The sequence below is a fragment of the Strongylocentrotus purpuratus genome, unplaced genomic scaffold, assembly GCF_000002235.5.
Source record: "Strongylocentrotus purpuratus isolate Spur 01 unplaced genomic scaffold, Spur_5.0 spur5_contig_758, whole genome shotgun sequence".
NCBI classification, from domain to species: Eukaryota; Metazoa; Echinodermata; class Echinoidea; order Camarodonta; family Strongylocentrotidae; genus Strongylocentrotus; species Strongylocentrotus purpuratus.
Window position 1 is genome coordinate 30,088 of NW_022145456.1, and position 72,089 is coordinate 102,176.

Below are 72,089 nucleotides of genomic sequence, written 5' to 3' on the forward strand. Positions count from 1 at the left end.
TTGTCTCTCTCTCTCTCTCTCTCTCACTCTCTAAAAACCGTTCATTATACTTCATCTCTTTCATACTGTTTTCTGTTCCGCGATTTCCTAAAGCACGTTTCGACATTATAAATAAGAATGGTTAATCATAACGCATAGCCAGATTTTACCCTATCTAAAATATTGATGCAAATATATTACAATCATGGAAATATAAAGAAATAAACAAGAGGATGTGATTAAATAAAATGTCACAGACAAAAAGATGATAGGGGAAATGTTTGCTTCTCTCATTCTTGATCGCTCGCTCTCTCAACGCCAGGTTCCGTCTTTCTTCTGGTACTGCTTTCCGTTCCGCTATTTGTTTTTATACCAAAATTGTTCCTTCCGATTTTGAGAAAAATTATTATACAATATTTTTAAAATGATAAGAAAAAAACGGAACTAATGGCTGATATCGAAATGAGAAGAATATTACTGTACAATAATTAAACAAGAAGGAGTTTGGATATAAAAACATCTCTTTTGCATACAATCAATATGAAGCAATCTTTTTTGAAAGAACTAATATACGTCGGACGAAGGAAAACTCCTTGGTCGGACATTATACTTTAGCGAAAAGATTTTTTTTTTAAAGAACTAAAGAAACATTCGGAACGAGGGGGGGGGGGCTGATCAGATAGACAACTAGCATAATAATAAATACAGTACAGACTACGTCCAACTTTCTATCTCCCTCTCTCTCTCTCTCCCTCTCTCTCTCTCTCTCTCTCTCTCTCTATCTGTCAATGTTTTTCCGCCATTTGCTTGTATGCCGGCATCATTCCTTCTTTGAGATAAATTATGATAACATATCCACGATGATGAAAACATATATCTTAAATACTAGGGAACAAAAATAGAGAACGAGCGGCTGTTAATGTCAAAATGAATATTACTGTACACAAATTATAGAAAGTAAAAGTTTTGATTTTGAATGTAAATCTCTGTTGCATCAAAATAAAATGAAACGTTCATAATATAGACGGAAATAATATACATCGGACATTATACTTTACCACAAAAGGGTCATCTAGAAGTAGGTGGATAATATTATAAGAGAAAGAATAAAAAGAATGAAACTTTCTCTTTCAAAAACAGAAGAATAATGGAGAGGGAGACAAGGAAAAGTACACAATAAATAAATATAAACAAGATAGGATTCTAGAGCGGAAGATGATATAGGGGAAACGAAATAGTTTGTAAGTAAAGCACTTTGATCATGTTTTATGTAAAGGCGCTATATAATATCAATATGTATGAATATATTGGCAAATGTTGACAATTATAGTTTGTAAGTATGTATTGACAAAGTACATACAATAAAAATGACACAGAAATGTCTGCAAGTATTTGGGACCTATATAGAATATGTGAAAAGAGCTATGTCTTTGTCTTTGGCCCATGATCTCACGGCTAAGTTACGTAAGAGGAACAATGAACGTTGCCGAATGTAAAGATTGTTGTCATAGTTATAAACTCCAACAATAGAAGAACGGAAGTAAGGTAAGGGTATAATTGAATGACAATGAACTGGCTTACAGCATTGATGATCCTACATGTATAACCCTGGTTTTTTGTTGTTGTGTTTTTGGGGGAGTGGGGTCTTGTTGTTTTTGCAATCATTCAAAGATAATATCAATCATAAGAGATAAAGGAATGAACAAGAATATGTGATATGCTAAAATGTCACGGACAAAAAGATGATGATGAGAAATGATTGTTTCTCTCTCTCTTTCTCTCTCTTTTTCTCTCTCTTTATGTGTCTCTATCTCCCTCTCTTTTTCCTCTCTCTCTCTCCCCCTCTCTCCCTGTCTGTCTGTCTGTCTCTCTGTCTATCTGCCAATGTTGTTCCGCCATTTGCTTGTATGCCGGCACCATTCCTTCTTTGAGATAAATGATTATAACATAATCCTGATGATGTACAAATATACCTTATATTTTGAATAGGAAACGAAATAGAAAAGGAGCGGCTGGTAATGTCGAAATGAGAAGAATATTACTGTACAATAATTATACAAAGTAACCCTTTTGAATGTAAATATCTGTTGCATCAAATTGATATTTCAAAAAGAAGTTTATTATGCTATATTGACGGTACTATTATACGTCGGACATTGTACATTCATAAAACTAAAGGAAAATCACAACTGGAAGGGGGGGGGGGGGGATCGGAGAGACAAATATCATAAAAATGTATACAGTACAGACTATACCGTGACGTCCAACTTTCTCTCCCCCCCCCCTCTTTCTCTCTCCCGCTCTCTGTCTGTCTGTCTGTCAATGTCGTTTTCCATCTTCATCTTTCATATTGTTTTCTATTCCTTCATTTGCTTGTAGGCCGGCAGCATTCCTTCCGTGAGATTGATTATTATAACATATCCCTGATGATGTACTCATAATACCTTATATTTATTATGGGAAAAAAAATAGAAAACGAGCAGCTGATAATGTCGAAATGAGAAGAATATTACTGAATAATAATTATGCAAAGTAAAACTTTTGAATGTAAATCTCTGTTGCATCAAACTGATACAAACATTTAGTATGCTATATTGACGATACTATTATTCGTCGGACATTATACTTTAGCCAAAAGATATAAACAAACAAAAAAGAGACAAACTAAATAATATGATTTATCTGATCTAGGAGGGGGGTGGGGAAGGTGCGACAAACACTATAAAAATAAATACAGCACAGACTACGTCCAACTTTCTACCCCCCCCCCCCCCTCTATCTCTATTTTTTCTCTCTGCTCCCCTCTCTCTCTCTCTCTATGCCTGTCTCTCTGTCTATCTGTCAATGTCGTTTTCCCCATTTTCATCTTTCTTATTCTTATCTATTCCTCCATTTGCTTGTACGCCGGCAGCAAATTCCTTGAGATTAATTATTATAACATAAAATTATTCCTGATGATGTACATTATACCTTATATTTATTATAGGGAGCGAAATAGAAAACGAGCGGCTGATAATGTCAAAATTAGAAGAATATTTCTGTACAATATTTATACAAAATAAAACTTTTCAATGTAAATCACTGTTGCATCAAACTGATATAAACAAACTTTTATTATGCTATATTGATGGTACTATTATCCGTCGGACATTATGCTCTAGCCAAAAGATATAAACAAACAAAAAAGAGAAAAACTAAAGAAAAAATCTGAGGTGTGGGGGGGGGGGGGGGGGTAGTCGGTGAGAAAAATATCAACTTACATCCAACTTTTCTGTCTCTCCTGCCCCCGCCCACCCCTCTCTCTCTCCCTCTCTCTCTTTCTATGTCGTTTTCCATCTTCATCTTTCATAATGTTGTCTACTATTCCGCCATTTACTTGTATGCCGGCATCATCCCTTCCTTGAGATTAATTATTATAACATATCCCTGATGTTATGCGTCAGACATTATACTTTAGCGAAAAGATATAATCAAACAAAAAAGAGACGAACATAAAGAAACAAAATCAGAGCTGGAGGGGGGGGGGGGGATCGGAAATAACTTTCTATCTCCCCCTCTTTCTCAAATAATTTATATCCCCTGTCACATATACCTCCCCCCCCCCCCCCTCACATATACCTTATATTTAGTATAGGGAACGAAATAGGGAACGCTATAGAGAATGAGCGGCTGATAAAGTCGAAATGAGAAAAATATTACTGTCCTATACTTGTAAAAAGTAAAACTTTTGAATGTAAATCTCTGTTGCATCAAACTGCTGTACAAAAATGTTTAGTATATATATTGACGTTACTATTATACGTAGGACATCATACTTTAGCCAAAAAATATAAACAAAAAAAGAGACAAACTAAATAATAAATCTGAGCTTGATGTATGGAGGGGGAGGGGGGTCGGTGATAAAAATATCATAATAATAAATCCAAAATACACCTGATCAAAACTCGTTATCGGAGACTAAATCGAGTACAGCCTCGCGAGCCTTATCAAAGTTGAATAGAACTTTTTTCGCAGTCGCACCATCTTGCTTTAGACTTATAATACTGCTTGTATTGTTGTTGACAATAGAGAGTTGACCTTTGGCTTTTCCTTTCAAGTGCAGTGAAGTGCATTGTTCCGCGCGTGCCGTTATATGCTTTGGTTATAAGCTTTGCGCTGCTCCCAATTGAAATATCAGCAGTATTAGTATTCTGTGCATGGAAGGTCTCAGCGAAAGTCAATATCTCTGGGACAGACATCGCGGAGCTGCATACGCTGCTGTACGAATTTCATTTGAGAGAAAACTTGACATGCTTATGAAAAAGTACAATTATAATGAATAATATTAAAGTAAACAAAACAGGAGTAATGAATACTGATAGCATATACTTTGGATAAACCCTCAAATACACTAGTTTAGTGAATTAATGGCAGGGAAAGGCAATTTTAGGCTTGTAAAGACGTCATTTACCTGCCTATTATGGGAACCTGGTATACCAGGTTCCCGTCTGTGAGTGGGCTCCACGGGAGCCTGGTATACCAGGTTCCCGGAAGGAACGGGTTAATATTCAAAGGAGATGGTACAGTGAAAGGTCAAAAAGAAAAAAAAGTGAAGAAAAAAAATTGTTGGAGACGCCCGGACTCGAACCAGGGACCTCGAGGTCGGAAGTCAAGTGCGTTGCCGATATACCAAAACATTTCCTATAGAGATTACACGTAAACGGAAAATGTAATTCTCAAATCCCACTTTGTAAGTGAAATATGAGCATGATCCCGGCATCTGATCGAAAAATAAAAGGCACACTTGTGATAGCTTATTGTCTCAGCTACAACATACTCAAAGCTCAGGGTAAACAAAGATAAAACGACGGAGATATTGCTCGCGAAAGACGAGAATGTAGAAACCAGTTTTGAGAAAAAGTCATGTCCCATAGAGAATACACGCAAAATGTGAAAAATTGACATGCCTCCTTTAATCGCAAAAATACGCCATGATGCCTTTGTCAAAATGAAATATCGTGGTGACTGCATTTGTAGAGAATATTCTAAGGTAGAACATATCAAAATTTGAAAGAAAATTGATCAATATTTGCAGAGATACAATCAATTTTCCAAAAATCTGCTGACGTCATAATATGAAAATTGAAATTTTGAGTTCGGAGGCCATTATGATGACGTCATGAGTTAATTGAGGGTCAAATGAAACATCAAATCATATCTCCAACTCATAATCTATTTAAATATGAAAGAAATTGGGGGGTATCTATCCATCCTGAAGAGTTACAATGAATTTTGTATAGGCATGTTTTTGCACATGTATGTTATGTATTACAAGAGCTCGCACGCACGGTAATTATCTTAAACGGACGCTCATTCCGTTATTAATGGGCAGAAAAAGTTGAACAAGGTATCAAAATGCTTGAAAAAATGTGCCAAATATGATGACAGAAAAAATTTGGCGATTCTATGTTGGAAGATGCAATTATGCGCGAAAACGCGCGCGCATGTCCGTGCGCGCGTTTTTTTTGCAAAATGCTTAAAATGGCCTGAAACGTATGCAAAATTAATTTGGAACGAATTTGACCATTTTAAAATTTTAATGCGCGCGTACGTGCGCGTCGAGGTGCGCGCGCAAATTTTTTTGACATTTTTCGTTGACCTTTGACCGGAAGTTGATGTATACTAAATATGGTTTATTTTTGATTACTCGTTATTGAGATATGATAATGACCTGATTTTTACAAAATGGCGCCTGGATGACGTCACGATGACCCCATGAACTTGAAAAAGGTTTCGGGAACTTCATATCATAGGGCCTGATGACTAGCAGAAATTTGAAGGAAATTGACCAGGTCGAGTTCGAGTAAACGTATACACAAAAAAAGTGTACGGAATAAATAAAAATAAATAAAGAATAAAGAATAAAGAATAAAGAATAAAGAAAGAAAATTCTAACGAAATCAATAGGTGATCTGTCATCGACAGACCACCTAATAATAATAAAGAAAGAAAATTCTGACGAAAACAATAGGTGATCTGTTTTCAACAGACCACCTAATAACTAGAAATTTAATTCGTCATGGGGACGAATTAGGTGGTCTGTCTTCAAGTCTTATGAGAGATTATAATATTTACTATATTGAGAAAGGGAGAAGTTATATAGACATGTAAACAATGATGATCATCATGATGATCATGATGATGATGATCTTGATAGTAATGGGGATGACGATGATGATGATCATGATGATCATGATGATGTTGATGATTATCATCAACAGACCACGATGACATCAGACTGAACAAAATTAGAGAACATTTAGATAGCGTATAGTCTCAGCTACAACATACTCAAAAATCAACAAAAACCAAGCAGAAATAACAGCGATATTGCTCGCAAAAGACAAGAATGTAGAATCCAGATTTGAGAAAAAGTCATCTCCCATAAGGATTACACGCCAAAAGTAATGGATCTAGTGATAATAGGGTAATAATAAAGTAAATATGGTTGTTTATTGCATTATTTGCAATTGTACGTGTTTTAATATTCAAAGGAGATGGTAGAGTGAAAGGTCAAAAAGAAAAAAAAGTGAAGAAAAAAAATTGTTGGAGACGCCCGGACTCGAACCAGGGACCTCGAGGTCGGAAGTCAAGTGCGTTACCGATATACCAAAACATTTCCCATAGAGATTACACGTAAACGGAAAATGGAATTATCAAATCCCACTTTGTATGTGAGATATGAGCATGATCCCGGCATCTGATCGAGAAATAAAGGGCACACGTGTGATAGCTTATTGTCTCAGCTACAACACACTCAAAGCTCAGCGTAAACAAAGATAAAACGACGGAGATATGGCTCGCGAAAGACGAGAATGTAGAATCCAGTTTTGAGAAAAAGTCATGTCCCATAGAGAATACACGCAAAATATGAAAAATTGACATGCCTCCTTTAATCGCAAAAATACGCCATGATACCATTGTCAAAATGAAATATCGTGATAACTGCTTTTGTAGAGAATATTCTCAGGTAGAACATATCAAAATTTGAAAGAAAATTGATCAATATTTACAGAGATACAATCAATTTTCCAAAAATCTGCTGACGTCATAATATGCAAATTAAAATTTTGAGTTCGGAGGCCATTATGATGACGTCATGAGTTAATTGAGGGTCAAATTACACATGAAATCATATCTCCAACTCATGCTTTTTCCAACCATGATATAAAAGTTGGGATCAATTGATTATCTGAAGAGCTATTTTGATTCTTAAAATGTCATGTTTTTGATCAAATTTGCATTATATTTCCCATAGCAGCACGCGCGGATTTTGAACTTTGACGCGCGCTCACGGCCTTATGAAAGGTCAAGGGTGACTGAAATTAATGTCAATTGTCATTAACGGTAAGAGGAATCTAAATCATGTAAAAAAAAAATGAATTTGACCTTTTCCGCGCGTCGTGAGCGCGCGCAACGCGCGCGGGGACACTTACGGACGGAAAATTTTGAAATGCTTAAAATGACCTGATTCGTACTCTCCTTTAATAGTTAAGTGATTTTGAGCATTTTTAAATTTTGACGTGCGCGTACGTGCGCGTCATGACCTTTTTGTGACCTTTGATGACATGACTTGTTGACCCTTGACCTGAAGTATATGTGATATGAATATGAATGACCTTTGCTTATGCATCATGAAGATATGATGGATAACGTGATTTCACAAAATGGCGCCTGGATGACGTCATGATGACCTGATGACCTTAAAAGGTTACTGTCACGTCTCATGACAATGACCTATGACTGTGTCAAAATTGAAAGAAATTAACACAACCGATCTTGAGTTAACCGATGAACAAAAAACGGGGAGAAATAAAAATAAATAATAATAATAATAAATAAATAAAGAAAGAAAATTCTGACGAAAACAATAGGTGATCTGTCGAAAACGACAGACCACCTAATAAAGAAAGAAAATTCTGACGAAAACAATAGGTGATCTGTTTTCAACAGACCACCTAATAATAACTAGAAATTTAATTCGTCACGAAGACGAATAAGGTGGTCTGTCTAAGTCTTATGATAGATTTGAGAATGGGAGAAGTTATATAGACATGTAAACATTGATGATCACGATGAACATGATGATAACAACGATAATGTTAATGATGATGATGATAATGATCATGATCATGGTGATGTTGATGATCATCATCTTCAGACCATGATGATGATGATGATGGTAATGATCATGATCATGGTGATGTTGATGATCATCATCTTCAGACCATGATGATGATGATGATGGTGACATTGATGATGATGATGATAATGATGATATTGATGATGATGACGATGATGAGTATGACCATGATCCTGACATCTGATTGAAAAAATGAGGTAATATTTAGATAGCATATAGTCTCAGCTACAACATACTAAAATTTGGGAGAAAACTGTTGAATAACAACCGAGATACTGGTCAAAACACATTGTCATGCAGATTCATGTTTTGAAAAAAGTGACCTCCCATAGACATAACACGCAAATATAACAAATTATGCATTGTCGTCTTTAATCGAATATTTAACTATGATGACGTCATCAAAATGAAAAATAAATGCATATTTTTGATAGAAAATTATCTCAGCTACAACATATCGAAATCTGGGAGAAAATCGATCACTGATAAGCGAGATAATCTCAATTAAACAAAGACAAAAATGACGTCATCAACAAAATACATTTTCTTTAGTTTAGATGCAATTATGAAGATTTTGTTTCACTTTGTACGAGTCAGGGTGGTATGAAATCATATCTCCAACTCATGCTCTTTCCAACCATGATATAAAAATTGGGGGTCGACGGACTATCTGAAGAGCTATTTCGATTTATAAAGTAGCATGTTTTTGATCAAATTTACATTATATTGCCCATAGCAGCACGCGCAGAATTTGAACTTTGACGCGCGCTCACGGCCTTATGAAAGGTCAAGAGTGACTGAAATTAATGTAAATTGTCATTTACGGTAAGAGGAATCTAAATCATGTAAACAATTTGAATTTGACCTTTTCCGCGCGTTGTGAGCGCGCGCACCGCGCGCGGGGACAAGTACGGACGAAAATTTTTGAAATGCTTCAAATGACCTGATTCGTACTCTCCTTTAGTAGTTAAGTGATTTTGAGCAATTTTAAATTTTGACGCGCACATACGCGCGCGTCATGACCTTTATGTGACCTTTGATGACATGACCTGTTGACCCTTGACCTGAAGTATATGTGATATGAATATGAATGAACTTTGAGTACGCATCATGAAGATATGATGGATAACGTGATTTAACAAAATGGCGCCTGGATGACGTCACGATGACCTGATGACCTTGAAAAGGTTACTGTCACGTCTCATGACAATGACCTATGACTGTGTCAAAATCGAAAGAAATTAACACAACCGATCTTGAGTTATCCGATGAACAAAAAACGGGGAGAAATAAAAATAAATAATAACTAGAAATTTAATTCGTCATGGGGACGAATTAGGTGGTCTGTCTTCAAGTCTTATGAGAGATTATAATATTTACTATATTGAGAAAGGGAGAAGTTATGTAGACATGTAAACAATGATGATCATCATGACATCAGACTGAATAAAATTAGAGAATATTTAGATAGCGTATAGTCTCAGCTCCAACATACTCAAAAATCAACAAAAACCAAGCCGAAATAACGGCGATATTGCTCGCAAAAGACAAGAATGTAGAATCCAGATTTGAGAAAAAGTCATCTCCCATAAGGATTACACGCCAAAAGTAATGGATCTAGTGATAATAGGGTAATAATAAAGTAAATATGGTTGTTTATTGCATTATTTGCAATTGTACGTGTTTTAATATTCAAAGGAGATGGTAGAGTGAAAGGTCAAAAAGAAAAAAAAGTGAAGAAAAAAAATTGTTGGAGACGCCCGGACTCGAACCAGGGACCTCGAGGTCGGAAGTCAAGTGCGTTACCGATATACCAAAACATTTCCCATAGAGATTACACGTAAACGGAAAATGGAATTATCAAATCCCACTTTGTATGTGAGATATGAGCATGATCCCGGCATCTGATCGAGAAATAAAGGGCACACGTGTGATAGCTTATTGTCTCAGCTACAACACACTCAAAGCTCAGCGTAAACAAAGATAAAACGACGGAGATATGGCTCGCGAAAGACGAGAATGTAGAATCCAGTTTTGAGAAAAAGTCATGTCCCATAGAGAATACACGCAAAATATGAAAAATTGACATGCCTCCTTTAATCGCAAAAATACGCCATGATACCATTGTCAAAATGAAATATCGTGATAACTGCTTTTGTAGAGAATATTCTCAGGTAGAACATATCAAAATTTGAAAGAAAATTGATCAATATTTACAGAGATACAATCAATTTTCCAAAAATCTGCTGACGTCATAATATGCAAATTAAAATTTTGAGTTCGGAGGCCATTATGATGACGTCATGAGTTAATTGAGGGTCAAATTACACATGAAATCATATCTCCAACTCATGCTTTTTCCAACCATGATATAAAAGTTGGGATCAATTGATTATCTGAAGAGCTATTTTGATTCTTAAAATGTCATGTTTTTGATCAAATTTGCATTATATTTCCCATAGCAGCACGCGCGGATTTTGAACTTTGACGCGCGCTCACGGCCTTATGAAAGGTCAAGGGTGACTGAAATTAATGTCAATTGTCATTAACGGTAAGAGGAATCTAAATCATGTAAAAAAAAAATGAATTTGACCTTTTCCGCGCGTCGTGAGCGCGCGCAACGCGCGCGGGGACACTTACGGACGGAAAATTTTGAAATGCTTAAAATGACCTGATTCGTACTCTCCTTTAATAGTTAAGTGATTTTGAGCATTTTTAAATTTTGACGTGCGCGTACGTGCGCGTCATGACCTTTTTGTGACCTTTGATGACATGACTTGTTGACCCTTGACCTGAAGTATATGTGATATGAATATGAATGACCTTTGCTTATGCATCATGAAGATATGATGGATAACGTGATTTCACAAAATGGCGCCTGGATGACGTCATGATGACCTGATGACCTTAAAAGGTTACTGTCACGTCTCATGACAATGACCTATGACTGTGTCAAAATTGAAAGAAATTAACACAACCGATCTTGAGTTAACCGATGAACAAAAAACGGGGAGAAATAAAAATAAATAATAATAATAATAAATAAATAAAGAAAGAAAATTCTGACGAAAACAATAGGTGATCTGTCGAAAACGACAGACCACCTAATAAAGAAAGAAAATTCTGACGAAAACAATAGGTGATCTGTTTTCAACAGACCACCTAATAATAACTAGAAATTTAATTCGTCACGAAGACGAATAAGGTGGTCTGTCTAAGTCTTATGATAGATTTGAGAATGGGAGAAGTTATATAGACATGTAAACATTGATGATCACGATGAACATGATGATAACAACGATAATGTTAATGATGATGATGATAATGATCATGATCATGGTGATGTTGATGATCATCATCTTCAGACCATGATGATGATGATGATGGTAATGATCATGATCATGGTGATGTTGATGATCATCATCTTCAGACCATGATGATGATGATGATGGTGACATTGATGATGATGATGATAATGATGATATTGATGATGATGACGATGATGAGTATGACCATGATCCTGACATCTGATTGAAAAAATGAGGTAATATTTAGATAGCATATAGTCTCAGCTACAACATACTAAAATTTGGGAGAAAACTGTTGAATAACAACCGAGATACTGGTCAAAACACATTGTCATGCAGATTCATGTTTTGAAAAAAGTGACCTCCCATAGACATAACACGCAAATATAACAAATTATGCATTGTCGTCTTTAATCGAATATTTAACTATGATGACGTCATCAAAATGAAAAATAAATGCATATTTTTGATAGAAAATTATCTCAGCTACAACATATCGAAATCTGGGAGAAAATCGATCACTGATAAGCGAGATAATCTCAATTAAACAAAGACAAAAATGACGTCATCAACAAAATACATTTTCTTTAGTTTAGATGCAATTATGAAGATTTTGTTTCACTTTGTACGAGTCAGGGTGGTATGAAATCATATCTCCAACTCATGCTCTTTCCAACCATGATATAAAAATTGGGGGTCGACGGACTATCTGAAGAGCTATTTCGATTTATAAAGTAGCATGTTTTTGATCAAATTTACATTATATTGCCCATAGCAGCACGCGCAGAATTTGAACTTTGACGCGCGCTCACGGCCTTATGAAAGGTCAAGAGTGACTGAAATTAATGTAAATTGTCATTTACGGTAAGAGGAATCTAAATCATGTAAACAATTTGAATTTGACCTTTTCCGCGCGTTGTGAGCGCGCGCACCGCGCGCGGGGACAAGTACGGACGAAAATTTTTGAAATGCTTCAAATGACCTGATTCGTACTCTCCTTTAGTAGTTAAGTGATTTTGAGCAATTTTAAATTTTGACGCGCACATACGCGCGCGTCATGACCTTTATGTGACCTTTGATGACATGACCTGTTGACCCTTGACCTGAAGTATATGTGATATGAATATGAATGAACTTTGAGTACGCATCATGAAGATATGATGGATAACGTGATTTAACAAAATGGCGCCTGGATGACGTCACGATGACCTGATGACCTTGAAAAGGTTACTGTCACGTCTCATGACAATGACCTATGACTGTGTCAAAATCGAAAGAAATTAACACAACCGATCTTGAGTTATCCGATGAACAAAAAACGGGGAGAAATAAAAATAAATAATAACTAGAAATTTAATTCGTCATGGGGACGAATTAGGTGGTCTGTCTTCAAGTCTTATGAGAGATTATAATATTTACTATATTGAGAAAGGGAGAAGTTATGTAGACATGTAAACAATGATGATCATCATGACATCAGACTGAATAAAATTAGAGAATATTTAGATAGCGTATAGTCTCAGCTCCAACATACTCAAAAATCAACAAAAACCAAGCCGAAATAACGGCGATATTGCTCGCAAAAGACAAGAATGTAGAATCCAGATTTGAGAAAAAGTCATCTCCCATAAGGATTACACGCCAAAAGTAATGTATCTAGTGATAATAGGGTAAAATAAAGTAAATATGGTTGTTTATTACATTATTTGCGATTGTACGTGTTTAAATATTCAAAGGAGATGGTAGATTGAAAGGTCAAAAAGAAAAAAAAGTGAAGAAAAAAAATTGTTGGAGACGCCCGGACTCGAACCAGGGACCTCGAGGTCGGAAGTCAAGTACGTTACCGATATACCAAAACATTTCCCATAGAGATTACACGTAAACGGAAAATGGAATTATCAAATCCCACTTTGTAAGTGAAATATAAGCATGATCCCGGCATCTGATCGAAAAATAAAGGGCACACCTGTGATAGCTTATTCTCTCAGCTACAACATACTCAAAGCTCAGCGTAAACAAAGATCAAACGACGGAGATATTGCTCGCAAAAGACAGGATGTAGAATCCAGTTTTGAGAAAAAGTCATGTCCCATAGAGAATACACGCAAAATGTGAAAAATTGACATGCCTCCTTTAATCGCAAAAATACGCCATGATGCCTTTGTCAAAATGAAATATCGTGTAACTGCATTTGTAGAGAATTGTCTCAGCTAGATCATATCAAAATTTGAAGGAAAATTGATCAATATTGACAGAGATACAGTCTATTTTCCAGAAATCTGCTGACGTCATAATATGCAAATTGAAATTTTGAGTTGGGAGGCCATTATGATGACGTCATGAGTTAATTGAGGGTCAAATGAGACATGAAATCATATTTCTAATTCATACTCTATCAAGATATGGAAAAAAAATTGGGTTCAACTTGCATCCTAAAGCGCTACAATGGATTTTGTATAGGCATGTTTTTGCCCATGTATGCTATGTATTACGAGAGCTCGCACGCACGGACATTATCTTAAACGGACGCTCATTCCGTTATTACTGGTCAGAAAAAGGTGAACAAGGTATCAAAATGCTTGGAAAAATGTGTCAAACATGATGACAGAAAAAATTCAGCAATTCTATGTTGCAAAATATCAGTACGCGCGAAAACGCGCGCCCATCCGCGTGTGCGCGTTTTTTTGCAAAATGCTTGAAATGGCCTAAAACGTATGCAAAATTCATTTGAGACGATTTGGAGCATTTTTAATTTTTGCGCGCGCGCTGACGCGCGGACGTACGCATGCGCGCGCGTTTTTTTACCTGAAATTGGCCGGACGGATATTGACCTTAATCATGATGAATATGAATGAGAAATGCCTTTCCGTTATGAAGATATGATCATGAGTAAAAAGTACCAAAAAAAACACAAAATGGCGCCTGGATGACGTCATGAAAATTTGATGACCTTGAAAATATTACTGTCACGTCTCATGAAAATGGCCTATGACTGTGCCAAAATTGAAGGAAATTGATTGAACCGATCTTGAGTTATCCTGTGAACAAAAAAGTGTGAAGAAATAAATAAAAATAAAGAATAATAATAACTAGAAATTTAATTCGTCATGGGGACGAATTAGGTGGTCTGTCTTCAAGTCTTATGATAGATTATAATATTTACTATATTGAGAAAGGGGGAAGTTATATAGACATGTAAACAATGATGATCATCATGATGATCATGATGATGATGATCTTGATAGTAATGGTGATGACGACTATGATGATGACGATGATCATGATGATGTTGATGATTATCATCAACAGACCACGATGACATTAGACTGAAAAAAATGAGAGAACATTTAGATCGTATATAGTCTCAGCTACAACATACTCAAAAATCAACAAAAATCAAGCCGAAATAACGGCGATATTGCTCGCAAAAGACAAGAATGTAGAATCCAGGTTTGAGAAAAAGTCATCTCCCATAAGGATTACACGCAAAAAGTAATGGATCTAGTGATAATAGGGTAATAATAAAGTAAATATGGTTGTTTATTACATTATTTGCGATTGTACGTGTTTTAATATTCAAAGGAGATGGTAGAGTGAAAGGTCAAAAAGAAAAAAAAGTGAAGAAAAAAAATTGTTGCAGACGCCCGGACTCGAACCAGGGACCTTGAGGTCTGAAGTCAAGTGCGTTACCGATATACCAAAACATTTCCCATAGAGATTACACGTAAACGGAAAATGGAATTATCAAATCCCACTTTGTAAGTGAAATATGAGCATGATCCCGGCATCTGATCGAAAAATAAAGGGCACACTTGTGATAGCTTATTGTCTCAGCTAAAACATACTCAAAGCTCAGCGTAAACGAAGATAACAATACGGAGATATTGCTCGCAAAATACGAGAATGTAGAATACAGTTTTGAGAAAAAATCATGTCCCATAGAGAATACACGCAAAATGTGAAAAATTGACATGCCTCCTTTAATCGCAAAAATACGCCATGATACCATTGTCAAAATGAAATATTGTGTCAACTGCCTTTGTAGAGAATATTCTCAGGTAGAACATATCAAAATTTGAAAGAAAATTGATCAATATTTACAGAGATACAATCAATTTTTCAAAAATCTGCTGACGTCATAATATGCAAATTGAAATTTTGAGTTCGGAGGCCATTATGATGACGTCATGAGTTAATTGAGGATCAAATGAGACATGAATTCATATCTCCAACTCATGCTTTTTCCAACCATGATATAAAAATTGGGGGTCAATGGACTATCTGAAGAGCTATTTTCATTTTTAAAATGGCATGTTTTTGATCAAATTTGCATTATATTGCCCATAGCAGCACGCGCGGATTTTGAACTTTGACGCGCGCTCACGGCCTTATGAAAGGTCAAGAGTGACTGAAATTAATGTAAATTGTCATTTACGGTAAGAGGAATCTAAATCATGTAAAAAAAATTAAATTTGACTTTTTACGCGCGCTGTGAGCGCGCGCAACGCGCGCGGGGACACTTACGGACGGAAAATTTTGAAATGCTTAAAATGACCTGAAACGTGTGCAAACAAAATTTGGGACGAATTGGAGCATTTTAAAAATTTTAAGCGGGCGTACGTGCGCGTCGAGGTGCGCGCACGGATTTTGTTGACATTTTTAGTTGACCTTTGACCGGAAGTTGATGTATACTAAATATGGTTTATTTTTGATTACTCGTTATTGAGATATGATAATGACCTGATTTTTACAAAATGGCGCCTGGATGACGTCACGATGACCCCATGAACTTGAAAAAGGTTTCGGGAACTTCATATCATAGGGCCTGATGACTAGCAGAAATTTGAAGGAAATTGACCAGGTCGAGTTCGAGTAAACGTATACACAAAAAAAGTGTACGGAATAAATAAAAATAAATAAAGAATAAAGAATAAAGAATAAAGAATAAAGAAAGAAAATTCTAACGAAATCAATAGGTGATCTGTCATCGACAGACCACCTAATAAATAAATAAAGAAAGAAAATTCTGACGAAAACAATAGGTGATCTGTCGTTGACAGACCACCTAATAAACTAGAAATTTAATTCGTCATGGGGACGAATTAGGTGGTCTGTCTTCAATTCTTATGATCATGTTCATCTTGAATTCAATTACCCAATAAAATGATGTTAATGTAAAATGATGTATTGAGATATGAATTGATGAATGAAGTACTAATGAACTGATGAAGTGATAGATTGAACTGTCGTGAAATGAACTGAATTGATGAGCTAAACGGATGAACTGATGAACTGAACTAAACTGATGAGCTGAACTGATGAACGAAATATTGAGAAATTATCATGATTCATAATGATCATGATCAAATTTAATGCAAACAAATATCAAAATAAGTAGGCCTAATGAATATGACACAAAGTATTAAAAATAAACTACTTAATCATGATTATCATTATTGTCATGATGACGATAATGATAATCATGATAATGATAATCATGATCATGATGATGTTGATGAGGATGATTATCATCATTATGATAATGATGATGATAATGGTGATGATGATGACAATGATAATAATGATAATGATGATGATAATCATGATCATGAAGATTTTGATGGGGATGATTATCATCATTATGATGATGATGATCATGATCATAAGCGTGATCCTGACATCTGATTGAAAAAAGTGAGGAAATATTTAGATAGCATATATAGTCTCAGCTACAATATACTCAAAAATCAACAAAAACCAAGCGCAAAAAACGGCGATATTGCTCGCAAAAGACAGGAATGTAGAATCCAGATTTGAGAAAAAGTGATGTCCCATAGAGAATATACGCAAAATGTGAAAAATTGACATGCCTCCTTTAATCGCAAAAATACGCCATGATGCTTTTGTCAAAATGAAAAATCGTGGCGACGGCATTTGTTGAAAATTGTCTCAGCTAAAACATATCAAAATTTGGAAGAAAATTGATCAACATTTACAGAGATACACTGCAAACAGTATGCCTAGGGTGTGATTGTTACGTCACAATGGAGTTCGCTCATAGTGCGCATTTTGTTATATGCGTAATATACATTGTCATGGTTACCAGCAGCTGGTGCGCGATGAAATGTACAACTGCCTCGATTATTGCTCACTACTTTCCCACGCATTTTGCCGTTGACTTTTCAGATCGAGCAATAACATTTAATTGTTCTATACGGTTAATAATGTATTTCGTATAGGCATGTTTTTGCCCATATGCTATGTATTAAAAGAGCTCCCACGCGCACAGACATTTACCTTGAACGGACGCTCATTTCGTTATTCATGGTCATAAAGAGATAAACATGGTATCAAATTGTTCGGAAAAAATGGGCAATACTATGTAAGACAACAAATGGCGTTTTTAGGTTGCGTTCGACCATTACGAACAAAAACGTGCGCGCAAATTTATGCGCGTGGAAAGGTGTGCGCACGCAAAATTCTCGAAATGCTTGAAATGGCCTAAAACGTACTCTAATTTGATCAAAAAGTGATTATGAGCATTTTTTTATTTTTGCGCGCACCGACGCGCGGACGGACGCGTACGCGCGCGTTAATTGACCTTAAGTTGACCGGACGGATATTGACCATATTCGTTATAAATATGAATGAGAAATGATTTACGGTTATGAAGATATGATCATGAGTTGATTCTCAGAGCACTTCACAAAATGGCGCCTGGATGCCGTCATGATATTTTGATGAACTTGAAAATGTTCCTGTCACGTCTTAAGATGATGACCTATGACTGTGTTAAATTTGAAAGAAATTGGACGGTTCAAGTTTTGAGTACGATTAAGGTGGTCTGAAATATGAGCATGATCTTAGCATCTGATCGAGAAATAAATGTCACATTTGTGATAGCTTATTGTCTCAGCTACAACATACTCGATGCTCAGCGAAAACGAAGCTAAGACGACGGAGATATTGCTCGTGAAAGACGGAAATGTAGAATCCAGTTTTCAGAAAAAGTCATGTCCCATAGAGAATACACGCATAATGCATACACTTGGAAGGAGAGAGGATAGCGGGAGGATATAAGGAAATGATGGTATACGTACGTGAAATAAGAATACAAAGCTAGCCAAAGCTAGGCAACGGAAAGAGCTAGAGAAAATTAAGTAGCAATGGAATAAGGCCAAAAAAAAACAAAACATGTTTAGCGTCCTGTTTTTTGGAAAAATAGGAAGTTCTTTTTTTTTCTTTCAAAATGGCCGCTCAAAATGGCCGCTCGGTACATTTTCCCTGTCAGTCGGGCTACTTTTCAAGATGGCCGCCGACATTTTTATTTTTTATTTTTTAAATCAGAAATAGATCCATTTTAGCAGTGTTTTTTATGTTTTTTTTCTTTAAAAAAAAAATAAATAAATAAAAAAAATAAAAATAATAATAATAGGAGGTGGCCCCCAAAAAGGAAGCGGGCGGGGACGCTAAACATGTATATTCTTTTTACATGGCCTAAACGACAAGGTATCAGATATCCATTGTTTTGACTTTCCTTTTCCCTTAGATATAAACGCAAAATCATGCATTTCGTGAGAAATTATATGCGCGAGAAATAAACTGGGCGAATTGTCTGTAGGGCGAATTTAATCTGACCAAGATTTTGGCCGATTCGAATTGCATGCACACTCGTACTCATGCATATGAGTTTCTGAGTAGGCCTACCTACTGCTGTTTAGTTGTGCTGTTGTGCTGATTGCTAGCTTAGCTTTGGTAAGAAATCGGTTGTTGCTATTGTACTTTATCGTGAATCCTTTCTTATTAGTTTGTTGGAGATTTTGCGTTAAGTGTGTGAGTGTATTAAAGTTTTAAAGGCATTGACTTTGTTTAGACCTATTATAATAATGTTTGCAGTTTTACAAATCGAGTCTGAGATAACGATAGATCTACATCTTACGTACAATGTATAGGCCTACATCATGTAGGCCTAGACCTATAGGGTCTAGATCTACGTGTAATATCATCAGCTCAGTGAGTGATTGTGATTGAATTTTGAAGCCCTACGAAAAACGAAAAGGAAGTGTTTCAAAAAAGTGAAAATCTTTGACTCAGTTTGACTTTGAGTGACCGGTTTTCCCCCAATAGACTGTAGAGTGTAGACCGTAGACCTAGAGTAGACCTAGTCTAGATGATAGATCTAGATCTAAGTCGGTGTTATAAATTAAAAACCGTAGGGATCTAGGCCTAGATCTAGATACTAGATCTATATCTGACTATAGATCTAGGCCTAGATCATAGATCTAGACTAGACCTAGATCTAGTCTAGATCTATTATTATTACCAAGGTCTCCTCGTCTTTCTCTATTCTACATTGTTCTGTTATTTTGTCACATGTGTTTTCTGAAAGACAAATAAACTTGATACTTGATACTTGATACTTACTTGATACTATTAATTTGTAATTCCAATCATAAATATCTTGATAGTTGATAATTAGACAGGTCACAGCTGACAGGCGATCGGCTTGTAAAAGTCATGGGATAATAATTATCCCGTCGCCAAAGAAGTCGGAGGGGATCTAGTCTAGACCCCTGTATTAATATGCTGTCGATGCCCTTCCTTGTGTGTGCCGTAACAAATCTGGTTTAAAATCAATGGCCCGTATTCTGAAGTCAGGTTTAGTTAAACCTAGGTTTAACTTTAAACCCGGGTTTAACTAAGCCAGACTTCAGGTCTAAGTATCATTTCAGTTTCTGAAAGCCAGGTTTAGTTAAACCCAGGTTTAAGTCTAAAACCCAGGTTTAAAGTTAAGCCAAGGTTTAACTACCATGGAGATGTAGTCTGCTTCTACTGCACATGCTCAGTACAGCTCATCCATCTTCAAGGGTAGCTGATATAGGCTTTTTTATAGCTGGATTTCGTGCTGCAAATTTAATAACTTCAATTTAAAATATTCGACACAAACAAATCTCTTTCGAAGCAACCATTGAACGTTATGACCTGATTTTTTGTTTTGTTTTACCCTTTGATTTATTGTTAAACTGCTGAAAAAGTCTGAATCGAGGTGGAATTGTTCTTTACGAAAAATAAATAATAGTAAAATACAAAAATCAGGATTCTACAATTCCAGAACATCATACAAATGCTCTAAATAAGATTTAAATGACTAAAAGAGAAACTAAAAACGATCAAAAATACCTTCTTGATGCAAAATAACTAGTCCAAAGTCAACATTGCAGAAGCTCATTTGTTTGATTTTTAGTTTTTTTTTAGGACAATGGAATCCTTTTTCGAACCGACGTGTCGGGTATCGGATACCTCGGGTATCACGATCTCCTTCTTGGTCACCGTGCGCGCATCATCGATCGTGCGCGCATTCATTCGTTCAAGTACACACAGTTTAGAAATATTGCATTGTCCTAAAAAAAAACGCTTGAAATTCGACCATATTATATGAGCTTCAATGTTGACTTTGGACTAGTTATTCTGCATCAAGAAGGTATTTGTGATCATTTCTCTTTTAGTCATTTTAATCTTATTTAGGTCTAGATCTAGATATCTAGATCTAGACCTCTATATGCATCTTTCGGGGCATCTTTAGGATGTTATGGATGTTTTGACATCATTAATATTAATAGACTTGGCGCGCCTAATCGGTCTAGAGTCTAGACTAGGTCTAGATCTAGGGCAGAAATTGTAGGATTAGATTCTACCCAAAACTCTACTAGGTCTAGAGTTCCGGCTTAACACACTCGTTGGCTCTTAATTATGCTAATCCATGATTGTCTTATAAATATAGATTTAGCTCTTCATTAATTTACTCTTAATTCTAATTCAACCTTATAAAGCCTACAGTTTTATTTTAACTCGCATTTCATTTGTTTACATCGTTGGGACCCAATTCAAAAATGTGCATTGCACTCACAGTTTCAAAACTACGTGAGCATAACGTCAAACTAAAGGTATGGGGCTAGGCCTACTACATTTGTTTTCCTCTGCAACAAAGTGATACGTGTTGTCGATTTACTTTGGCAACTTTTTAGTTTCAAGTATTGTCGTACTATACAAATCACACAATCTTATATAAAATATAAAATCTTAAGACTTAGAAAATATTAGGCATAAAGATTCAATAAGCAAATGAAGTATCCAAATTAATGTTCAAACTTGCCGAAGGCATAAAATCGCAAGGCCCACTTTCATCCGCAAGCGATGTGTGTGTCACCTTGTACTGTTGGAGTAAGTGCAAATCGCTGTTTGTTTGGTATTTAAAAAACAACAGCGATGCAAAAAAATCATCGTCGCAATGATTATGAAAGGTTCTTTTCTTTCCACAAGAGGTCTCTCCGGTCTCATTATTTGCAATAATTCGTCGTAATGCCTTTTAATGGTGTCTTCTTCTCCTCTGAATTTCCAACAAATAGTTAGACCTGACTTAAGCCAGACTTAAACTAGGTGTACCCCAGGTTTAAATATGTGTACAATTTCCACAGAGTTAGACCAGGCTTAAACCTAGGTTTAAGTTAAACCTGACTTCAGAAACGCAAAATTAAACCTAGGTTTAAATCTGAGAGTTAGGCGAGGCTTAGACTAGACTTAAACCTAGGTTTAAAGTTAAACCTGACTTCAGAATACGGGCCAATAACTTTAGTAATGTTTGACAAATTTTAATGAAATTTGATATGAAGGTAAATGGTATAAAAACACCGCATAAGTTCAATTTTGGAGTATGTAGGTCAAAGGTCATAGCTCATTAAATATGCGAATCTGGTTTCTGTTCGATAACTTTAGTAATATTTGATGGATTTTCATGAAATTCAATATGAAGGTACAAGGTATAAAAACATAACATAAGTTCAATTTCGGAGTATGTAGGTCAAAGGTCATAGCTCATTAAATATGCGAATCTGGTTTCTGTTCGATAACTTTAGTATTATTTGATGGATTTTCATGAAATTCGATATGAAGTTACATAGTATAAAAACCCAGCATAAGTTCAATTTCTGAGTATGTAGGTCAAAGGTCATAGCTCATTAAATATGCGAATCTGGTTTCCAATCGATAACTTTAGTAATGTTTGACAGATTTTAATCAAATTTGATATGAAGGTACATGGCATCAAAAGTTCAAAACACAGCCTAAGTTTGATTTCCCAGTATATAGGTCAAAGGTCATAGCTCATTAAATATGCGAATCTGGTTTCTGATATCAATAACTTTAGTAATGTTTGACGGATTTTAATCAAATTTGATATGAAAGTACATGGCATCAAAACCTAAGTTTGATTTCCCAGTATGTACCCTGCGAGGGGATGCTATGCTTTGCGTTGACTTGTTGTATTTATGTCATTTAGCATTATGAATGAGGGCTCATTATTTGTATTTATTGTAATATATTCATATTGGTATTTTATTAAATGTAATTTTTTGTTTTGTTTTGTTTGTATTTTAGGTTACTGAGAGTTCAAGAGTTGCAGAAAGTAAGTTGATATGCTTAGAAAAGCTGAAGTCAAGTAGTTTTTAAATTAAAGCTATGACGGAATGAAACAGATCCGCATAATTGGGAACAATTGAATGCAGAATACGAAAGCTATGGCTTTAAGAAATTTTCTATATAACTTTTTTGACACTACCAAGTTACTTTTAATTATGTCAGTAAAGGTATAGACCAGTTTTGGAAACGCCCCCCTCTCAACAAATGAAATGGTACCTTTGATTACCAATCATGTGAAAGAATATGTTTTGACTAATACCTGATGATACAAATTTTGATACTAATTGATATATTTGGTAAATTATATCTACCCGGAGTGGATAGATATTGCGCATGTGTTGCATAGTCCCATATACATCTTTCTGTGTACAGTGCTTGTAACTTTACCATGACTGGGTCAAATTTCTCATCATTTTGATGATCCAGAACCTTTCAGTACACACCAATACTTACCGTATATGCTAGATGATCAACCTTTTGTGATCGATTCCACAACGTTTCCAAAAAAGTTTGTTTGTTTTTAAACACCTAGTGCAAATGATAGATGTATTTTAATTTTAGTCTAATGCAATACATATAGTACAGGTGACCTTGCCTAAGTCGAACTTGGATAAGTCAAAAATTGCTATGGTTGAACATCTACACGTTGCCCATCCTGTTTTGTCCCATTATTTTATAACCCTCCTAAATCAAAATTTGTCTAAGTCAAAGCTATTTTATGGGTCCCAAAAGATTTCAGTTAGGCCATTAATTTTTGTTTACATGTTTAGCGTCCCAATGCAATCGCATGACCAAAACTGGTCTTTACCTTTAAAGGTACTATGTCCCATTTGCAGGCAAACAAAATGAGAAGGTTACATTCCAACGGCATTTGAAAGATAATACTAATTTAGAACTTCCTAAAAAAAGGGGGGCTTGAAAATGTCTTTAAGTTGGAAAATAACGACTATTAGTTGTCGAATCGACTTAAGAACTATAGAGCCAGTAAGTAATGGTCTTATTTTCAGACCATTGTACCGAATGGTCGTACATTTTATGCTGCGCAAAGATTCAATCAGTTTAATTTTGGCTATTACAAGCAGAAGTGGGATATTGATGTTGACAAATGCTCATATACCCTTTACAGAGCTGCCAACTAGTACGGATTTTCCGTAATTGGTACGGAAATTAACGACCATTACGGAATGTTGTCTCAAATTACGGATTTTAAAAAAAAAAAAAAAAAAAAAAGATTTTTTTTTTTTTTTTTTTTTTTTTTTTAATGAATTAAATATGATTTATCGTAGCGAGTGCTGTGAATAGGAGCCATTTTTCATGATAAACTGTGTTGTGATGACCTGAAATTCAATACTTAACATCTTTGTGTGAGTAAAATCACCAAAAATTTCAGATAATCATGCGTCCGCGCAGTGTTGGCGTGTCGTTTTTTTAGATTCATAGCGCCGCATAAGAAATTACTGATTTATACCCCAAATTACTGATTTTGAGCCTTGTGATTACTGATTTTCTGTTCTGGAGGTTGGCAGCTCTGCCTTTACAGCTCATTTTATGTACATGTATGTTATTACCAAAGAAGAAAAAAGCCAGTGAGTCACTCAATAGTGTCTGACAGTGAAGCTAGTCTAGGAAGTAAATGGGTTCTTTGCATAATTTGAATATTAGGACACTGCTAATGTTTAAATTTCACAGATAGGACATACATGACATATTTATAATTCCTGCAAAGTTCTACAGAATTTGATGTTGGCTGCAAAAGGGACATAGTATCTTTAAGCATTGGATGAGGGCTCACTATTTGTATTTATTTGTGTAATATATTCATATTGGTATTTTATGAAATGCAATTGTTTTTTTCTTGTCTTTTTTTCTTTCAGGTTATTGACTGTTTTCAGAGTTGCAGAGAGTTGCAGAGAGTTGCAGAGAGTAAGTTGATCTGCTTAAGAAGGCTGAAGTCAAGTAGTTTTTAAATTAAAGCTACAATGGAATGAAACAGATCTGCATAATTGGGAACATAATTGAACGCGGAATAGGAAAGCTATGGCTTAATGAAATTTTTGTATAACATTTTTGACACTTCCGTAGGTATGTAACATAATTTTGTGGACAATTCTCAATACTCTTCCATTGGGTGTTGCCAAAATTTGAAGAGAATCCATAGTGAATTATGTAAGGAGTTGATAAAGAAGATTTTTTTTTTTTTATTGAACACCTAGTGCAAACGTATAGATGTATTTTGATTTTAGTCCAATGCAAAACATATAGTACAGGTGACCTTGCCTAAGTTGAACTTGGATAAGTCAAAAATTGCTATGGTTGAACGTCTACACGTAGCCCATCCTGTTTTGTCCCATTATTTTATAACCCTCCTAAATCAAAATTTGTCTAAGTCAAAGCTATTTTATGGGTCCCAAAAGATTTGAGTTAGGCCATTAATTTTTGTTTACATGTTTAGCGTCCCAATGCAATCGCATGACCCAAACTGGTCTTTACCTTTAAAGGTACTATGTCCCATTTGCAGGCCAACAAAATGAGAAGGTTACATTCCAATGGCATTTGAAAGATAATACTAATTTAGAACTACCCTAAAAAAGGGGGGCTTGAAAATGTCTTTAAGTTGGAAAATAACGACTATTAGTTGTCGAATCGACTTAAGAACTATAGAGCCAGTAAGTAATGGTCTTATTTTCAGACCATTGTACCGAAGGGTCGTACATTTTATGCTGCGCAAAGATTCAATCGGTTTAATTTTGGCCATTACAAGCAGAAGTGGGATATTGATGTTGACAAATGCTCATATACCCTTTACAGCTCATTTTATGTACATGTATGTTATTACCAAAGAAGAAAAAAGCCAGTGAGTCACTCAATAGTGTCTGACAGTGAAGCTAGTCTAGCAAGTAAATGGGTTCTTTGCATAATTTGAATATTAGGACACTGCTAATGTTTAAATTTCACAGATAGGACATACATGACATATTCATAATTCCTGCAAAGTTCTACAGAATTTGATGTTGGCTGCAAAAGGGACATAGTATCTTTAAGCATTGGATGAGGGCTCACTATTTGTATTTATTTGTGTAATATATTCATATTGGTATTTTATGAAATGCAATTGTTTTTTTCTTTTCTTTTTTTCTTTCAGGTTATTGACTGTTTTCAGAGTTGCAGAGAGTTGCAGAGAGTTGCAGAGAGTAAGTTGATCTGCTTAAGAAGGCTGAAGTCAAGTAGTTTTTAAATTAAAGCTACAATGGAATGAAACAGATCTGCATAATTGGGAACATAATTGAACGCGGAATAGGAAAGCTATGGCTTAATGAAATTTCTGTATAACATTTTTGACACTTCCGTAGGTATGTAACATAATTTTGTGGACAATTCTCAATACTCTTCCATTGGGTGTTGCCAAAATTTGAAGAGAATCCATAGTGAATTATGTAAGGAGTTGATAAAGAAGATTTTTTTTTTTTTTATTGAACACCTAGTGCAAACGTATAGATGTATTTTGATTTTAGTCCAATGCAAAACATATAGTACAGGTGACCTTGCCTAAGTTGAACTTGGATAAGTCAAAAATTGCTATGGTTGAACGTCTACACGTAGCCCATCCTGTTTTGTCCCATTATTTTATAACCCTCCTAAATCAAAATTTGTCTAAGTCAAAGCTATTTTATGGGTCCCAAAAGATTTGAGTTAGGCCATTAATTTTTGTTTACATGTTTAGCGTCCCAATGCAATCGCATGACCCAAACTGGTCTTTACCTTTAAAGGTACTATGTCCCATTTGCAGGCCAACAAAATGAGAAGGTTACATTCCAATGGCATTTGAAAGATAATACTAATTTAGAACTACCCTAAAAAAGGGGGGCTTGAAAATGTCTTTAAGTTGGAAAATAACGACTATTAGTTGTCGAATCGACTTAAGAACTATAGAGCCAGTAAGTAATGGTCTTATTTTCAGACCATTGTACCGAAGGGTCGTACATTTTATGCTGCGCAAAGATTCAATCGGTTTAATTTTGGCCATTACAAGCAGAAGTGGGATATTGATGTTGACAAATGCTCATATACCCTTTACAGCTCATTTTATGTACATGTATGTTATTACCAAAGAAGAAAAAAGCCAGTGAGTCACTCAATAGTGTCTGACAGTGAAGCTAGTCTAGCAAGTAAATGGGTTCTTTGCATAATTTGAATATTAGGACACTGCTAATGTTTAAATTTCACAGATAGGACATACATGACATATTCATAATTCCTGCAAAGTTCTACAGAATTTGATGTTGGCTGCAAAAGGGACATAGTATCTTTAAGCATTGGATGAGGGCTCACTATTTGTATTTATTTGTGTAATATATTCATATTGGTATTTTATGAAATGCAATTGTTTTTTTCTTTTCTTTTTTTCTTTCAGGTTATTGACTGTTTTCAGAGTTGCAGAGAGTTGCAGAGAGTTGCAGAGAGTAAGTTGATCTGCTTAAGAAGGCTGAAGTCAAGTAGTTTTTAAATTAAAGCTACAATGGAATGAAACAGATCTGCATAATTGGGAACATATTGAACGCGGAATAGGAAAGCTATGGCTTAATGAAATTTCTATATAACATTTTTGACACTTCCGTAGGTATGTAACATAATTTTGTGGACAATTCTCAATACTCTTCCATTGGGTGTTGCTAAAATTTGAAGAGAATCCATAGTGAATTATGTAAGGAGTTGATAAAGAAGAAAAAGTTTTTTTTATTGAACACCTAGTGCAAACGTATAGATGTATTTTGATTTTAGTCCAATGCAAAACATATAGTACAGGTGACCTTGCCTAAGTCGAACTTGGATAAGTCAAAAATTGCTATGGTTGAACGTCTACACGTAGCCCATCCTGTTTTGTCCCATTATTTTATAACCCTCCTAAATCAAAATTTGTCTAAGTCAAAGCTATTTTATGGGTCCAAAAAGATTTGAGTTAGGCCATTATTTTTTTTTTACATGTTTAGCATCCCAATGCAATCGCATGACCAAAACTGGTCTTTACCTTTAAAGGTACTATGTCCCATTTGCAGGCCAACAAAATGAGAAGGTTACATTCCAACAGCAATTGAAAGATAATACTAATTTAGAACTTCCCTAAAAAAAGAGGGGCTTGAAAATGTCTTTAAGTTGGAAAATAACGACTATTAGTAGTCGAATCGACTTAAGAACTATAGAGCCAGTAAGTAATGGTCTTATTTTCAGACCATTGTACAATGGTCGTACATTTTATGCTGCGCAAAGATTCAATCAGTTTAATTTTGGCCATTACAAGCAAAAGTGGGATATTGATGTTGACAAATGCTCATATACCCTTTACAGCTCATTGTATGTACATGTATATTATTACCAAAGAAGAAAAAAGCCAGTGAGTCACTCAATAGTGTCTGACAGTGAAGCTAGTCTAGCAAGTAAATGGGTTTCTTTGCATAATTTGCATATTAGGACACTGCTAATGTTTAAATTTCACAGATAGGACATACATGACATATTCATAATTCCTGCAAAGTTCTACAGCATTTGATGTTGGCTGCAAAAGGGACATAGTATCTTTTAGCATTGGATGAGGGCTCACTATTTGTATTTATTTGTGTAATATATTCATATTGGTATTTTATGAAATGCAATTGTTTTTTATGCCTCCGCCACCGAAGGTGGTGCCGGAGGCATCATGTTTTCGGGTTGTCCGTCCGTACATCCGTCCGTCCGTCCGTCCGTACGTCCGTCCCGTTTGACCGTTATCACAATATCTCAAGAACCATTTAAGATTTAAACTTAAGACTCGGGAATAGTATTTATCACCATAGGAAGACGATCTGATTAGATTTTGGAGTACCTAGGTCAAAGGTCACAGGTCACAGAGGTCAACTTATGAAATTCCTTGTATTGAGTTTGTTAGCGCGATATCTCAAGAACCATTTGAGATTTAAACTTCAAACTTAAGGATAGTATGTATCACCATAGGAAGACGATCTGATTAGATTTTGGAGCACGTATGTCAAAGGTCAAGGGTCACAGAGGTCAACTTATGAAATTCCATACATTGAGATTGTTATCATGATATCTCAAGAACCACTGGAGATTTAAACTTCAAACTTAGTGATAGTGTGTATCACTATAGGAAAACAATCTGATTAGATTTTGGAGCACGTATGTCAAAGGTCAAGGGTCACAGAGGTCAACTTATGAAATTCCATACATTGAGATTGTTATCATGATATCTCAAGAACCACTGGAGATGTAAAAACTTCAAACTTAAGGATAGTATGTATCACCATAGGAAGACGATCTGATTAGATTTTGGAGCACGTAGGTCAAAGGTCACAGGTTCACAGAGGTCAACTTATGAAATTCCATACATTGAGATTGTTATCATAATATCTCAAGAACCACTGGAGATTTAAACTTTAAACTTAATGATAGTGTGTATCACCATAGGAAGACAATCTGATTAGATTTTGGAGCACGTAGGTCAAAGGTCAAAGGCCACAGCGCACATTATGAATGCAAAAACAGCTTGTGATCGCGTTATCTCAAGAACCGATTGATGGATTCATGCCAAAATTAGGTCATGTTTGTTACTTTCAGAGCCAATGAACTGAGTAGATTCTTGGTTCATAAGGTCAAAGGTCAAAGGTCATGGGCCCATTATGTATGCAAAAATAGCTTGTGAACGCATTCTCATTAGAACTGACAGATGGATTACTATTTAACTCAGAACATCTTGCAGAGCCAATGAACTGCGTAGATTTTATGGTCATGACGTCAAAGATCAAGGGTCATATATGTATATGAGAAATTGCTTGTAATCACAATATTCTGAGAACCTGTCAATGGATTACCATTGAACGTGAATTCATTTTTTTTTTCTGTTTTGGTTTGTAAAATTGCTCTATAACGGAGGCATCATTTTCGACTGCGCGCAGTCGAATTCCATCTAGTTTCTTTTCTTTTTTTCTTTCAGGTTATTGACTGTTTTTAAGAGTTGCAGAGAGTTGCAGAGAGTTGCAGAGAGTAAGTTGATCTGCTTAAGAAGGCTGAAGTCAAGTAGTTTTTAAATTAAAGCTACAATGGAATGAAACAGATCTGCATAATTGGGAACATAATTGAACGCGGAATAGGAAAGCTATGGCTTAATGAAATTTCTATATAACATTTTTGACACTTCCGTAGGTATGTAACATAATTTTGTGGACAATTCTCAATACTCTTCCATTGGGTGTTGCCAAAATTTGAAGAGAATCCATAGTGAATTATGTAAGGAGTTGATAAAGAAGAAAAAGTTTTTTTTATTGAACACCTAGTGCAAACGTATAGATGTATTTTGATTTTAGTCCAATGCAAAACATATAGTACAGGTGACCTTGCCTAAGTCGAACTTGGATAAGTCAAAAATTGCTATGGTTGAACGTCTACACGTAGCCCATCCTGTTTTGTCCCATTATTTTATAACCCTCCTAAATCAAAATTTGTCTAAGTCAAAGCTATTTTATGGGTCCCAAAAGATTTGAGTTAGGCCATTAATTTTTTTTTACATGTTTAGCGTCCCAATGCAATCGCATGACCCAAACTGGTCTTTACCTTTAAAGGTACTATGTCCCATTTGCAGGCCAACAAAATGAGAAGGTTACATTCCAACGGCATTTGAAAGATAATACTAATTTAGAACTTCCCTAAAAAAAGGGGGGCTTGAAAATGTCTTTAAGTTGGAAAATAACGACTATTAGTTGTCGAATCGACTTAAGAACTATAGAGCCAGTAAGTAATGGTCTTATTTTCAGACCATTGTACCGAATGGTCGTACATTTTATGCTGCGCAAAGATTCAATCAGTTTAATTTTGGCCATTACAAGCAGAAGTAGGATATTGATGTTGACAAATGCTCATATACCCTTTACAGCTCATTTTATGTACATGTATGTTATTACCAAAGAAGAAAAAAGCCAGTGAGTCACTCAGCATTTTCATGTGACATGTATGGGATTCCCTTATGTTATGATGACAGATTGAGTGACCTGACATTGATCAGATTCATGTCATGTCGTAATTCGAATTGTTACATGTCGTAATTAATTCATGACATGTACCAAATTGAATTACGACATGACGTAATTCTGTGTTTTTGACGGTCTCAGTCATGCTTCCATATGTCTGCGCATATGTTAAATCTACGTGATTGAAATTAAAGAAGACAAGCAATGACCAAAATCTTCCCAACTGCAACACAAAGACAAATATATATTAAAAATCTGTGTCAAAATGATGAAATAATGTTAAATTTCAGGTATTTCATGTACGGTAGATCTAGAGCAGTAGAGGCCTATAAAATTGCAGTCTTTCTCAACAAAACTCCCTGTAAAGTTGAGAAGTATGTAGAAAAGGCATTGACTGGTATCCCTGTTATGAGAACAGGGTTTTAAATTGTTTAAAATGGCTTTGAGCTTTACAATCTTTTTTCTTTTTCTCCCTGTTCAAGCAATAGTGATGACAGTAGGAAGCTTTTGATGCACTTTGTAGGAAAACCAGAATTGCAGGGTGTTGTAAAATGGAAGGGGGGGGGGGTGGAGGTAGGGGTCTCAACATGTAAATGAGCATGTTATTTTATAGGAATCATGTATAGTGTCCCAAAATAACGAATTTATGTACATTTTGTGGATAAAAATGATTAATATCTGTATATATATATATATATGTATTGTAGCATAATCTTACCTCACAAACGTTAAAATTTTTGCCTTCTGAAAGATGGATGATGCTCCTTTTCATTTTAACAAACCTTTTAATATTTACTCCCTCTCGTTACAGGTGTCTGGCTGTCACTTATGTGTTTGTGTTTGTCTCCTGGAAATTTGATCTTTTCAGGAAAAGTAATTGTTTTATGTTGACATCTTTTCATTGTATACATTTGAACCAAAGAACCTTCATCTCACCTCTTTTCCTAATCTCAGAAGAGATCCTGCTCTCAGAAGAGAGTGTCCCACACTCAAGAAGGGTGTGCGTCTTTATCCATTTCATCACATTTCACCCACGGGAGACCGTGGTAGAGTTGTATAAAGAATCCACAGAAGAAATAACTGAAAAAGAAAAGAAATTACTGAAAAAGAAAAGAAATTACTGAAAAAGAAAACAGGAACCAGGTGAGACTCCTGGATATATAATCAATAACAGGAACCAGGTGAAACTCCTGGATATATAATCAATAACAGGAAGCAGGTGAAACTCCTGGATATATAAGCAATAACAGGAACCAGGTGAGACTCCTGGATAAATAAGCAATAACAGGAACCAGGTGAGACTCGTGGATAAATAAGCAATAACAGGGACAGTGTGTTAGAAAAACAAACAGGCTTGATAGGAATAAATACAATTTATCAAATTACAGTTTTGAGAAATAAAAGGCAAGTTTGCAAAAAGTGGGAAACAAACTTGGGATATTTTCAGTTGTAGGGATACAATAAAGTGTGTTTGCTTACAAAGAACTTTGGGTGAGCGTATTGGAAATTCATTAACCAGTGATAAGATTAATTAATCAGAAGAAAAGCAGGATATTTGATCGTTTACAGATTTTTTTCAAAAGGAAGTAAGCGTGGTAAAATTGAAAAAGGAGTGGGGAAAATTGAAGAAAGAAAAGAAGGTTTAGAAATACAAGTGAACTAGAGTAGTTGGATAGAAGATATTTGATTACAGAGGTTTTTAAGTTAAAAGAAAAAGCAGTGAGTTTGAAAAATTACAAAGAGAGTGAGTAAAATTGAAGTCAAGAGAACAAGTAATTTTGAGTAGTTTGAAAGAGCATATTTTATTACAGAGAGGTTTTTTTAAAGAAAGGAGTAAGCTTTAAATTACAAAGAGTGAGGACGATTGAAGAGAGTAAGGTTCAAAAGTTTATAGAGTTAGAAAAAAAAAAGGAAGTGACTGATAAATTATACATACTGAAGTCAAGTGTGGAGAATTGAAGAGAATTAAGTGCAGAGATACAAGTGGGCTTGAGTAGTTGCAGAGAGGGTATTTGATCATTCACAGATTTTGTTTAAAAAATCCCTGATAAATTACAAAAAGATTGAGGAAAATTGAAGTAAGAGGAAACGTAAATACAAGTGAGCTTAGGTGGTTGGAAAGAAAATATTTGATTAGAGAGTTTTTAGAATAAAAAGACCGGAACTTGGTAAATTACATATTCGTGAGGAAAATTAAAGCCAGAGAACAAGATTGAGAAATAAAGTGGGCTTAAGAACTTTGATAGAGGATATTTGATGACACTTTTTTTTTTTAATTTAAGAAAGAGGTAAGCTCGATTAATTACAAAAGCGTGAGAAAAGTTGAAGTAAGAGAATAAAGTCCAGAACTTACAGAGTTTAGAGAAAAGGAGGTGTCTTTGATAAGTTGAACATATTAAAAAAAACGAAAAAAAGGGTGAGGAAAATTGAAGAGAATAAGGTTCAGAAATACAAGTGGGCTTGAGAAGTTGCAGAGAAGGTATTTTATCATTTACAGAGTTTTGGAGAAAAGAAGGGAGCGTGATAAATAAAAAGAATAAGGAAATTATTAAAGAGATCAAGGTAGAAAAATACAAGTGGGCTTGAGTGGTTGGAAAGAAAATATTTGATCACAGATTTTCTTTTCTTTTTTTTAAAGTGAGCTTGATAAATAACAAAAGTAGAAAAATTGAGTAAGAGAACAAGGTTTAGGAAAAACATATAAGCTTAAGTAGTTTCATAGAGAGTAGGAAACGTGTTAATATAACTAATATTCAAGTAATTAACTAAAGTTTGTTGATAAAGAAGAGAGTTGAAGGAAATTTTGATAAGATATTCAGTGTTTGTATTAAGTGACTTTCATTACAAGGAAAATAACATTATAATAAACCCTTAAGTGTGAAAAGGGGATAAACAATTTTGCATCGAGAGTGACAGAGTCCACTTGCGAGTCTGCTTCATTGACAAACAGATTTTAAAAATTGTCAGGGAACTAAAAGTTTTTAATAAAGTATTGCACTTTGAAGAGATATATTGCAGAATAGATACAAAGATTCGTACGTGAAATCTTTAAAAGTATTACCTTCTTGTACATCCAAAACACATCAAGGCATTTATTTGAATATTACTAATTAGACTGTAAACTTTTAATATTGTGCATTTTATGCCTATTGCGATAAAGAGATTGAAAATGGCTGCAACTCAATTCAGCTCTATTGTTCATGAGATTCTAAGCATGCTTTCCAGTTACACATCGATGATCAACACAGATGTTGATGAATGTTATTGCATGGATAAGATCAATAAAAGTGACAACTATGTAACATGCGAGTCTTGTACCAACCATTTCCATGTGACATGTGAGGAATACTTGAACAATGACAAACTTGCTGACCAGAGATTGATTTGGATTTGCTCATGCTGTGGTCATAGCAATATTGGCGATCGAATATTTGACAAAGTATGTATTCCATCTCATTATAACAGATATGAGCCTCTCATGTCAGCAGATGATGATGATGACAATGACGATGAGAACATGGAGATCTTCAAACAGACAAGACGAGTAAGGACATCAAAGAAGAGGTATGTTAAAGTAAAAAGGAGCACGCTGTTTGCAGAGCCATGTAGCAGATATGAAAATGGTGTAACAGACAATCTGTCTCATTTCATAGATCAAAACTTGCTCAATGAAGAAGTTGACGATAAGTGGGTGAAAGTGAAATGCAAGAGAGCAAAACTGATGGCAAGAAAAAGAGAAGAAAGATTGCATTCAAATTCAAAAGAAGAAAATGAACAGGACAAAAGGCAGAAAAGATCAATTCATGGTGTATTGTTGGAACCAGGTGTTACCTACATTGGCAAAGCATTCAAGACATTTTATGGGAGTCGTAAGAGAAAAAACACAGTACACAAAAGAGAGTGTAAGGTGAAGCAGAAAATGAAAAATGAAGAAGAAGATGTCAGTGTGCAATCCTATGCAGAAAATCTATTGAGCATTTATGCTTGCAGTGTGCAATCTCTACATTCTATGAAGGTTTACAATGAAGCCTGTGAAGAAATGGAAAGAATGCAAAATCAATCATACGCTGACGTAACTGCTAGTTTGTCTCCATTGTCAAAACCAGATTCTGATCAACGCTCTAACCAAAGAACTTGCAACATTCTGGAAAAGATGCAGGATTTGAGACGATACAGAGTCTACGCAGGAGGTAAAAGAGGAAGAGGTCGAAAAAGGAACATGAAAGGTCAGTCTTCCAAAGCCGGGAAAAAAGGCACTGATGGAAATCACTCTTGTGATAAATCAGAGATTAGATTTGACAAAGATGAAGGAATAGAATTAGCAGTAAAGAATGAGAAGCTGGATACAAAGAAATCTATGAATGCAAGTGACAAAGGACTTGATCCAAATACATGTAAAAATGATGAACACTCAGACCAGCATATTTGCAATATGAAAGACAACAAAGGTTCAGATGGAGTTGTGCAGGACGATTCAAAGAATAATCTGTTGAAATCAAATTTTGATGAAAATAGGGAAATTGAAACAGACGATGATAGTGGCAGTGATGTTCATATACCAGTGAAACGTTCGTGTGCAAGAAAATGTATAGAATCTGATAGTGATACAGACACAAGTCCTGGATGTGATTTATTCGATAGAAGTGTTTTACCAGAACGCAATATGCCTTTCAATGTTTGTGATAGACCAATTGATATGCCCAGAAATGAACCAGTAGACAGTGTCTGTGAATTGGTATTGGAAAATGATGATATGATGAAAAATGATTTTTCATATGTTTCAGATGGTGTACCAGAAGATGCAGTGTTTGACAATGACCTGAAGAATAAAAGTTTTGATACAGTAAAAGATGGTACAGACAATGATACTGGTATGTCATTTAAGGATCATGCTCATTCAAGGAATCCTTTAGAATCTTCTTCAGATTCAAATATCAAAGATGAAGACATTGAAAAGGCAATAGATGCTAATATGTACACATGTACTGATGAAACAGAAACAGAAGTTGAATTTGTAGCAGATCTTGGATTACGTGATAGACCAGATAAAGATTTCAAATTTGTACCCCTCCAGAATAATGACAAACAGAACATTTGTTCAAAACTGAATATCAGATATAAAGGCAAAGGCTGTGATTCAAGGTTAGATAGAAATAGCTCTATTGGAGTTCCTTTACAGAGTAAACAAATTACTGGTGATGGCAATTGTTTCTTTCGTGCAATTTCCTATGTAATTTCTGGAACTGAGCGTAATCATGCAATTCTAAGAAATGCCACTGTGAAACATTTATTGCAAACCAAGGACATGTTTAGTAATACATTGAGGCAAGAATATAGAACAGTCAGAGAATATGTTTTGAAACGTAGAATAAAGGAAGACGGAACGTGGGCTACAGACACTGAAATTAGCGCTTTAGCAAATTTAATCGATACTGATATTTATTCATACAATGACCAAGTACCATGTTGGCAATTGTACTCTGCAAAGAAACCTGGAAGAATCAATATTGTTACATCTGATAAGGGAATTTATATACTGTACACGGGAAATGTTCATTTTAATGTTGTTGAATCTGTAGATTTTGTCAATTTCAATTCATTAGAACAGACAAGAACAACTAAAGAAGATATAACGTCAAAGAGAACTTTGCCATGTCCATCAATTCAGGCTGATGTTAAAGTAAAGCATGTGTTCAAGAAGTGTAGATCACAGTGTCAGATAGAGGAAGAAATTGATGAAGTAGTGGATAAGTCTCCTGAAACATGTCAAAACCATGTTGATCCAAAGGGAAAAAAACGTAGGCTCACGTTGGAAACTGGTACGATAAATCACGATGAGAGAAAAGGTACTGCAAATCTTTTTGACATGACATATGAACAGTGTGCAAGTAATCAGTCTGAATCAGTCGTTCACAACGAACGTAACACCAAGGATGAAACCCTTGAAAGTGATCACAAAGACAAATGCACGAGAGTCGATACACAAATAACGCTTGTTGCCCAAGGGACATTCAATCAAGGTGATACAAGATTTGGTGACTTAAGTGGAAAGCAGTGTGTTACCAATTCACTATCTGCACTGTTGTATAGCAAGGTAAAAAATGCCAATGATTGGAAAAGTACAGATCTAGACAGGATTTTGAATAACGGTAATGAATTATACTGTTACATACGGCGATCCACTTCACTCGACAACCAATACTTATTGATATCTGATCTATTTGAATATTTGGATGCGTACAATGAATTGTTTAACATAGTATGCCGTGAACCAGTCACTGGATTGTTAGATGGAGATGAATTGATATTGGCCCAGTCTCTTTCGATGACATTGAAGCAAGCACTTGAAAAAGAACTCTGTACTGATTCTGATGCATGTTTTGTGACATTTGCTAGAAGTACTTTCATTGTATTATCTGGTCAAGATGGTTTTTTTATATTTGATTCACATTCCAGAAGCAGTCGAGGTTTCCTGATTTGTAACGGACACAGTGTTGTACTTCGTACTCAAAGCTGGCAAGGTGTGTACAAGCATTGCATGAGGTTAGCAAAATCAATGGGATGCCCCCTGCACACCGAATATGAAGTAACTAGTGTATGTGCTAAAGCAACTTCCGGTAAGAATGAAACCTTGAAAGGCTATCCACAGTTACAGGATTTTGTTTGTAATCCAATTCCTTCGTCAAATACGCACAGTGAAAGTCAGTCTGGAAGCTCTGGATGTTCCATACATTGTGAAAGCTTTGATGAAGTTCAAATATTGGATGAGAGTGTTTCCCCTCAAAAGATGATTGATAACCCAAATGTATTTCTCTTCCCTGAAGAAGCAAATGAAACGATCATTCATGATGTACATTATAACGGTCAGGAATTAAAACTGAAGAGTGTGACAATTACCTTAACCAAACTAAAAGAACCACAGCTGAATAATAGTTGTCTTCTGAAAGGAAATGACTCTATAAAAGCAGAATATGAAAATGAACAAAAGGGAGACTCCAAAAATTGTACTAAACAGGGAAATGACTCTGATAAATTGAATTTAGTGAACAAAGTTCAAAATTCCAACTCTATCTTAAGCAGAAAACGAAAGTGGAGTTACCTCGAAAGTGATGCGAAATTTGATGTTGACCTTGGCAAGGAAATTCGAAAAACCAAATTGGTGAAAATGAATGAGAACGACAGCTTAAGAATGGATGCAAGCGAATGTGCTGATAGTAATGACGAATTAACAATAATTGGAGAAGTTCATTTTAGAAATGTTGACCGTGGAAAGAAAAAACGTAAACACAGACAAAGTTCTGATCAAAAAAAAAAGCGCAGTAGACAGCGAATGAGAGAAAAACGAGCCTTGACCAAAGATAAAATCATTAAGAAAAAGGAAAAGTGTATTCACAATGCGCAAATGAAAAAAATTATTAAAAAAAATAAATATCAAAATGATTTAACCTACAAAATAGAAAAAATAAATGAAGTAAAAAAAGGCAAAAAGAAATGTATGAAGAAGATTCAAATTTCAGGAACATACAGCTTAATATTATGAAAACCAAATATCATTTTGATTCACGTTATAAAAAGAAAATTTTGTATGGAAATAAACAAAAATATTTGAGAAATGAAGGATTCAAAGAAAATGTTAAAACAGCAATGAGGATTAAAATGAAAAATAGATATTGGAACGATGAACTATTTAAACGAATGCATAAAAGCAAATTAAGAAGTAAATATTTGAACAACGAACATTTTAAGAAAAAACAACAAGATATCATGAAAAAACGAATAAAGGAATTATATCGTAATGATGAAAATTTTAAGAAAAAACAACAAGATATCATGAAAAAACGAATAAAGGAATTATATCGCAATAATGAAAATTTTAAGAAAAAACAACAAGATATCATGAAAAAACGAATAAAGGAATTATATCGCAATGATGAAAATTTTAAGAAAAAAAAACAAGATATCATGAAAAAACGAATAAAGGAATTATATCGCAACGATGAAAATTTTAAGAAAAAACAACAAGATATCATGAAAAAACGAATAAAGGAATTATATCGCAACAATGAAAATTTTAAGAAAAAACAACAAGATATCATGAAAAAACGAATAAAGGAATTATATCGCAACGATGAAAATTTTAAGGAAAAACAACAAGATATCATGAAAAAACAAATGAAGAAATTATATCGCAACGATCAAAAATTTAAACATACAAAAAAGGCAAATATGAAAACATTGTCCAAAATTAGATATAAAAGCAAAGAATTTAAGGAAAAGAAATTGATGAGCTTAAAAATGAAATATAAAAGAATTGAAAAATATAGGCAAAATGTAATAAAACAAAATCAAAAAAGGTCTGTACTTCGAACAGTAAAATTGTCCGAGTTTGATATTGTACTTGAAGAATTTAGAAAGATAATTTCTCATGGCCCAGAATATGTGTGCTGTGTATGCTTAAAACTTCTCTTTGAGAACCAAGTATTGAAATGTAAAAAGAGTAATTATAAAATTCAGACGTGCATAAGTGAAGAATATTTGCATGTTTGCAATTCAGAATGCCGGTCAAAATGTTTAATAGGCCAGTCAGCCAGATCGTCACTATGGATATGCTTCACCTGTCATAGAAAATTGCAAGCTGGAAAAGTACCTGCAGAAGCAAATATGAACAATTTACAACTACATGAAGTTCCAAAAGAACTTGCCAATCTGAACAATTTAGAACAGCATTTGATTGCATTGAATATCCCTTTCATGAAGTTAATGGCCTTGCCTAAAGGTGGTCAAAATGGAGTCCATGGCCCAGTCGTGTGCGTGCCTTCAAACACTTATGAAACAGTAGATATGTTGCCAAGACCACAGACTGAAGATCAATTGATCCGTGTTAAACTCAAACGAAAATTGTCGTACAAAAGCTATTATGAGTACAAATTTGTAGATAAATCTAACTTGCTTAATGCTCTGCAGTATTTAAAAGCAAATAATAAGTGGTATTTTGATGTTACAGTAAATGATAAATGGGAAAACTCACTTGAACGAAATGAAAAAGATAATGAAAAGGAAGAAGCAGTGGAAATCGGTGGTAAAGCTCGTTTAGCAAAATATTGGAAGGAAATGGAAGAACAAATCGATTACATTTTGTCCAAAGACAAAAATGCTAATGAAAACATGCAGGGCAGCAGTAAACTACAACAAAAAATAGATGACAACAACACTGAAGACGATATGGAAGAACGCTTACGCGGTATTCAGTTAGACTCGTGTCTCCAGCCAGTAGATATTGGACAGGAAATATTAGATCAGTATTTTGAAGACATAATATGTTGTGCTCCTTGTGAAGGAAGAAGCCCTGTATCAATTCTACAAGATGAAAGCAATGAGGCCAAATGTTTCCCAGTATTATTTCCTAAAGGTCAACCAACATTCCATGATAGAAGAGATGAAAAAATAACATTGGGACGTTATCTGCACAACCGATTGATGCACGTGGACAACAGATTTGCTCAGAATACAGATTACATCTTTTATGCACAATATATTTATGAAATTCAACAGGTTATATCACAAGTTTCTATCGCATTAAGGCAAAGTCCAAACAAAAAAGATGATTCGTCTTCAATAACTGCCTCAGATTTGAAAGATGCAGAGAAAGTTAAAAAAATACTAAAATCAGACAAGGGCTATAAATTTTTAAAGCAAATTCGTGGAACACCTCCATTCTGGCAAAAGACACAAAAAGATGTTCTCGCAATGGTAAGACAGCTTGGAAAGCCCACATGGTTTGCTTCTTTTTCATCTGCCGATATGAGATGGCCAGAATTAATGAATACATTGCTTAGACAAAAAGGAGACACCAGGGAATCAAGTGAATTAGACTATACAGAAAAATGTAATCTTTTAAGATCAAATCCAGTAACAGTTGCCAGAATGTTTGATAAAAGATTTCACACTTTTATGAAGAAAGTTATTTTATCTCCCGCTGCACCGATTGGTAAAGTAGTTGATTCATTTTGGAGAGTAGAGTATCAAGCTCGTGGTTCCCCTCACATTCATGCCTTGTTCTGGGTTCAAAATGCTCCACAGTTGGGTATCGATAATGATGATGATGTCGTACAATTCGTAGATAAATACATTTGTTGCCAGAAACCAGATGAAAAGGAAGATCAAGAACTACATGAAATAGTAAGCAAGGTCCAACAACACAGTAAGAAACATTCTAAATCTTGCACAAAAACAGGGAAGGCGTGTAGATTTAATTTTCCGAGACCACCATCTGGAAAAACATTCATTGTAACACCCGTTGAAGAGATTCCAGCTAAAGATTGTGGGAAAGTGCAAAATAAGGAAAATGACAATGATCAAGTTAAAGCTTCTGAAAAGACTAAAGATGATGCAGAGAAATTGTTGAATTCAGTTAAAGATGCATTATCCAATGGAATCGAGTACAACAGTGTAAACCATCTCTTTGAAAAGCTTGGCATTACACAAAATCAATTTGAGAATGCACATAATGAATTAGCATCACAACAAAGTATAATCATCAAAAGAGAAATACAAGATGTATGGGTAAATCAGTTTAATCCAAGTCTACTAAGAAGCTGGAATGCCAACATGGATTTGCAGTTCGTAACAAATGTATTTGCATGCGTGGCTTATATTGTATCCTACATGTCAAAAGCTGAACGAGAAATCGGATTGCTATTGAGTCATACACTATCAGAAATGAAAGAGGGAAATGATAACGCAAAGGAAAGCATGAAAAAACTTGGCCAGGTGTACATGCAAAATCGTGAAGTGTCTGCTCAAGAAAGCGTCTATCGTGTTTGCAGTCTCAGATTGAAAGAATGTTCTAGGAAAGTGGAATTTATTCCTGTTGGACCCAACCCTGTCAGAATGAGTTTACCATTAAGCGTTATAAAAAGCAGACCAGATAACGATAATGATGATGATGAGAATGTTTGGATGCCTAGCAAGCTTGACAGATACAAAGCTCGACCTAGAAACACAGAATTCAGTGATATGTGTCTTGCAACGTTTTGTTCTCAGTACAGAATCTTAACTGCATCCCAAACGCCAAGTACAAGAAGTAAAAATGTCTTTAAATTAGATAACGATCTGGGGTATATTCAGAAGCGTACTCGTACGGAAGATGCAGTTGTAAGGTATCCCCGATTTTCACCCATCATCTCACCAGAAAAATATTATTTGAGCATTTTGCAACTCTTTCTGCCATATTTTGAAGATGGACAATTAAAGCCCCCAACATTTGAAACACATGAAGAGTTCTACGAGACAGGTTCTGTGAAAATATGTGGACGTGAATTGGAGAAAGTCTGGTCAATTGTCTGTACTAACCGAAAGAAGTTTGAAATGAATGCCGATGCAATTGATTATGCACAGGAGCATCTTGACAAATTTGGTCCATACGAAGATGCATGGGGTCTTTTATGTCCGGAAAAGGAAGTAGAGCGACTTGAACATCCCAAAGAAAATGTAGATGTCGAAGATTGTGATGGAGATCTTGATATCCCTGATTTAAAGAATGAAGCGAAAAAAGATGACTATAGCATCGAACTACGTTCTGTAAAAATTTCCAAACAAGATGGACATTCTTTGATGAGGTCTTTGAATGAGAAGCAACAGAGTGTTTTTTACAAAATACGACAGTGGTGTTTAGATAGAGTAAATGGAAAATCGGTCGAACCGTTTCATATGTTTCTAACTGGAGGTGCTGGCACTGGAAAGAGTCATTTGATCAAATGTCTTTACTATGAAGCAACACGTATACTAGCCCGAATGTTGCCACATCCTGATGATGTCTCAGTATTGAAAATGGCTCCAACCGGAGTAGCTGCATACAATATCAATGGCCATACTATACATAGTATTCTTTCTATTCCAATCAATGCACAAGTACTGTATCAACCGCTGAGTGATGAGAAAATAAGTGTCCTTCGAAATAAGCTGGCTGAATTGCAAATTTTAATCATAGATGAAGTATCAATGGTAGATCAAAAGTTAATGTCTTACATTCACGGCCGCCTACGACAAATAAAACAATCACGCGATCAAACTGCTTTTGCTGGTGTTTCAGTTATTGCTGTGGGAGACATGTATCAGTTACCTCCAGTCTTAGGAACTCCTTTATATAAAGACACACTCAATGGTGCATTGTGGAATGCTAATTTCAAGAAAGTAGAACTTGAAGACATTATGAGACAAAAAGACGATACCCAATTCGCTCTTCTCTTAAATAGATTACGTGTAAAACAAGGGGAAGAGATTCTCTGTGATGAAGACCTAGCAATGCTCAAGTCCTGTGAGACTGGTGAAGAATGTGAAAATGCTCTGCATATCTATGCATGTAACAAGGAAGTAGATGCTTGGAACAAGAAATTATTGCATACAAAATGTGGAGATGTGATATGCGTAAAAGCACAAGACATGGACAAAGATGTTAAAAAGGGAAATCAAATACGGGAAAAACCTTATACAAAGATGAAAACCCAGTTGCCTTCTTATCTGTGGATTGCAGTTAATGCTAGAGTGATGTTGCTCAAGAACATTGATGTTAGTAAAGGCCTGACAAATGGATGTTTTGGAAATGTAACAGAAATAATAACGGATCATACAAATTTGAATCCAGTTTGCATCAAAGTTAATTTTGAGAAGGCCGATGTGGGTATTCATTCAATCGAAATGTCTCAAGAATCCATTGGTAAGAAATATGTGAGAAAACAATTTCCACTTAAGCTTGCTTATGCTTGCACAATTCATAAAGTACAAGGTTCAACATTAGACAAAGCTGTTGTATCATTAAAAAGTGTATTTCAATCTGGACAGGCATATGTTGGGCTTAGTCGCGTTACTTCGTTATCTGGACTTGTGATAGAACATTTCGATCCTAAACGTATATATTGTAATCCAGAAATTAAAGAACGCATTGAGATTATGAAGCCGTTTATCAAGAATGAAACTTCGGAAGATATTCACGATTATAACTTTTCTTTGGTAATGCAAAATGTACAAGGATTAAAACAGCATTTTAACGATTTCAAATCCCAGTGCCAATTTGTGAATGTAGATTTTATTTGCTTGACCGAAACATGGATTAATGATAATGATCTCTGTGACGTTGTTTTAGATAACTTTCGATTTTATCATCAGCCACGACATCTTTCATACTGTAATTCTGGAGTTGGAAATGTACTCAAAGAACAATCGCATGGAGGTGTTGGAATGTATATCAAGAATACATATTCAAGTAGATTAGACATATCTGTCGACAACTTAGAGTTTATCGCAATTCTTGTCACCAAACCAGTTTCTGTTGTGATTTCAGTTGTTTATCGACCTCCATCATATAGTATCAAATCATTCTGTGAATCATTAGACAATTTGCTAAATGCATTACACAAAAGAAGCATTAGGTGTATTGTGATGGGAGATTTTAATGAGGATTTGTTTAAAGGTTCTTCACAGGTAAACAAGCTGATGTGTAATAAAGGTTACAAACAGCATGTTGTAAATGCTACTACTGAGAAGGGAACAATGATAGATCATGTGTACAGCAAAGGACTAGATTTATTGGAAACAGAGGTCATCCCTACATATTATAGTTACCACGAAGCTGTTAAGATTGCTTTTTGATATTTATTGTAAAGGCCAAATAAAAAAATAAAACATGTTTAGCGTCCTGTTTTTTCGAAAAAAAGGAAGGAGGCCCTTTACACCTGGAGTAATTTGGCAATTCTATGACATAACTTTTTGCTTTGAAATGTTACATTGGGGTTGCATAAACAGAATACTTTTTATGTCAAATGCGTTCATTAGTAAGGTTAACACTTTTAAAAAAGAAACATTTAGTACTGTTTATATTCCTAATCTTCAAATGATTTTTTTTATTTCACTTCTTCAGATAACTTCTTCAATAGACTGCAAAGCGCAACGTTGCAAAGCTCACTTCTACAACCCTAGTCACCAATGACAGTGCACCACCATATTCCTTTGCTCACCAGTTGAAACAAACTACCGCCCTCGAGTCAGAAGGCTGTCCTCATCGTCCAACACACAGCGGTAACATCACCCCAGGACTTCAGCCCTCCGGTGATACCTGGTTCAGCGAAGACTAGGCCTTGGGGAGTGTTTACGGCTCTGTCACCAAAACAGCATTGTGGCAGAAGTATGCAACACCAGCATATACATGTAATGTATCGGGACCTTTACAGGGTAAGGAAAGATTGCCAAACTAAAATGTTTGAAAAAGGCTAACTCTACTGTACATAGTTATTTCAAGCTCCTCCTGATAGATGGCTGACCTCGGCCACTACACTATTGATTCCCACAAAATTGGCACACCTGGAGTAAATTGGCAATTCTATGACATATCTTTTTGCTTTGAAAATGTTACATTGGGGTTGCATAGACAGAATACTTTTTAGGTCAAATGCGTTCATTAATAAGGTTAACACTTTTAAAAAAGAAACATTTAGTACTGTTTATATTCCTAATCTTTAAATGATTTTTTTTATTTTACTTCTTCAGTTAACTTCTTCAGATGACTGCAAAGCGCAACATTGCAAAGCTCACTTCTACAACCCTAGTCACCAATGACAGTGCACCACCATATCCTTTTGCTCACCAGTTCAAACAAACTACCGCCCTCGAGTCAGAAGGCTGTCCTCATCGTCCAACACACAGCGGTAACATCACCCCAGGACTTCAGCCCTCCGGTGATACCTGGTTCAGCAAAGACTAGGCCTTTGGGGGGTGTTTACGGCTCTGTCATCCATGGGTGTCGATCCGTAACTGATACCTATTCATCAGGGGGGATGATCTATTCATTCATCCCCCCCTGATGAATAGGTATTACGTAAGTATCGACACCCATGCTGTCATCATAACAGCATTGTGGCAGAAGTATGGAACACCAGCATATACAGGGTAAGGAAAGATTGCCAAACTAAAATGTTTGTAAAAGCCTAACCCTACTGTACTGAGTTTATTTCAAGCTCCTCCTGATAGATGGCTGACCTCGGCCACTACACTGTTGATTCCCACAAAATTGGCACACCTGGAGTAAATTGGCAATTCTATGACATATCTTTTTGCTTTGAAAATGTTACATTGGGGTTGCATAGACAGAATACTTTTTAGGTCAAATGCTTTCATTAATAATGTTAACACTTTTAAAAAAGAAACATTTAGTACTGTTTATATTCCTAATCTTCAAATGATTTTTTTTAAATTCACTTCTTCAGTTAACTTCTTCAGATGACTGCAAAGCGCAACATTGCAAAGCTAACTTCTACAACCCTAGTCACCAATGACAGTGCACATCCCTTTGCTCACCAGTTCAAACAAACTACCGCCCTCGAGTCAGAAGGCTGTCCTCATCGTCCAACACACAGCGGTAACATCACCCCAGGACTTCAGCCCTCCGGTGATACCTGGTTCAGCAAAGACTAGGCCTTTGGGGGGTGTTTACGGCTCTGTCATCATAACAGCATTGTGGCAGAAGTATGGAACACCAGCATATACAGGGTAAGGAAAGATTGCCAAACTAAAATGTTTGTAAAAGCCTAACCCTACTGTACTGAGTTATTTCAAGCTCCTCCGGATAGATGGTTGACCTCGGCCACTACACTGTTAGATTCCCACAAAATTGGCACACCTGGAGTAAATTGGCAATTCTATGACATATCTTTTTGCTTTGAAAATGTTACATTGGGGTTGCATAGACAGATCACTTTTTATGTCAAATGCGTTCATTAATAAGTTTAACACTTTTAAGAAAGAAAAATTCAGTACTGTTCATATTCCTAATCTTCAAATGATTTTTCAAAATTTCACTTCTTCAGATAACTTCTTCAGATGACTGCAAAACGCAACGTTGCAAAGCTCACTTCTACAACCCTAGTCACCAATGACAGTGCACCACCATATCCCTTTGCTCACCAGTTCAAACAAACTACCGCCCTCGAGTCAGAAGGCTGTCCTCATCGTCCAACACACAACGGTAACATCACCCCAGGACTTCAGCCCTCCGGTGATACCTCGTTCAGCAAAGACTAGGCCTTGGGGAGTGTTTACGGCTCTGTCATAACAGCATTGTGGCAGAAGTAGCCTCGATCTCGACCAAGACATTTTGAATGCCACTCTGTATGGCTCGGCATCCTTTTTTTTTCTTTATTCATACTAACGTGTGTTCATGTCCATTTTTCCACCTATGATTCTTACATTTATTTTCTGATACCATGTTTCTGTGTGATTTTAGTCTTATTTTTACTGGTATGACAATGTAAACATATACCTTTGTTCCACACAAGATATTTTGGGATTTTGTGTGCACTTCCATGTAACTACATGTATTTTTATATGATAGTTTTTGTTTCTGATTGTTCAATTCCTTTTACGCTCTCATTCCTTTATAGTTGTATCTTATTTGAGACAGAGGAAGAGAGAGGGTGAATAGTAGAGAGAGAGAGAGAGAGAGAGGGGGGATGCAGAAACAAAGCGCCATTCATGATGTATTTTATTACATTTGTGTTTTAACTTTGCACATACATTGCAAGATTTTGGGGATTTAACACGTTTATTTTTCTGTAAGTTTGTAAATCCTTGTATTCACACAGTATTTTGAGTGATATATTGTAAAGATAGATCTTATGCATGCCACTTGGGAAAAGAAGTTATACATGCATGTCACTCTTCTTATCTTGGCATTACCGTAATTCTTATATTGGTTGATGTTGCTGATATATGAAACAGAATCTGATGGATATCATTGATAACAGTTACTGTTTGTCTTCTTTTTAACATCAGGATAACAGATCTTATTAGTCAGCGAAAGACAATTCACTGTAATTTGTTATATTGTCATATATTACACGATTATGATTTTCAATGGCACATGTTTGTACACTACAATTTTATGTCATTAGAGGTCACATATCCAGTTTGTTTCGTGAATAGTCAATATTGGATTATGATTATAATGTCAGTTTATTTGCAACATTTACCCCATATATAGTGGTACCTTACGATCAACTGTCAATATCTACTGCATTCACTATACATAGCAGTGTCTTGCTTGCTGTAACAAAGAGGTACATAGGGCTGTTAGGGATTATCCATAATGTACATTGTTTTTTAGTTTTATTGTTATTGTGTTTATCTGAACTTATATCTCACTTCCTATGTAGGGGGCCTTTCATATAATCAGTAGGTATCTTGTTTATGTACCTGTTTTATATATGTATTCCATTTCTGTTGAATATATATACATGTTAAAATGCCCTTTTCAGAGATTTGTACAATGCTGCTCTTTTCAGTATGTGCTTTTATTTTGGTATATCAAATTTAATTCGATATGCTGTTTTAAAAAAAAAAAAAATTAAATGTGTTTGAAGATGATAGGTGATTACCATTTGTAATATTGCATTGCAGTTCTTTTTTAGATCGCCAAGGAAATAGCGTGATGTTAAATTTGGTGCAGAATGTCATTTACATGCATGTAGATAGGTCTATGCAATTTAGCTTTGACTTTGGTTTGATAAGCTTAATTGTTTAGTGCTTTGAACATGAATTTAACAATGAATAGACCTGTTTACTAATGTACTTCATTTCATGTTTCTGTCTATAGTACATGGTAGGGGTGAAACAAGAATACAAAGGTTAGAAGGAAAAGTTAAAGAAGATTGGGGAACACTGGAAGACATAATAGAGGGAGAACGAGAGTCGGAGGCGGAAAAGGGAGAGGGTGAGAGAGTATAACAAAAGAGAAGGGCGGAGATAGATCGAGACATCGCAAGAGAGAAAGAGGGAGGCAAGGAAGGAGTGAGACAAAGGAAGGGAGAGGGTGAAGAGTAGAGAGAGAGAGGGGGGGGGATGCAGAAACAAAGCAAGAGAGAGGGGCAGAACAAGAGAGGAGAAGAGGAATATGGCAAGAGAGAGGAGAAAGAGAAAGAGATGCAATCGAGGCACTCTACTAGCATAAATAGATTTGAATATTTACTATATAGAGAAAGGGAGAAGTTATAGACAATCATGATGATGAACATGAAGGTGATGGTAATGATAATGTTAGATGATGATGATAATGATAATGTTAATGATGATGTTGATGATCATCAGACCATCACGATGAAGATGATCATGATGATATTGATGATGATGATCATGGGCGTGATCCTGACATTTGATTGAAAAAAATGAGGGGACATTTAGATAGCATATAGTCTCAGCTACAACATGCTCAAAAATATTTTAAAAAACAAGCGGAAATAACGGCGATATTGTTCTCAAAAGACAGGAATGTAGAATCCAGATTTGAGAAAAAGTCATCTCCCATATAGAAAAAGAGAGAAATTATAACGATATGTACATGTAAACAATAATCATAATGATGATGATGATGATATGATGATCTTGATAGTAATTAATGGTGATGATGTTGATGATCATGATCATGATCAGACCATGATGATGATGATGATGATGATGATGATAATATTGATGATGATCATGAGCGTGATCCTGACATCTGATTAGAAAAATGAGGGGGACAGTTAGATAGCATATAGTCTCAGCTACAACATACTAAAAAATCAACAAAAACCGAGCGGAAATAACGGCGATTATTATTGCTCGCAAAAGACCGGAATTTAGAATCCAGATTTCAGACCATGATGATGATCATCATCATCATTATGATCATGATGATCATAATGATGATCATGAGCGTGATTCTGACATCTGATTGAAAAAATGAGGGGACATCATGATAGCATATAGTCTCAGCTACATAATAGTACTCCAAAATCAACAAAAACCAGGCGGAAATAACGGCGATATATTGCTCGCAAAAGACAGGAACGTAGAATCCAGATTTGAGAAAAAGTCATCTCCCATATAGAAAAAGAGAGAAATTATAACGATATGTACATGTAAACAATGATCATAATGATAATGATGATATGATGATCTTGATAGTAATTAATGGTGATGATGTTGATGATCATGATCATGATCAGACCATGATAATGATGATGATGATATTGATGATGATCATGAGCGTGATCCTGACATCTGATTGAAAAAATGAGGGGACATTTAGATAGCATATAGTCTCAGCTACATATGTACTCCAAAATCAACAAAAACCAGGCGGAAATAACGGCGATATTGCTCGCAAAAGACAGGAATGTAGAATCCAGATTTGAGAAAAAGTCATCTCCCATGGGGATTACAGGCAAAAAGTAATGGATCAAGTGATAATAGGGTAATAATAAAGTAAATATGGTTGTTTATTACATTATTTGCGATTCTATGTGTAGTTATGTGATATTTGCTATGTATATCCATCAGAAACTTGTCTGTACAAAACAGTGAAATACTGCCCTCTCCGGCAGAATAAAGTAAGCTTAGCAACGAGCATAAACTTCTAGCAGTATTCCTTTCCGGGGTATGTATGGACATATAAGATACAACATTTGGCGACGAGGATGGGATTCTCATTCCAGGACATCACTATGATGTTCCCCCTGCCCCTAACATTCACTCCCGACATCCTGCCCCCTCCAGTCGCCCTTCTCGTACCCGGCAACGGCCTCGATATTTGACAGACTATATTATGTCCCATAGAACTATATTTCGGTTCCTCCCTTTTGACAGTACCCATAGTGTTTTGGTTACATGCATGTTTTGGATTGAGTTTGAGTTTATTTTATTTATACACGGTAAAAGCCCGAAACAGTTCGCAGACTGGTTTCAATCAGGGCCGTGTCGATAAAAAACAACATAATCATGACATATAAACAAAAGTAATATAACACTGACAGATTCACAACCATAACACGACAATAATAGGAAATAAGCTAAAAACACTTTACTTAATTAGAACTATATTGGTAGACCCAAAAGATAAACAATTAAATAAGTTACATATATGATCCTCATAATCTGTTTGCATATTTATATATATAAAGTAAAAACAAAAAGAAGTTTAACAAGATTATAAATAAGTTAAAAACATATTATGTATTCATGTTAAATATTAAATAATCAAACTTTAAAACAATAAACAAAAGAAAACACACATAATGTGGAATGTAGAAGTAAAATGAAGTATGAAATAATAATAAATACTTAAGAGCATTATGAATATGGATCAGTTAAATACTACATATATAATTGTTTTGTTTTTGTTAATGCCTTCATCTCAGTAGCTAGTTTGACCCCCCCCCCCCCCAATGGTTGTTTATGCATTTTGTCATTCTGATGTTTGTCTTTACCGGTAATCTTTTCATACTGCTTCGCATCTACCATGTATCAGTTCCACTCCATCACTTGATACGAAATGTTTTTTTCCTAAATCCTTTTTCCAAGCAATTTTCAGTTGTGAGTTCAATAATGCAACAGTCTATTTTTTTATATAGAGATACTGTTCGAATGATGATGATTATTTTGATATGTTTGTCATTATTGTTCATTGAAAAGGGAGAGAGGATAAGGATGGAAAGAGGATTAATATTTCACGAACGAAACAGATATTGTAAACAAACAAACAAAAAATGATATAAATGTACGTACATGTATGTATGTGAAATTACTGTACACTGAAAGTACAAACATGATGTGTTTATTAGTAATGTCGTTCAGAAGCATTATTGTTGTATATTTGTGTGGTACAATGTATTTTTAACTTGGACTGTTCTTTGCATCATTAGTTCCCAAAAGAAAAAGTACAAAAACAGAAATTATTTATTTTGGTTAATAACATTTATTTTATTGTCATGCTGTGCAAGTACACATATATGCACAACTTTGTTGCAAATGATGTTGAAGTGCCAAATGTTGCACAATACTCTAATGTTTCAGTTTGGTGTTTAGCAGACCTCAATAAGGTGTTTTCAAGGTTGTTAGTGTTATGAAAGTTCTATTTGACTTTGTCTAGTATTTTGCAGTTCATGATTTCGACAAGGATTTTGTAATGTCAGGTTTAAGACAGCAGTCCTTTTATTGTTGTGTTTGCATTCAGTTGATCTGAAATATAACTAACCTCGTATAGGATTTTACACAAATACAAGTGCTAACAACTCTCAAAAGAAAATAGCCAAATCACTCATATATATTTTGGTTGTTAGATTTGATTTTAATATCCAAACCGATTCAGTTACATACTATTATGTGCCGATACTGTATGTATTCAACAGGCTTAAAGGTACTATGTCCCTTTTGCAGCCAACCTCAAATGCTGTAGAACTTTGCAGGAATTATGAATATGTCATGTATGTCCTATCTGTGAAATTTAAACGTTAGCAGTGTCCTCATATTCAAATTATGCAAGGAATCCGTTTACTTGTTAGACTTCACTGTCAGACACTATTGAGTGAATGACTGGCTTTTTTTCTTCTTTGGTAATAACATACATGAAAAGTGTTGTAAAGGGTACATGAGCATTTGTCAACATCAATAACCCACTTCTTGTGATGGCCAAGATTAAACTGATTGAATCTTTGCGCAGCATAAAACGTATGACCATTCGGTACGATTGTCTGAAAATCAAGACTATTACTTTTGGGCTCTATAGCCCTAAAGTCGATTTGACAACTAATAGTCGTTATTTTCCCACTTGAAGACATTTTCAAGCCCCACCTTTTTTAGGGAAGTTCTAAATTAGTATTATCTTTCAAATGCAGTTGGAATTTAACTTTTTCATTTTTTTTGGCCTGCAAATGGGACATAGTACCTTTAATGCACCTTCTCCAACATTATAGGAAACTCTATCTCAAAGAAGGGAGAGGTGTAGTAATGTGATATTTGCTATGTATATCCATCAGAAACTTGTCTGTACGAAACAGTGAAATACTGCCCTCTCCGGCAGAATAAAGTAAGCTTAGCAACGAGCATAATGGCGTATACTTCTAGCAGTATTACTTTCGTATTTATGGACATATAATATACGACACTACGTGTTTTAAAATTCAAAGGAGATTGCACAGTGAAAGGTCAAAATGAAAAAAAAGTGAAGAAAAATATTGGTAAAGACGCCCGGTCTCGAACCAGGGGTCTCAAGGTCGGAAGTCAAGTGCGTTACCGATATACCAAAACACTTCCCATAGCGATTACACGTAAACGGAAAATGGAATTCGCAAATTCAACTTTGCAAGTGAAATATGAGCATGATCCCGGCATCTGATCGAAAAATAAAGGCTATACTGGTGATAGCTTATTGTCTCAGCTACAACATACTCAAAGCTCAGCATAAACAAAGATTAAACGACGGAGATATTGCTCGCGAAAGACGAGAATGTGGAATCCAGTTTTGAGAAAAAGTCATATCCCATAGAGAATACACGCAAAATGTGAAAAATTGACATGCCTCCTTTAATCGCAAAAATACGCCATGATGCCTTTGTCAAAATGAAATATCGTGACAACTGCATTTGTAGACAATATTCTCAGGTAGAACATATTAAAATTCGAAAGAAAATTGATCAATATTTACAGAGATACAATCAATTTTCCAAAAATCTGCTGACGTCATAATATGCAAATTAAAATTATGAGTTCGGAGGCCATTATGATGACGTCATGAGTTAATTGAGGGTCAAATGACACATGAAATCATATCTCCAACTCATGCTTTTTCCAACCATGATATAAAAATCGGGGTCAATTGACTATCTGAAGAGCTATTTTGATTTTTAAAATGGGATGTTTTTGATCAAATTTGCATTATATTGCCCATAGCAGCACGCGCGGATTTTGAACTTTGACGCGCGCTCACGGCCTTATGAAAGGTCAAGAGTGACTGAAATTAATGTAAATTGTCATTTACGGTAAGAGGAATCTAAATCATGTAGACAATTTGAATTTGACCTTTTCCGCGCGTTATGAGCGCGCGCAACGCGCGCGGTGACACTTACGGACGGAAAATTTTGAAATGCTTCAAATGACCTGATTCGTACTCTCCTTTAATAGTAAAGTGATTTTGAGCATTTTAAAATTTTGACGCGCGCGTACGTGCGCGTCATGACCTTTATGTGACCTTTGATGACATGACTTGTTGACCCTTGACCTGAAATATATGTGATATGAATATGAATGACCTTTGCTTAGGCATCATGAAGATATGATGGATAACGTGATTTCACAAAATGGCGCCTGGATGACGTCACGATGACCTGATGACCTTGAAAAGGTTACTGTCACGTCTCATGACAATGACCTATGACTGTGTCAAAATTGAAAGAAATTAACACAACCGATCTTGAGTTAACCGATGAACAAAAAACGGGGAGAAATAAAAATAAATAATAAATAAATAAATAAATAAATAAATAAAGAAAGAAAATTCTGACGAAAACAATAGGTGATCTGTCGTTGACAGACCACCTAATAATAATAATAACTAGAAATTTAATTCGTCACGAAGACGAATAAGGTGGTCTGTCTTCAATTCTTATGATCAAGCTCATCTTCAATTGAATTACCCAATAAACTGATGTTAATGTAAAATGATGTATTAAGATATGAATTAATTAATGAAGTACTGATGAACTGATGAACTGATAGATTTAACTTTTGTGAAATGAACTGAATCGATGAGCTTAAAGGATAAACTGATGAACTGAACTAAACTGATGAGCTGAACTGATGAACGAAATATTGAGAAATTATCATGATGAATGCATAATGATCATGATCAAATTTAATGCAAACAAATATCAAAATAACTAGTCCTAATGAACATGACACAAAGTATTATAAAAATGAACTACTTGATCATGATCATGATTGTCATGATGACGATATTGATAATCATGATGGTGATGATACTGGTCATGATGATGATGATAATGGTGATGATGATGACGATGATGATGATGATGACAATGATGATGATTATGATGATCATGATGATGTTGATGGAATGATTATCATCATTAGGACAATGATGATGATCATGAGCGTGATCCTCGAATCTTATTGGAAGAATGTAGGGTGATTTAGATAACATATAGTCTCAGCTACAACATACTCGAAAATCAACATAATCCAAGCAGAAATAATGTCGATATATTGCTCGCAAAAGACAGGAATGTAGAATCCAGATTTTAGAAAAAGTCATGTCCTATAGAGAATACACGCAAAATGTGAAAAATTGACATGCTTCCTTTAATCGCAAAAATACGCCATGATGCTTTTGTCAAAATGAAAAATCGTGGCAACAACATTTGTTGAAAATTGTCTCAGCTAAAACATATCAAAATTTGGAAGAAAATTGATCAACATTTACAGAGATACAATCAATTTTCTAAAAATATGCTGACGAATTTTCGATACACTGCAATCAGTTTGCCTAGGGTGTGATTGTTACGTCACAATGGAGTTCGGGCATAGTGCGCATTTTGTTATACACGTATTGTCATTGTCACCAGCAGCTGGTGCGCGATGAAATGTACAACTGGGTCAATTATTGCTCACTAGTTTCACACGCATTTTGCCGTTGACTTTTCAGATCGAGCCATATTTTTGTCTATACAGTTAATAATGTATTTCGTATAGGCATGTTTTTGCCCATATATGCTATGTATTACAAGAGCTCGCACGCACAGACATTTACCTTAAACTGACGCTCATTTCGTTATTAATGGTCATAAAGAGATAAACATGGTATCAAATTGTTCGGAATAAAATGGGCAATACTATGATAGACAAAAAAGGCGATTCTAGGTTGCGTAAGACCATTACGAACACAAACGTGCGCGCAAATTTATGCGCGCGCAAAGGTGTTCGCACGCAAAATTTTTCGAAATGCTTGAATTGGCCTAAAACGTACTCTAATTTGATCAAAAAGTGATTTTGAGCATTTTTTATTTTTGCGCGCACCGACGCGCGAACGTACGCTTACGCGCGCGTTTATTGACCTTAAGTTGACCGGACGGATATTGACCTTAATCGTTATAAATATGAATGAGAAATGAGTTACGGTTATGAAGATATGATCATGAGTTGTATTTTAGAGTACTTCACAAAATGGCACCTGGATGACGTCACGATATTTTGATGAACTTGAAAATGTTCCTGTCACGTCTTAAGACAATGACCTATGACTGTGTCAAATTTAAAAGAAATTGGACGGTTCAATTTTGAGTAATCGTGCACACAAAAAAGAGGTCACAAATTTATTTTAATTGAATTGTGTTTTTGTACAAATTCAATTAAAATACTAGACTTTAATTCGTCACTTAGACGAATTAGGTGATACGTATGATAGTGGTTTACATAACGAATAATGCATTACACGATATATTATTTTGTAAAATGCTTCTCCCATTCATATGCTTCTCCCATTATGATCTATTCATATGTCAAGATTAAATTGTGTCTCCTTGATCATCATGGATCTAGGGAAGATAGATTGAAACAATATATGACCTTTGAACCTGTGCAGTAACCAGTTACACATTTGACTCTAATTTACATCATGAAGAACACCTTTTGACGATTTTATCTTATTCAAAGAAATGAAAATGTAATTGATAAATGATTATCATCATTATGATAATGATGATCATGATAATCATGATGAAGATCATGATCATGAGCGGGATCCTGACATCTTATTGAAAAAATGAGGGTTGATTTAGATAGCACATAGTCTTAGCTATAGCATACTCAAAAATCAACAAAATCCAAGCAGAAATAACGGCGATATTGCTCGCAAAAGACAGGAATGTAGAATCCAGATTTTAGAAAAAATTATCTCCCACAGGGATTACACGCAAAAAGTAATGGATTAAGTGGAAATAGGGAAACACTAAAGTAAACAGGGTTGTTTATTACATTATTTGCGATTCTACGTGTTTAAATAATCAAAGGAGATGGTACAGTGAAAGGTCAAAAGGAAAAAAAAAGTGGAGAAAAAATTGTTGGAGACACCCGGACTCGAACCCGGGATCTCAAGGTCGGAAGTCAAGTGCGTTACCGATTTACCAAAACATTTCCCATAGCGATTACACGTAAACGAAATGGGAATTCTAAAATCCCATTTTGCAAGTAAAATATGAGCATGATCCCGGCATATGATCGAAAAATGAAGTACACATTGGAGATAGCTCATTGTCTCAGCTACAACATATCCAAAGCTCACCGAAAACAAAGTTAAAAAAACGGAGATGTTGCTCGCGAAAGACGGAAATGTAGAATGCAGTTTTGAGAGATAGTCATGTCCCACAGACAATACACGCAAAATGTGAAAAATTTACATGCCTCCTTTAATCGCAAAAATACGCCATGATACCTTTGTCAAACTGGACAATTATGTACACTGCATTTGTAGAAAATTGTCTCAGCTAGAACATATCAAAATTTGGAAGAAAAAAAAACAATATTTACAGAGATACAATCAATTTTCCAAAAATATGCAAACGTCATAATATGCAAATTTAAATTTCGAGTTCGGAGGCCATTATGATGACATTATGAGTTAATTGAGAGTCAAATGAGACATGAAATCATATTTCCATTTCATAATCTATCCACATATGAAAACATATTGGGAGTTTCTATCTATTCTGAAGAGTTACAATGAATTTTGTATAGGCATTTTTTTGCCCATGTATTGTGGATAAAGATCACGCAAATCCGCGCGTGCTGTCAACTTTGACGGACGCTCATTGCGTTATTAAAAGGTGAACAAATTATCAAAATGCTTGGAAAAATGTACAAAATACGATGACGGAGAAAATACGGCGATTCTATGTTGCAAAATGCTAGTACGCGCGAAAAACGCGCGCGCATGCGCGTGAGCGCGATTTTTTGTCAAATGCTCTATATGGCCTGAAACGTATGCAAAAAAAATTTGGGATGATTTGGAGCATTTTAAATTTTTGAGCGCGCGTAAACGCGCGCAACTACGCGTACGCGCATTTTTACGCGCATATATTGACCTCAAATTGACCGGACGGATATTGACCTTGATCATGACAAATATGAATGAGAAATGGCTTTCCGTTATGAAGATATGATCATAAGTTGAGTTTAACAAAATGGCGTCTAGATGACGTCACGATAATTTTGAGTCTTTGAAAAGTCACGCAGTTCTAAGTTAGACTAAGATCTATCATCATGGCAAGTTTCATGATAATGGTTTTAGCCATTCTTGAGATATCCTGCGAACAAAATTGAGGATGAATAATAATAATTTCTTCTATACAGACACAAAATAAATACTAGACTTTAATTCGTCAATTAGACGAATTAGGTGATACGTATGATAGTGGTTTACATAGCGAATAATGCATTACACGATATATTATTTTGTAAAATGCTTCTCCCATTTATATGCTTCTCCCATTATGATCTATTCATATGTCAAGATTAAATTGTGTCTCCTTGATCATCTTGGATCTAGGGAAGATAGATTGAAACAATATATGACCTTTGACCCTGTGCAGTAACCAGTTACACATTTGACTCTAATTTACATCATGAAGAACACCTTTTGACGATTTTTATCTTATTCAAAGAAATGAAAATGTAATTGATAAATGATTATCATCATTATGATAATGATGATCATGATGATCATGATCATGATCATAAGCGCGATCATGACATCTTATTGAAAAAAAGAGGGTTGATTTAGATAGCATATAGTCTCAGCTACAACATACTCAAAAATCAACAAAATCCAAGCCGAAATAACGGCGATATTGCTCGCAAAAGACAGGAATGTAGAATCCAGATTTGAAAAAAAGTCATCTCCTATAGGGATTACACACAAAAAGTAATGGATTAAGTGAAAATAGGGTAATAATAAAGTAAAAAGGGTTATTTATGACATTATTTGCGAATCTACGTGTTTAAATAATCAAAGGAGATGGTACAGTGAAGGTCAAAAGGAAAAAAAAAGTGAAAAAAAAAGTGTTGGAGACACCCGGAATCGAACCAGGGATCTCGAGGTTGGAAGTCAAGTGCGTTACCGATATACCAAAACATCTCCCATAGCGATTACACGTAAACGGGAAATGGAATTCAGAAATCCTACTTTGCAAGTGAAATATGAGCATAATCCCGGCATCTGATCGAAATATAAAAGGCACACGTGTGATAGCTTATTGTCTCAGCTACAACATATTCGAAGCTCAGCGAAAACAAAGCTAAACTAGAAATTTAATTCGTCATGGGGACGAATTAGGTGGTCTGTCTTCAAGTCTTATGAGAGATTATAATATTTACTATATTGAGAAAGGGAGAAGACATGTAAACAATGATGATCATCATGATGATCATGATGATGATAATCTTGATAGTAATGGTGATGACGATGATGATGATGATGTTGATGATTATCATCAACAGACCACGATGACATCAGACTGAACAAAGTTAGAGAATATTTAGATAGCGTATAGTCTCAGCTACAACATATTCAAAAATCAACAAAAACCAAGCCGAAATAACGGCGATATTGCTCGCAAAAGACAAGAATGTAGAATCCAGATTCGAGAAAAGGTCATCTCCCATAAGGATTACACGCCAAAAGTAATGGATCTAGTGATAATAGGGTAATAATAAAGTAAATATGGTTGTTTATTACATTATTTGCGATTGTACGTGTTTTAATATTCAAAGGAGATGGTAGAGTGAAAGGTCAAAAAGAAAAAAAAGTCAAGAAAAAAAATTGTTGAAGACGCCCGGACTCGAACCAGGGACCTCGAGGTCGGAAGTCAAGTGCGTTACCGATATACCAAAACATTTCCCATAGAGATTACACGTAAACGGAAAATGGAATTATCAAATCCCACTTTGTAAGTGAAATATGAGCATGATTCCGGCATCTGATCGAAAAATAAAGGGCACACTTGTGATAGCTTATTGTCTTAGCTACAACATACTCAAAGCTAAGCGTAAACAACGATAAAACGACGGAGATATTGCTCGCGAAAGACGAGAATGTAGAATCCAGTTTTGAGAAAAAGTCATGTCCCATAGAGAATACACGCAAAATGTGAAAAATTGACATGCCTCCTTTAATCGCAAAAATACGTCATGATACCATTGTCAAAATGAATTTTTGTGGTGACTACATTTGTAGAGAATATTCTCAGGTAGAACATATCAAAATTTGAAAGAAAATTGATTAATATTTACAGAGATACAATCAATTTTCCAAAAATCTGCTGACGTCATAATATGCAAATTGAAATTTTGAGTTCGGAGGCCATTATGATGACGTCATGAGTTAATTGAGGATCAAATGAGACATGAATTCATATCTCCAACTCATGCTTTTTCCAACCATGATATAAAAATTGGGGGTCAATGGACTATCTGAAGAGCTATTTTGATTTTTAAAATGGCATGTTTTTGATCAAATTTGCATTATATTGCCCATAGCAGCACGCGCGGATTTTGAACTTTGACGCGCGCTCACGGCCTTATGAAAGGTCAAGAGTGACTGAAATTAATGTAAATTGTCATTTACGGTAAGAGGAATCTAAATCATGTAAAAAAAAATTAAATTTGACTTTTTACGCGCGCTGTGAGCGCGCGCAACGCGCGCGGGGACACTTACGGACGGAAAATTTTGAAATGCTTAAAATGACCTGAAACGTGTGCAAACAAAATTTGGGACGAATTGGAGCATTTTAAAAATTTTAAGCGGGCGTACGTGCGCGTCGAGGTGCGCGCACGGATTTTGTTGACATTTTTAGTTGACCTTTGACCGGAAGTTGATGTATACTAAATATGGTTTATTTTTGATTACTCGTTATTGAGATATGATAATGACCTGATTTTTACAAAATGGCGCCTGGATGACGTCACGATGACCCCATGAACTTGAAAAAGGTTTCGGGAACTTCATATCATAGGGCCTGATGACTAGCAGAAATTTGAAGGAAATTGACCAGGTCGAGTTCGAGTAAACGTATACACAAAAAAAGTGTACGGAATAAATAAAAACTAGAAATTTAATTCGTCATGGGGACGAATTAGGTGGTCTGTCTTCAAGTCTTATGAGAGATTATAATATTTACTATATTGAGAAAGGGAGAAGTTATATAGACATGTAAACAATGATGATCATCATGATGATCATGATGATGATGATCTTGATAGTAATGGGGATGACGATGATGATGATCATGATGATCATGATGATGTTGATGATTATCATCAACAGACCACGATGACATCAGACTGAACAAAATTAGAGAACATTTAGATAGCGTATAGTCTCAGCTACAACATACTCAAAAATCAACAAAAACCAAGCAGAAATAACAGCGATATTGCTCGCAAAAGACAAGAATGTAGAATCCAGATTTGAGAAAAAGTCATCTCCCATAAGGATTACACGCCAAAAGTAATGGATCTAGTGATAATAGGGTAATAATAAAGTAAATATGGTTGTTTATTGCATTATTTGCAATTGTACGTGTTTTAATATTCAAAGGAGATGGTAGAGTGAAAGGTCAAAAAGAAAAAAAAGTGAAGAAAAAAAATTGTTGGAGACGCCCGGACTCGAACCAGGGACCTCGAGGTCGGAAGTCAAGTGCGTTACCGATATACCAAAACATTTCCCATAGAGATTACACGTAAACGGAAAATGGAATTATCAAATCCCACTTTGTATGTGAGATATGAGCATGATCCCGGCATCTGATCGAGAAATAAAGGGCACACTTGTGATAGCTTATTGTCTCAGCTACAACACACTCAAAGCTCAGCGTAAACAAAGATAAAACGACGGAGATATGGCTCGCGAAAGACGAGAATGTAGAATCCAGTTTTGAGAAAAAGTCATGTCCCATAGAGAATACACGCAAAATATGAAAAATTGACATGCCTCCTTTAATCGCAAAAATACGCCATGATACCATTGTCAAAATGAAATATTGTGATGACTGCTTTTGTAGAGAATATTCTCAGGTAGAACATATCAAAATTTGAAAGAAAATTGATCAATATTTACAGAGATACAATCAATTTTCCAAAAATCTGCTGACGTCATAATATGCAAATTAAAATTTTGAGTTCGGAGGCCATTATGATGACGTCATGAGTTAATTGAGGGTCAAATTACACATGAAATCATATCTCCAACTCATGCTTTTTCCAACCATGATATAAAAATTGGGGGTCAATGGACTATCTGAAGAGCTATTTTGATTTTTAAAATGGCATGTTTTTGATCAAATTTGCATTATATTGCCCATAGCAGCACGCGCGGATTTTGAACTTTGACGCGCGCTCACGGCCTTATGAAAGGTCAAGAGTGACTGAAATTAATGTAAATTGTCATTTACGGTAAGAGGAATCTAAATCATGTAAAAAAAATTAAATTTGACTTTTTACGCGCGCTGTGAGCGCGCGCAACGCGCGCGGGGACACTTACGGACGGAAAATTTTGAAATGCTTAAAATGACCTGAAACGTGTGCAAACAAAATTTGGGACGAATTGGAGCATTTTAAAAATTTTAAGCGGGCGTACGTGCGCGTCGAGGTGCGCGCACGGATTTTGTTGACATTTTTAGTTGACCTTTGACCGGAAGTTGATGTATACTAAATATGGTTTATTTTTGATTACTCGTTATTGAGATATGATAATGACCTGATTTTTACAAAATGGCGCCTGGATGACGTCACGATGACCCCATGAACTTGAAAAAGGTTTCGGGAACTTCATATCATAGGGCCTGATGACTAGCAGAAATTTGAAGGAAATTGACCAGGTCGAGTTCGAGTAAACGTATACACAAAAAAAGTGTACGGAATAAATAAAAATAAATAAAGAAAGAATAAAGAATAAAGAATAAAGAATAAAGAAAGAAAATTCTAACGAAATCAATAGGTGATCTGTCATCGACAGACCACCTAATAAATAAAGAAAGAATAAAGAATAAAGAATAAAGAATAAAGAAAGAAAATTCTAACGAAATCAATAGGTGATCTGTCATCGACAGACCACCTAAATATGGGAGATTTCGCTCGCAAAAGACAGGAGTGTAGAATCCAGTTTTGAGAAAAAGTCATGTCCCATAGAGAATACACGCAAAATGTGAAAAATTGACATGCCTCCTTTAATCGCAAAAGTACGCCTTGATGCCTTAGTCAAAATGAAAAATTGTGGCAACTATACTTGTAGCAAATTGTCTCAGCTAGAACATATCAAAATTTAAAAGAAAATTGATCAATATTTACAGAGATACAATTAATTTTCCAAAAATATGCTGACGTCATAATATGCAAATTGAAATTTTGAGTTTGGAGGCCATTATGATGACATCATGAGTTAATTGAGGGTCAAATGAGACATGAAATCATATCTCCAACTCATAATCTATCTAAATATGAAAACATATTGGGAGTTCCCATCCATTCTGAACAGTTACAATGAATTTTGTATAGGCATGTTTTTGCCAATGTATGGTGGATAAAGATAACGCAGATCTGCGCGTGCTGTCAACTTTGACGGACGCTCATTGCGTTATTAAAAGGTGAACAAGTTATCAAAATGCTTGGAAAAATGTACCAAATATAAGGACAGAAAAAATTCGGCGATTCTATATTGCAAAATGCCAGTACGCGCGAAAATGCGCGCGCATGCGCGTGTGCGTAATTTTTTTATCAAATGCTCCATATAGCCTGAAACGGATGTAAAAAAAAATTTGGATGATTTGGAGCATTTTAATTTTTTTCGCGCGCGTAAACGCGCGGACATAAGCGTACGCGCATTTTTGCGCGCATTTATTGACTTGAAATTGACCGGACGGATATTGAGTTTAATCATGATAAATATGAATGAAAAATGGCTTTCCTTTATGAAGATATGATCATAAGTTGATTTTCACAAAATGGCGCCTGGATGACGTCACGATGACCTTGACTGTCTGAAAAGTCACACAGTTCTAAGTTAGACTAAGATCTATCATCATTGAAAGTTTCATGATAATGGCTTTATTCAGTCTTGAGATATCCTGCGAACAAATTCGAGGAAGAATAATAAAAATAAATAATAATAATAATAATAATAATAAAGAAAAATCTTGACGAAATCAAAAGGTGATACGTTGACTTCGTTACGTATCACCTAACTAGAAATTTAATTCGTCACGAAGACGAATAAGGTGGTCTGTCTAAGTCTTATGATAGATTTGAGAATGGGACAAGTTATATAGACATGTAAACAATGATGATCATGATGAACATGGTGATGATCATGATAGTAAAGGTGATGATAATGATAATGTTATATGACGATAAAAACGATAATGTTAATGATGATGATGAGCATAAGCATAATCCTGACAACTGATTAAAAAAAATGAGGAAATATTTAAATAGCAAATAGTCTCAGCTACAACATACTAAAATTTGGGAGAAAACTGTTTAATAACAACCGAGATACTGGTCAAAACACATTGTCATGCAGATTCATGTTTTGAAAAAAGTGACCTCCCATAGACATAACACGCAAATATGACAAATTATGCATTGTCGCATTTAATCTAATATTTAACTATGATGACGTCATCTAAATGAAAAATAAATGGCATATTTCTGATAGAGAAATATCTCAGCTACAATATATCAAAATCTGGGAGAAAATCGATCACCGATAAGTGAGATAATCTCAATTAAACAAAGACAAAAATGACGTCATCAACAAAATACATTTGTTTGAGTTTAGATGCCAATATGATGACTTTGTTTCACTTTGTACGAGTCAGGGTGGTATGAAATCATATCTCCAACTCATGCTATTTCCAACCATGATATAAAAATTGGGGGTCGATGGACTATCTGAAGAGCTATTTCGATTTTTAAAATGGCATGTTTTTGATGAAATTTGGATTATATTGCCCATAGCAGCACGCGCGGATTTTGAACTTTGACGCACGCTCACGGCCTTATGAAATATGAATAGTGACTGAAATGAATGTAATTTGTCAATTACGTTAAGAGGAATCTAAATCATGTAAAGATTTTGAATTTGACCCTTTCCGCGCGCTGTGAGCGCGCACAACGCGCGCGGGGACAAGTACGGACGGAAAATTTTGAAATGCTTAAAATGACCTGATTCGTACTCTCGTTTAATAGTTAAGTGATTTTGAGCAATTTTAAATTTTGACGCGCACATACGCGCGCGTCATGACCTTTATGTGACCTTTGATGACATGACCTGTTGACCCTTGACCTGAAGTATATGTGATATGAATATGAATGACCTTTGCTGATGCATCATGAAGATATGATGGATAACGTGATTTCACAAAATGGCGCCTGGATGACGTCACGATAACTTGATGACCTTGAAAATGTTCAAGACACGTGTCATGACAATGACCTATGACTGTGCCAAAATTGAATCAAAATGACTAAACCAAACTTGAAGTTATCCTGGGCACAAAAAACGGGAAGAAATAAAAATAAATAATAATAATAAATAAATAAATAAAGAAAATTCTGACGAAATCAATAGGTGGTCTGTTGATAACAGACCACCTAACTAGAAATTTAATTCGTCATGGGGACGAATTAGGTGGTCTGTCTTCAAGTCTTATGAGAGATTATAATATTTACTATATTGAGAAAGGGAGAAGTTATATAGACATGTAAACAATGATGATCATCATGATGATCATGATGATGATGATCTTGATAGTAATGGGGATGACGATGATGATGATCATGATGATCATGATGATGTTGATGATTATCATCAACAGACCACGATGACATCAGACTGAACAAAATTAGAGAACATTTAGATAGCGTATAGTCTCAGCTACAACATACTCAAAAATCAACAAAAACCAAGCAGAAATAACAGCGATATTGCTCGCAAAAGACAAGAATGTAGAATCCAGATTTGAGAAAAAGTCATCTCCCATAAGGATTACACGCCAAAAGTAATGGATCTAGTGATAATAGGGTAATAATAAAGTAAATATGGTTGTTTATTGCATTATTTGCAATTGTACGTGTTTTAATATTCAAAGGAGATGGTAGAGTGAAAGGTCAAAAAGAAAAAAAAGTGAAGAAAAAAAATTGTTGGAGACGCCCGGACTCGAACCAAGGACCTCGAGGTCGGAAGTCAAGTGCGTTACCGATATACCAAAACATTTCCCATAGAGATTACACGTAAACGGAAAATGGAATTATCAAATCCCACTTTGTATGTGAGATATGAGCATGATCCCGGCATCTGATCGAGAAATAAAGGGCACACGTGTGATAGCTTATTGTCTCAGCTACAACACACTCAAAGCTCAGCGTAAACAAAGATAAAACGACGGAGATATGGCTCGCGAAAGACGAGAATGTAGAATCCAGTTTTGAGAAAAAGTCATGTCCCATAGAGAATACACGCAAAATGTGAAAAATTGACATGCCTCCTTTAATCGCAAAAATACGCCATGATACCATTGTCAAAATGAAATATCGTGATAACTGCTTTTGTAGAGAATATTCTCAGGTAGAACATATCAAAATTTGAAAGAAAATTGATCAATATTTACAGAGATACAATCAATTTTCCAAAAATCTGCTGACGTCATAATATGCAAATTAAAATTTTGAGTTCGGAGGCCATTATGATGACGTCATGAGTTAATTGAGGGTCAAATTACACATGAAATCATATCTCCAACTCATGCTTTTTCCAACCATGATATAAAAGTTGGGATCAATTGATTATCTGAAGAGCTATTTTGATTCTTAAAATGTCATGTTTTTGATCAAATTTGCATTATATTTCCCATAGCAGCACGCGCGGATTTTGAACTTTGACGCGCGCTCACGGCCTTATGAAAGGTCAAGGGTGACTGAAATTAATGTCAATTGTCATTTACGGTAAGAGGAATCTAAATCATGTAAAAAAAAAATGAATTTGACCTTTTCCGCGCGTCGTGAGCGCGCGCAACGCGCGCGGGGACACTTACGGACGGAAAATTTTGAAATGCTTAAAATGACCTGATTCGTACTCTCCTTTAATAGTTAAGTGATTTTGAGCATTTTTAAATATTGACGCGCGCGTACGTGCGCGTCATGACCTTTTTGTGACCTTTGATGACATGACTTGTAGACCCTTGACCTGAAGTATATGTGATATGAATATGAATGACCTTTGCTTATGCATCATGAAGATATGATGGATAACGTGATTTCACAAAATGGCGCCTGGATGACGTCATGATGACCTGATGACCTTGAAAAGGTTACTGTCACGTCTCATGACAATGACCTATGACTGTGTCAAAATTGAAAGAAATTAACACAACCGATCTTGAGTTAACCGATGAACAAAAAACGGGGAGAAATAAAAATAAATAATAATAATAACTAGACTTGAATTCGTCACGAAGACGAATAAGGTGGTCTGTCTAAGTCTTATGATAGATTTGAGAATGGGATAAGTTATATAGACATGTAAACAATGATGATGATGATGATGATGATCTTGATAGTAATGGTGATGACGGTGATGACGATGATAATGATAATGTTGATGATGACGATGATGATGTTGATGATCATGATCATGATCATGATCGTGAGCATGATCCTGACATCTAATTGAAAAAATGAGGGAGATGTAGATAGCATATAGTCTCAGCTACATTATACTCAAAAATCAACAAAAAACAAGCGGAAATAACGGCGATATTGCTCGCAAAAGACAGGAATGTAGAATCCAGATTTAAGAAAAAGTCATCTCCCATAAGTATTACAAGCAAAAAGTAATGGATCAAGTGATAATAGGGTAATAATAAATTAAATATAGTTGTTTATTACATTTGTTGCGATTCTACGTGTTTTAATATTCAAATGAGATGGTACAGTGAAAGGTCAAAAAGAAAAAAAAGTGAAGAAAAAAAATTGTTGGAGACGCCCGGACTCGAACCAGGGACCTCGATGTCGGAAGTCAAGTGCGTTACCGATATACCAAAACATTTCACATAGAGATTACACGTAAACGGAAAATGGAATTCTCAAATCCCACTTTGTAAGTGAAATATGAGCATGATCCCGGCATCTGATCGAAAAATAAAGGGCACACCTGTGATAGCTTATTGTCTCAGCTACAACATACTCAAAGCTCAGCGTAAACAAAGATAAAACGACGGAGATATTGCTCGCGAAAGACGAGAATGTAGAATCCAGTTTTGAGAAAAAGTCATGTCCCATAGAGAATACACGCAAAATGTGACAAATTGACATGCCTCCTTTAATCTTAAAAATACGCCATGATGCTTTTGTCAAAATGAAATATTGTGGAAACTGCATTTGTAGAGAATATTCTCAGGTAGAACATATCAAAATTTGAAAGAAAATTGATGAATATTTACAGAGATACAATCAATTTTCCAAAAATCTGCTGACGTCATAATATGAAAATTAAAATTTTGAGTTTGGAGGCCATTATGATGACGTCATGAGTTAATTGAGGGTCAAATGAGACATGAAATCATATCTCCAACTCATGCTTTTTCCAACCATGATATAAAAGTTGGGGTCAATTGACTATCTGAAGAGCTATTTTGATTTTTAAAATGTCGTGTTTTTGATCAAATTTGCATTATATTGCCCATAGCAGTACGCGTGGATTTTGAACTTTGACGCGCGCTCACAGCCTTATGAAAGGTCAAGAGTGACTGAAATTAATGTAAATTGTCATTTACGGTAAGAGGAATCTAAATCATGTACAAAATTTGAATTTGACGTTTTCTGCGCGCTGTGCGCGCGCGCAACGCGCGCGGGGAACACGTACGGACGGAAAAATTTGAAATGCTTAAAATGACCTGATTCGTACTCTCGTTCAATAGTTAAGTGATTTTGAGCATTTTAAGATTTTGACGTGCGCGTACGTGCGCGTCATGACCTTTATGTGACCTTTGATGACATGCGTTGTTGACTCTTGACCTGAAGTGTATGTGATATGAATATGAATGACCTTTGCTCATGCGTCATGAAGATATGATGGATAACGTGATTTCACAAAATGGCGCCTGGATGACGTCACGATGACTTGATGACCTTGAAAATGTTTCTGTCACGTCTCATGACAATGACCTATGACTGTGCCAAAGTTGAACGAAATTGATCAAACTGATCTTGAGTTATCTTGTCCACAAAAAAGTGAATAAATAAATAAATAAATAAAGAAAGAAAATTCTGACGAAAACAATAGGTGATCTGTCGTTGACAGACCACCTAACAAGAGGGTGGTATGTGATACATACCACCTAATTATCGGTGGTATGTACTGTAATGTGAAATGTGAAAAATGACATCCTTTTAATTGCAAATTTAGACCATGATGCCGTGACCTAAATCAAAAATAAAATACACAACTTTCGTATAAAATCGTCTCAGCTATACCATCTCCAAAATTGATAGAAAACAACCAATATGCACTGAGATACATGTTCATGTACACTCAATTTTGTACAAAAGTTATGACGTCATTAAGTAAAAATTAGTATTTTTAAGTTCTTAGGCCGTTATGATGACGTCATGATATACTTTTGGACAAAAAAAGACATGAAATCATATTCCCGACTCATATTCTATCCAAATATGAAGAAAAAAAATGGGGGCTCCCGTTCATCCTGAAGAGTTATAATGGATTTTGTGTACATGTAGGCATATTTTTGGCCATGTTATGTATTGAGAAAACTCGCGCGCACGTACGTCCATCTTGAACGGACGCTCATTCCGTTATCAATGGTCATGAAATGCTTTACATGGTATCAAATTGTTGGGAAAATTATGAAGATTACTATGTTTCAAATAACAGCGCACACAATATTCCACTTATAGACCGACTTTCTATAGGCATATGCCATGGTCTGAAGTTAATGTTAAGTTTTCTCGAGAACAAAACACGAGTGTTGTTTGGTTTGTGGAACAAGCTAGCAATGTGCTGGTTGCACGTCGTGTATGTGATGACAACACCCAGGTACTTGCGAGATGTCATAGACCCTAATAACACACCTACTTTCACACAATTCCTATAGATGGAACGTTTCTTTGTTGTCATATAGAATAATGTTCCCATAAATTACTGTTTTTATCAGTATGAACATTATAGAGCCACTAGGGCAATATGATGACATCAAATCGGTTAAATAGCATCATATTCAGATTCACTGACCCATATAACCCCAGATTAGTATCAATTTGTGCTATTTTAGCCCTTTTTTAAAATAGAAAGTACAGTCGACATCTCACTAAGATAGCGGCCATTTTGGTTTGACCATTACAGCGGCCCGAGGGGACGTCCTTCTCGGGTGCCAACCAAAAATCGAAATAGTATGGTATGGGCAACCCATGTGCCAAATTTGGTGCTTTTGGAAGAATGTGAACCAAAATATCCCTAACAACCCCCACTAGAAGTGTAAGAAATACACCGAGAGAGAGAGAGAGAGAGAGGGGGGGGGAAAGGAAAAATAATAGGACAGGCTGAGAACGTGTGTTAGAGATTTAAAGAAGAGAGACAGAAAGAGAGCGTGAAAACTGGAAAACAACAACAATATGCACGTCAGTGAATCAGATTTCATATAGTGTTGTAAATAAAATACTGCACAATACATTCCATTACAGTTACTGCTTTGTTCTGTGGGGAGGAGCAATGTCTTCCTCTATGTTTTTTTTTTTCTTTCTTTTTTTATGTGACGTTATTTAATTATGCAAAATTCATGCGGCGTCTTGTCCAGTAATATGCCTATATTTAGGGTACCGTGTTATAGACGTGTCCATTTAGGATGGGGGGGGGGATTATGAAAACTCATGTGATTTCATCTTACTTGGTGTTGTTAGACCTATTTAACTTTTAACGTACGATCATTAAAATCAAATGTATTGCTGGAATTCATAGTCTTTGGTTAGGATTTTTTATTATTTATTTTATAGCAAGGTTATTTTATTAGCTCCTCTAGGCTACTCGTACATTGTATATCCCAAAATTTTCCATCAAATAATGCTGACACATGGCTTTTATAAATTGGTATTATAGATGTGACCGGTGCATGGCGCGCTGAGGTTCGTCAGCAGATGATATAGAATTAGCTGCGCTGGTAGTACCGACCGGTATTGTTGCGTGATAATTAAGATGTCGAGCATTACCAAACTTCTGTTGGTTGGAAATTTCATTGTCAAGAACTCGAGAAGTGGACGTGCGTTTATGCAAGGCAAAGTGGGGGTGGAAGGGCATCCCGAGGAATTATTTGACATATTTGTCAACGATCTAATTGGGATGCAAGCTGTGGTACGGAAATTGGAAGCTCTTGAGGTGCTTACATCATTTGGAGCCAAGAATATTGTTATAGACAGAATCGCTAAGAAGGCACTGGTCAACCATAACACCAAGGTTGGTAGATCTAGACAGAGTAGTACCCCTATCTGTATTTAACTATAACCTTAATTTTTAAGGATGTCTTAATGCAAGAAATTACAATAATTTGGTATTGGTAACTAACTTATTGTGCCTAGGCCAGATCTAGAGAATGCAGGCAGCTTTGCTGCCTGCGTTTTAGGCTCATCTATCCAAAATAAGTGAGTCATTTTTTCATGCCATCCTAGGGCAAAAATCTGAAAATATTTTAATTTTTTTTTAGCTACCTGGCATCTTTGTTCTTTCCTTAACTGTGACGGGCTATTTAATTTTTTTTCCCAAGATCATTTCTGTGCCAAAATCCGTGATTTAGACGGGTCGTTCACTTTTTCCCCGTGTTATAATTATAATAATTCCACTGCCATTTTGAAACTTCGCAAACGGTACCCAGCGACGCTTAATGCCGGCATGGCGCGCGTGCGCGGTATCGTTTGCGATGTTTCAAAACAGTCACAGTGGGAATATAACATGCGAAAAAATGAACGACCCGTCTAAATCACGGAATTTGGCACAAAAATGATCTTGGGGAAAAAAAGTAAATGGCCCGTCACTGTTAAAGAAGGAACAAAGATGCCAGGTAGATATAATTTAAAAAAATATATTTTCAGATTTTTGCCCTAGGCTATGAGGATGGCATGAAAATATTACTCACTTATTTTGGATGAGCCTAAAAAGTTAGAACCTGCGTTCTTGCTGCCTGCAAAGCTGCCTGCGTT

The 72,089-nt window shown here is 35.4% G+C and overlaps 3 protein-coding genes and 2 long non-coding RNA genes across 9 annotated transcripts in view; all 5 read left to right on the forward strand.

The window, feature by feature from the left end:
• The first annotated feature begins 19,180 nt into the window (after positions 1–19,180).
• LOC105442487 lies at positions 19,181–30,507 on the forward strand. 4 transcript variants are annotated; one of them, XR_004061723.1, is made up of 4 exons: positions 19,181–19,224; positions 22,903–22,930; positions 24,819–24,867; positions 29,930–30,507. It is a non-coding gene; the product is annotated as an uncharacterized LOC105442487 (long non-coding RNA). The 4 variants fall into 4 exon arrangements; XR_004061717.1 differs by lacking the exon at positions 29,930–30,507 and adding an exon at positions 27,356–27,489; XR_004061720.1 differs by lacking the exon at positions 29,930–30,507 and adding an exon at positions 26,087–26,489.
• Positions 30,508–34,140: 3,633 nt separating this feature from the next.
• On the forward strand, positions 34,141–35,106 carry LOC115919175. Its single transcript, XM_030972304.1, has 2 exons — positions 34,141–34,523; positions 35,066–35,106. Exons 1-2 carry the CDS (start codon positions 34,174–34,176, stop codon positions 35,070–35,072), a joined length of 357 nt encoding a protein of 118 aa, XP_030828164.1. The 5' UTR covers positions 34,141–34,173; the 3' UTR covers positions 35,073–35,106.
• Positions 35,107–35,793: 687 nt separating this feature from the next.
• LOC115919157 lies at positions 35,794–38,580 on the forward strand. Of its 2 annotated transcripts, none has more exons than XM_030972183.1 (2): positions 35,794–35,812; positions 37,416–38,580. In XM_030972183.1, the coding sequence occupies exon 2, from the start codon at positions 37,498–37,500 to the stop codon at positions 38,497–38,499; it is 1,002 nt and encodes a 333-aa protein (XP_030828043.1). In that variant the 5' UTR covers positions 35,794–35,812; positions 37,416–37,497; the 3' UTR covers positions 38,500–38,580. The 2 variants fall into 2 exon arrangements, with proteins under 2 accessions (XP_030828043.1, XP_030828090.1); XM_030972230.1 differs by lacking the exon at positions 35,794–35,812 and adding an exon at positions 36,561–36,805.
• A 7,266-nt stretch (positions 38,581–45,846) lies between these two features.
• Positions 45,847–48,557, forward strand: LOC105441739. The gene is made up of 3 exons (XR_004061747.1): positions 45,847–45,899; positions 46,217–46,499; positions 46,817–48,557. It is a non-coding gene; the product is annotated as an uncharacterized LOC105441739 (long non-coding RNA).
• Positions 48,558–71,752: 23,195 nt separating this feature from the next.
• LOC115919209 overlaps positions 71,753–72,089 on the forward strand; it is an 8,332-nt gene continuing 7,995 nt past the window's right edge. Inside the window, exon 1 of the mRNA XM_030972437.1 lies at positions 71,753–71,950. The gene's annotated coding sequence lies outside the window, so the exon portion shown is untranslated. The remainder of the gene's footprint in view (positions 71,951–72,089) is intronic.

Bases quoted from the DNA above. Each gene is read 5' to 3' on its own strand.
- LOC115919175 (XM_030972304.1), top strand. From the start codon at position 34,174: ATGCTTTCCAGTTACACATCGATGATCAACACAGATGTTGATGAATGT.
- LOC115919157 (XM_030972183.1), top strand. From the start codon at position 37,498: ATGAGGTTAGCAAAATCAATGGGATGCCCCCTGCACACCGAATATGAA.